At 40.9% G+C, this 72,089-nt stretch overlaps 2 protein-coding genes across 2 annotated transcripts; both read left to right on the forward strand.

The window, feature by feature from the left end:
• Positions 1 to 29,880: 29,880 nt before the first annotated feature.
• On the forward strand, positions 29,881 to 56,602 carry htr1d (5-hydroxytryptamine (serotonin) receptor 1D, G protein-coupled). Its single transcript, XM_082516092.1, has 2 exons — positions 29,881 to 30,497; positions 53,337 to 56,602. Exon 2 carries the CDS (start codon positions 54,231 to 54,233, stop codon positions 55,386 to 55,388), a length of 1,158 nt encoding a protein of 385 aa, XP_082372218.1. The 5' UTR covers positions 29,881 to 30,497; positions 53,337 to 54,230; the 3' UTR covers positions 55,389 to 56,602.
• On the forward strand, positions 35,076 to 38,064 carry LOC309696233 (uncharacterized protein; the record flags this gene model as incomplete). Its single annotated transcript, XM_082517385.1, has 2 exons — positions 35,076 to 35,390; positions 35,993 to 38,064. The coding sequence occupies exons 1-2, from the start codon at positions 35,321 to 35,323 to the stop codon at positions 38,062 to 38,064; spliced, it is 2,142 nt and encodes a 713-aa protein (XP_082373511.1). The 5' UTR covers positions 35,076 to 35,320.
• Positions 56,603 to 72,089: the final 15,487 nt, after the last annotated feature.

Raw genomic sequence — 72,089 nt, forward strand, 5'->3', positions numbered from 1 at the left:
GTGGGAAATTATGGTTGTACATATCAACCACCTACTCAGCATGTCTTCTCCAGGATGTCTGTCTCAGAGATGAGCAAATTAGGTGGTGAGGAGCAAAATGTACGTTCCACTAATTCCCATCTCATATTGCTTCATTTGATTGCTTTTGCAATGTGGAACAGATGCTGACCTTTAGTCACATACACATTTCACACACATGTGTGCTGTCATTAAGCTTGCTTCAACAGGAATCTTGATTATGCAGATTCAATATTATAAACTCTTAGCCTTTGTTAATGCGGCTGCGTTGGTCATGAAGTTCACCTGCTGATGGTTAATAGTGTTTACAAGGCTAATATTGGCAATCTGCCTCCTGAATTCATGTAGGTGGAGGCTGATGAAGTGAAATAGGTCTAATAGGGTAAACATGACCGTTCTGTTACCTAAAGTACTGTTCAGCTAGTAAATAGAGCGAGATTAGTGTTTAAATTCACTTCTATACACTGCATTAATACTGGGAGAAGTGGGAGATCAAAGGTTTTATGAAGTCTGTGGTCTGGTAATTCTTTTTTTTAAGTTCAGATAACAAATGGCTGGAGTAATTAAAGATCAGTGTGTAGGCCAGAGGGAGGATGGCACTGTGCTGCAAGCAGGCTGGCATAAGGTAATATATGGAGCAGCTGATCAGGAGGAGTCACTCCTGTGGGGAACCTCACTCAACTCTTTGGCTTCCCTGATTTTGAGAAATAAGGAGGACTGTAAATCTGGGGACTGCAGTATGAAAGAAGGAAGATGAGAAAATAAAGAACAGAGAGGCTGGAAGAGAGTTCAGAATGAGTGGAAAAGACAGAGACTTATTATTGTATATTTGTTATTTGCCTTTGTTCTGGTTTTTATCTGTCTCTTAAAAATGTGTTTCATCTCTCAGCCAAATTATGATTTTAAATTGTTTCATTGTTTTATATCCAGTACTTGGCCATTGTTAACCAATAATCAGAACATTGCCGTTGCATATTAATTGAACCTATTATTATAAGCTAAACTTACAAAGGCACTTACAGATTTTGATTTGTATTTCACCCGAGCATAGCATGTAGAGTCCACAGCACATCAAAGAACCCAGATCTGTGACACAGCATTATCAAGACCCCACCAGTAAGGAATATACTTTTTCCTCACATGTCCATCACTCTTACTCTCGTCTGGATTATTTTTTGGTCAGCAGCTCACTGCTGAGCGACATTTCAGACACTGAGATTCACCCTATAGCTGTCAGCGATCATGGTCCTGTATCTTTAACACTAATGCACTAGAATAATACTACGCCAAGAAAAAGCTGGAGATTTAATATATCACTACTTAAAGATGAAGACTTTATTAAATATTTTAAAAAAGAGTGGACTTCATATTTAGACTATAATGACACTCCCGAAACATCAGCTTCTGTTCTATGGGAAGCAGGGAAAGCTGTGATGAGAGGTAAAATAATTTCTTTCTCATCACATAAAAAGAAAAAAGAAAACAGGAATTAGAAAAAAACATCAAATCACTAGAAGAAGCCTACGCGTCCCACCAAGATCAGGAAACATTGAACAAAATACGCAAAACAAAACTAGAATTAAATGAGATAATTGATAAAAAAACAAAATTCTTAGTACAAAGACTACGCTTACAAAATTATGAACATGGTAATAAATCCGGTCAATTTCTAGCAAACCAGCTAAAAATAAATAAAGAAAAAACAACTATATGTGCTGTTCAAGATTCATCTGGGAACACAATATATGAACCGATACAAATAAACAACATTTTCAGGGATTTCTATAAAACATTGTATTCACCACAAATAAACCAATTTAAAAAAGAAATTGATCAGTTTTGGACAACATAACTCTTCCAAAATTATTAGACACTCAAGCAATGGCACTGGATTCACCACTGACACCAAGTGAACTCCAGGAAGCCCTGATAAGTATGCCCAATAATAAGGCTCCAGGTCCAGTCGGCTTTCCTGCAGAATTCTAAAAAGAATTCTGGTCGATTCTAGCACCAGTTTTCTACAGAACGTTGTTGGAAATTAAAGAAAAGGGCAGACTTCCATCAAATATGAATTCTGCAAACATTAATCTCCTGCTAAAACCAGGCAAAGACCCTGTATATCCCTCAAGCGTCCAATATCCCTTATAAATGTAGACCTTAAAATAATCTGCAAAGCTCTCTCAAAGAGACTGGAGAAAATAACCCTCCTCTTAATTCATCCTGACCAAACTGGTTTCATAAAAGGTAGGCACTCATCAACAAATACACATAGATTACTTAATTTGATAGACTACTCATACAGTAAAAACCCAGAAACTACAATATTCTCTTTAGACGCAGAAAAAGCATTTGACAGAGTTAACTGGAAATTTCTATTTGCAACTTTACGCAAATTTGGTTTTGGATCCTCTTTCATAAACTGGTTAAAGATATTATATAATTCCCCAACAGCTTGTGTCAGAACAAATGACCAGACATCCTCCAGCTTCTGTCTCTTGAGGGGCACCAGGCAGGGATGCCCACTCTCCCCTTCACTGTTTGCAATTTTTATTGAACCACTAGCAGCAGCAATTAGACAGAATTCAGTAATTAAGGGCATAAAATGCAAGAACGTGGAACATAAAATCAGCCTTTATGCGGATGATGTGTTACTCTTTCTCCAAAATTCACAAACCAATATCTCTGGGGTGATTGAATTGATAAACTCTTTTGCAAGAATATCAGATTACTCAATTAACTGGTCAAAATCTAGTCCTACCGATTAATTGCTCCCTCCATAATTCCTCTTCTACACCACTGCAATCGGGAAATATAAAATATTTAGGTATTAATGTTTCTCCCAAGCTTGCAGATCTAACTAAATTAAACCATATCCCACTTTTAAAGAAGGTAGAAGATGATCTGGCTAGATGGAAATGTCTACCCATATCACTCATGGGAAGGGTTGCCGCTATAAAAATGATGGTCTTACCAAAAATAAATTATTTATTCTCAATGATCCCAACTAAACCGCCACAAGATTGGTTCAGATCTCTAGATTCATGTATGTCCAAATTCCTTTGGAAAAATAAACCCCCACGTATAAGCTTAAAAACACTACAAAAGACCAAGGATAAAGGAGGACTAGAACTGCCTAACTTTCAGCACTACTTCTTAGCCAACAGGCTTCAGTTTATCTCAGGATGGCTAAAACATACCCTCTTAGATGAACCTTGGCTAGATGTAGAACAAGCACTTTGCAATAATCTAGAGATCTCAGACCTACCATTTATCAGCTCAAACATCCAACGACATGAATGCTTTAAAAGCATCAACATCAGCTCTTCTCTGACAGCATGGTGGGAGTTTCTAAAATTGACGGCGTCTTCATTAATCCCATGCAAACGTACACCTATCTGGAACAACCCTGACATATTACAAAACAATAATATGATAAACTTTTCAGATTTGCCAGGAGAATAACCTCCTCCTAAACATCAGCAAGACTAAGGAGCTGATCGTGGACTTCACTACAAAGCAGGCGAGGAATTACAAACCCCTCATCATCAGTGGCACGCCAGTGGAGAGAGTGGACAGTTTCCGATACCTGGGTGTCCACATCACTCAGGACCTGTCATGGTCCTGTCACATCAACACCCTGGTTAAGAAAGCCCGTCAGCGTCTCCTATTCCTCAGAAGACTTAGAGACTTCCATCTGCCACTGAAGGTGCTCAAGAACTTCTACTCCTGCACCATCGAGAGCGTCCTGACGGCAAACATCTGCACCAGGTTTGGGAACAGCACCAAGCAGGACAGACGAGATCTGCAAAGGGTGGTGCGCTCGGCAGAACGCATCATTCAATCAGAGCTCCCTGACCTGCTGTCCATCTACACCAAGCGGTGCAAGTCCAAAGCTAGGAAGATTATGATGGACCTCTCCCATCCCAACAATGGACTCTTCTCACTGTTGAGGTCTGGGAAGCGCTTCCGCTCCCTTAAGGCCAAAACAGAGAGAATGAGGAGGAGCTTCTTCCCCCAGGCTATTCGGCGCCTGAACCAGGTGTAGGACTGGACTCTCCCAAACACGTTACTATAAGACTGGACTCTCACACACGTCACCACACATTTCCTATAATCCTATAATTCCTATAATTTATAATCCTTATCTTTATAATCTCTTCTGCTATTTGCACATTCTTTACTGTAAATTCCTAAGTTAATTTGTAAATTTTTGTAGTAAACTGTAAATTGTAAATATTGTAAAACTTTTCTTCTGTCATTTAATGGTCGGGCATTGTACAGCTACAAGCATTTCACCCCCATGTCATACTGTGTATGGTTGTGGTTGTGTGTGTGTGACAAATAAAATTTGAATTTGAATTTGAGATTGGAGTGGTAAAGGAATCAAATATTTAGAACATATACTAGAAGGAACAGAATTTATTTCATTTGATGGGCTAGTTACACAATATGGGATCAACAAGAAAAGATTTTTAGAATATCAACAAATTAAATCCATAGTAAAAAGGAAATTTAAACCGGGTCAAGTTGAACTACAAACACCACCAAGTGTGGTTCAATTTCTTACTCTTAAAACCCCCAAATTACTATCCAAAATATACAGAATGCTTTCTAAAACAGATGAATCAATATCACTTCCTATTGCAAAATGGGAAGCGGATTTATCAGTTAACTTAGACCTAAACTTCTGGTCTCAGATTTGCTTAAAAACCTTTCATCTAATTAGAAATCCCAGTCTTCAATTAATTCAATACAAAATACTACATAGAGTGCACTATACATGTCACGGTTTGCCGGGGCAAGCCGTGTGGAATATGAAATAGGACCCAAAATGCGGCAGCTCTGGTGCAGATGAGTGTTTATTTACAGGGGTGTGAGTACAAACAGCGGTGGAGACAAAACATGAAACCGGAAACCTAAACTGGGTAAACTAATAAGACAAACCAGAATGAGGATGCAGGGAGGTCCGGAGAAATACATACAGGGAGAGCGAGGGGAAACAACACAGACGAACCAGCGATTACCAAGACAGAAAATACAACTTAAATACACTCAGAGAACACAGGGAGATTACACACAGGTGGGAGACACAGCTGGGAGTGATTAACATGACGAGACCAGGGAGGCAAACTGAAAACACTCACATAAGACGCAGACCTTCACAATAAAACAGGAACACACGGGGGGGAACAGGGTAAACACCAATTAGAGAACAGAACCAAAATCGCGAAGAGAAAACACAAAATGCTGGGTCAAAAGGACCCAGGATCATGACAGTACCCCCCCCCCCCCCCCCCCAAAGGCTGGCCCCAGACAGCCCAACAAGAAACAAAACAGCCAGAAAAAACAGAAAACAACCCGACCAGGGCGGGCGGCGGGGGCCCAGGAAGGAGGGCTCGAAGCAAAACAAAACCGGAGCACCAGAAGGCCAAAAGACAAAAACAAAAAACGAGTCCAAAACCAAAAGAAACGAAGCACACCAGAACACAGGAAAAAACAGAGTCCAAAACAGAAGAGTTCAGGGGGCCGACAGCACAGGAGTCCAAAACAGTTCAGGGGGCCGGCCAGGGGGCCGACAGCACAGGAGTCCAAAACAGTTCAGGGGGCCGACCGTGCGGACGGCAACAGCGGCGACGTGGACACAGTTCGGGGGGCCGGCCGTGCGGAAGGCAACGGCGGCCACTCAGGCGATGGCGGTCCGGGGGCCGGCCGTGCGGAAGGCAACGGCGGCCACTCAGGCGAAGAGGGTCCGGGGGCCGGCCGTGCGGAAGGCAACGGCGGCGACGAGGGAGACGACGGAGCAGTTCAGGGGGCCGACCGCGCGGAAGGCAACGGCGGCGACTCAGGCGATGGCAATCCGGACCAGGCGAGGCTGCAGAGGTCGGACTAGGCGAAGCACAGGCTGAAGCCGGACCAGGCGAAGCACAGGCAGAGGCCGGACCAGGCGAAGCACAGGCAGAGGCCGGACCAGGCGAGGCTGAAGGCTCTGAGGCCGGACCACGCGAGGCTGAAGGCTCTGAGGCTGGGCCAGGCGAGGCTGAAGACACGGAGGCTGGGCCAGGCGAGGCTGAAGGCCCTGGAGCTGCAGCAGGCGAGGATGATGATGGAGCTACAGCAGGCGGCTGGACGGGCTGAACGGGCCCCTCGGACCCTCCAGCGGAGGCAGGAGGCTGAACGGGCCCCTCGGACCCTCCAGCGGAGACAGGAGGCTGAACGGGCCCCTCGGACCCTCCAGCGGAGACAGGAGACGAAGGCCGGAGTGGTCCCTCGGACCCTCCAGCGGAGACAGGAGACGAAGGCCGGAGCGGTCTCTCGGACCCCCCAGCGGAGACTAGAGACGAAGGCCGGAGCGGTCCTACAGACCCTCCAGCAGAAGTCACCACTAAGCCAGCAGTCATGGAGTCCTCTGGCAAACACGAAGGCAACTGGCGATGCACTGAGCACTGGCGATGCACTGAGCACTGGCTCTGCCCAGGCAACGCTGACATGGTGCAGTTCTCAGGTGGCTGCATAAACTTCAGGGGTCCAGAATCAGCCGGGGACTGAGACCTAGCCTCTGGGGAAGCCCTGGAGCGGCAAACTGTGCCAATGGCGGCTGAACCATGAAAAGCACCTTGAGGTGAAATTAGACTTTCTCCCTGCATGGAGTGAATGAGTGAAACCGGTGATACTGGAGCCAGAGCTACGGGTAGCGGGGGCACTGGAGCTACTGGGGCCTGCGCTACAGGCGGCACTGGAGCTACTGGGGCCTGCGCTACGGGTGGCACTGGAGACTGAACTGAGGGTGGCACTGGAAACTGAACTGAGGGTGGCACTGGAGACTGAACTGAGGGTGGCACTGGAGACTGAACTGAGGGTGGCACTGGAAACTGAACTGAGGGTGGCACTGGAGACTGAACTGAGGGTGGCACTGGAGACTGAACTGAGGGTGGCACTGGAGACTGAACTGAGGGTGGCACTGGAGACTGAACTGAAGGAGGCACAGGAGACTGAACTGAAGGAGGCACAGGAGACTGAACTGAGGGTGGCACTGGAGACTGAACTGAGGGTGGCACTGGAGACTGAACTGAGGGTGGCACTGGAGACTGAACTGAGGGTGGCACTGGAGACTGAACTGAAGGGGACACTGGAGACTGAACTGAAGGAGGCACAGGAGACTGAACTGAAGGAGGCACAGGAGACTGAGCTAAGAGGAGCACTGGCTGCGGGGGAGCTAACCGAGCTGAGAGTGGCTGCGGGGGAGCTAACCGAGCTGAGAGTGGCTGCGGGGGAGCTAACCGAGCTGAGAGTGGCTGTGGGGAGAAAAGCCTGCATGGTCGGAGGAAGCGACTGCAGAAGCCATGGCAGGCCAGAAAAGAGCCGTTGTAGCCGACTTTCCACGGCACGACGAAGCTCCTCTGGAGGGTTCTCCAGCCATAGCCCGAGGAGAATCTCCACATTGTACGCAATGTCGTCCTGGAGCTCCTCGGACGGATTCACTGCCGCTGGGTCCATGGTGGCTGGTTCGTACTGTCACGGTTTGCCGGGGCAAGCCGTGTGGAATATGAAATAGGACCCAAAATGCGGCAGCTCTGGTGCAGATGAGTGTTTATTTACAGGGGTGTGAGTACAAACAGCGGTGGCGACAAAACATGAAACCGGAAACCTAAACTGGGTAAACTAATAAGACAAACTAGAATGAGGATGCAGGGAGGTCCGGAGAAATACATACAGGGAGAGCGAGGGGAAACAACACAGACGAACCAGCGATTACCAAGACAGAAAATACAACTTAAATACACTCAGAGAACACAGGGAGATTACACACAGGTGGGAGACACAGCTGGGAGTGATTAACATGACGAGACCAGGGAGGCAAACTGAAAACACTCACATAAGACGCAGACCTTCACAATAAAACAGGAACACACGGGGGGGAACAGGGTAAACACCAATTAGAGAACAGAACCAAAATCGCGAAGAGAAAACACAAAACGCTGGGTCAAAAGGACCCAGGATCATGACAATACAGGTCATCGGATGTTCAAGATGGGCTTTACGTCTACCAACAACTGCTCACACTGCCAAACCAATTCACCGGACAATTATATCCACGCTCTTTGGTTCTGTCCACCAGTTCAGAAGTTTTGGCGCGAGATATGTGAAGACTTATCAAAGTGTCTGAAATGTAACATTCCAACTTCCCCCTTAGTGTGTTTGTTGGGCAGCTTAGATAATGTCACTTCAGAAAAGAATATAGCCCATATGGTTTTCACTGCCCTATGCATAGCCAAGAAAACAGTCCTCATGAACTGGAAAAATAAAAATAATCTTAATTCTAACCAATATAGAAATTATCTATTAGATTACATTAGTCTTGATACAGCCTCTGCCACCACATCAGATCAATTGCTCTGGGCTCCTTTGATCAGCTCCATCACCTAGTGGGGGTGGGGGGTCATAGTTTGGTCCCGCCTTCACTGTTGTGATTGGTGTGGGGGTAGGGACAGGCTTAGGGCGTCAGGGGGTTCCCCGGAGGCATCTTTCTTGGGGGGTTCAACCCGGGGTAGCGGTAATGTCCAATTAGGGGCTCTGTTGGCTCTCAGGTGACGGTTTCCTCGTGGCTACGTGCAGCGGGGCTAGGGGAGGGTCTGTGCTGACGGACGTGGGTTACTGACCTGGTAGCCTGGCTGCCCCTGGGTGGGTCCGGGATGGGCATGAGGTTCTGGGGACGCTCCGTCTCTGGGCTGGGGCCTTGGCCGGGCCTCGGGGGCTTGGGTCCTGGTTGGTGTGTTGCCGGGGTTGTGGGCGGGTGGGTACATAGGGGGCCCAGCCCTGGCGCAGGGTGTCGCCGGTGCGTCGAGCTACCTGGGGGGCTCTTCAACTGGTGAGGGAGGTTGTCACACCTTGCAGGAGCTTTCCTCTCTTCAGGAACTCTCTCTGCAGGAGGTGGAGATACAGGAGAGGTGGAGGAAGATCTCAGCCTGGGCGTCTATTGTCTTATGTAGTCTGGAAGATGAGTGGATGGTGGGGTGGGTGCAGTTTTCTCTGTGGTGGGGTTGGGTGGACTGTCCCGGGCTCTGTGGGGCCGAGCGGCGCTGCTGCACTGGGCCCCGGTCTGGATGGGCCTGGGCCCCCTTTCCCTGGCGGGTCGCGGAGTATGGGGGTGCCTACTGGGGTCAGCCGGGGAGCTGGCCCCAGGGAGGGGTCACTTGCCCCTCCCTTCCTTCCCTCCCCATCTCCAGCTGCCTCCCTCTTCCCGCTCCACCACAACCACCCACACATGCAGGGCCTTGGAGTAGGGGTATGTCACCAGGGTGCAGAGGAGGCTACCCCCCCCCCCCTCCCCCCTCTGTCCCCTTCTGGCTGCCTCTGCCTCAATTTTATCCCACAACTTAGACATTCACATTACTCACACTCTCATTACACATACATATAGGAGCTTGGGGGTGGGCACGGATTCCAAAAGACCATCAGGGTGTACACCTCACCCCTGGCGTCGTTGCCCACCTCTCAATTTTAAATACACGTAGACATTGAGGGCTAGCAGGAGGGACCATGCGTTTACCTGCTGCTCTCTGGCAGGTAGCTCCAAGCCCTCCTGGGTTTTAAATGCACCTTAGAACACACATGCATCAGCACTACAATGAGCGGGTGGAGGGAGGTTTGGAGTCTTCTCTCACCCCCGTTCTCTGCGGCCTGCTGGAGCGGGGGGGTAGAAGGAGGAGTTGGCCGTCCGACTGCGGTCTGGAGTGTGGGGCCTCCCTGCTGCTGCGGAGTCGGGGCAGTCTGCCTCTCCCCACCGCAGGGAAAAGGGTAACACCACCTGGGTCTGGGTGCAGTTCCCCCTCCAGGGGCAAGGGTACCTAGACCCGGTTCGTAGAGTACGCTTGGGGAGTGTGATCGTGTGTACAGCGTCTCTTTATGTCTGTCTCCACGTTGGTTGAGTGTGGAGTAAGTGCATATGAGAGCATGAGGGTGGGGATGGATGTTTGTATCTGTGTGTGCCTGTATGTATGTGTCTATATGTCAGGTTGGGTATCAGACGCCACCTCTCTGGGGACATCTCGGGCCCTCCAAGGTTTGGAGGCCTATCTCCCCCCACCACCACTTCCCCTGCCAGTGGCGGACTCCCTCAGACATCGGTGCATTGGTGGTTCTTTGTGTCTGTGTCTGGCGCGTCACTGCAACTCCCCCTGGCTTCTGCTCGGTGGCTGCTGAGTGACCCCTCATCTGGGACTCTCCTCAGCTCTTTCTGGGACAGTGGTGCGGCTGCCCCTCTGTTGGTCTTCCTTGGTCTCTTGTGTTCTGGGGGCCTCTGGATGTCTGGAGTTTTGATCTCCTCCATACCTGCTTCATGCCCTGGAGGACAGGGCTGTGGCCCCCCCACACCCTCTAGCAGATCATTACATGAAGGAACCTTTAAAAAAAAAAAAAAACAAGCGCGTCCATGCTCACAGGTGTACACACGGGTGATCACACACAAAAACTACACCCTTTTTGGCTCCTACCCCAAAGCACACTGTGTTCTGTTGATCTTATGTGCTGCACAATAATGTTTAATATTTAGTATTTACTGTCATATTCCCATATATCATTGTGATGTTGTTTATTCTATTACTCTTGTTCTCTTCTGCTTGTTTTCTTTTTTCTTTCTCAACAGGTGATCCAGGTGATCGATAGATGCATTTTTTTTATTATTTTTTTCTGCCCATTCTGTTGGTTTTTGTTTTTTGCCCTTCTCCCCCGTCCCTCTTCTCAGCTGTTTCTCTTTCCCTCTTTCTTTCTCCCCTTCTTTCCTCCAGTCAAGTCTGTCCCGTATTCAGCAAGTGAAAATAAAATAAACAATAAAAGGTGAATCAAATGGACCATTACGGCAAGGCTGGGATGGTCAATTTGGTAAAGTAAATCCGTTGGGCATCTTTCTTTGCCTTTAGACAACAATTCTGATGGCAAAAGAGCCAAACGGGACAGGCAAAAAAAAAAAAAAAAAGCATTATCAAGACCCAGAAACAGTTACAGTTGACTGAAGTCAAAGCCTCCGTTGTTGGTTTAACAGTGAATCCAGGCAGAAAACTGTGTATTAATCTAGTTTTGGAGTGTTTACAGCAGTGTGCATTCATGAATAGGGGTTCTTTACCCTGAGTCTGGTGTTGAGGGTAAAATTCTTGAATGACTTAACTCTTGAGGTGCATCTTGGTTGTACTGCTTCAAGTAATCAGCTTGTCCGGATTATCACACAGTGTAAACATCACACAGTAATAGGAATGAAGGAAGTGGGCAATTACTGTAGCAAGACACCCATGGTGTCTTGCATAAAGACAGTTGCAATCAGAACAGTCAGTATAAGCCAAAGGGAAGGATTTTTTCATAGATTTCTGTGTAGGTTTCTGTCTAAAACAGTTGATTTAACAGTTTTTGACTTTGCTGACTCGTCTCAGCAGAGTGATTAATGATTTATTGTTTAAAAGTTGGGAGAATCCTCTTTTTCAGGTAGCAGCAGCTGACGTCAGCTTTAATTAATGTCAGCTCCAGAATGACTGCAGAATGTCCAAAGAAACTTCTTAAACCTTTCGTTGAGCACAACGCATCTCTTCACTGTCCATATGCTCAGTATGTTCCAAACACTGCTATTTTCAGCAAATGTAACAAAACAAACTTCTTCCAAATTACAATGATTGACATTGACTGCTAAGGTTTGGGATTTTCAAGAACATTGGCTTAATTTATGCTCTGACTCTGAGTTTTTTAAGTTTGTATTGGTGTGGGGGACTGTATGGTTTATGTTGTTATGTGGTAATTATGAGACAATGCATTTCAGGTCATTTTACAGAACATGAAAGTAATGTATCGAGTAGTGTAAGAGTTACTTTTGTTGATGAGAAATTAAGTAATGTACTCCATTTCTTTTAACAAAAGAATAGAGTAAAGTGCAATGCACTTATTTTTGGAAGTAACAATCCCAACACTGTTGAGCAATGATGTGGCATGCTGCCGCTCACAAGCTGTTTGTCTCTTTCTCCATACTTTTCTCTTCCCATTATTAAGGTATTAATCTTCATTTTATCTGTCCAGAAATGTACTTTACTAGAATTGTGCAGGCTAGTTTAGATGTTTTCTGGCAACGTATAATCATACATTCCAGCCTTGAATGTAACCAGTGGAATGCACTTTGCCGTAAATCCTCTATCTTTACATTCAAGACTGCACTGGTTTGCACTGATATTGGCTGATGCTTTCTTGACATGGTTCGATGTTGCAAAGGAGTTTTTTTAATCAGAAACAATTCATTCATTTTAGTTGTCTTCTGTACTCTGTCAAATCCTTTGGTCTTGTGCTTTCCTTCTCTTTAAGAATTGCCTGATTGTTGATTGTTTAACTACTCCTAAGACTTTTTTCGATCTTGCCAAAAGGTTGATTTCGGATTTTTCAGCCTATTTTTGGCTTCCTTCACTTGCATCTTCTTGGACTTCATATTGGCAGTTCCAGTGAAAAGCTACCAAAATCAAGCTCCAGATCTTTTTATGGTCTTGGTGAAACTGCCTGTCAGTCAATCATCAAATTAATTTTGAGCCTCTCAAAACACTATGTATAAAAGTGGCAGCAATACCAAAGCAATTGTTGTTAAACGCTTTGAATTAAAGGTTAAAGTCTACACTTCAGTCACATCTTAACTGTGCCTTTTAAGGTGCGCTGCAGTGGTGTTGAGAGACATTGTCCAAATACCTGTGGACCAAACTTAACAAATACTTATATAACATGAAAGTCTAGCACAGATCAGATAGAGGATGAAGTCATTACACTTTATCACAGCTGACTGAAAAACAACATTTTCCAGACTGCTGTAAATCTAAAAGTAGTTCCATCTGTCATGTCATGTTTCTCAGGTCTTTGTCTGAATTTCTATGAACATTATTGCTAAGGATTGTCTTATTGCATTGGAGTCACACTGGGTTAAATATGTACACTTGGGTTTTAAGGGGTATTTATTATTTTCTTCTTTTTTTTTGGGTTGTATGGAAGCCCCAAACGCAATTTCATTGTTCTTGACAATGACAATAAATAAATAAATACTAAATAAATCTGGAATAAATGTAATATAAAAGTGACACAGACTGTCAAGGATACAGGGCAGGTTGTTGTTAACACCATATGACAGATGATCAAAAAGAACATGTGACTCATGTAAATGCACTCAGTGATGGAGGGCTGTTTAATAAACCAAGATTACCAAATAAAAAAGTAGTCAGAAAAAGCTGCTTCACGAAGAAGGATTACATAATTGGGACATGACCATGGAAACCCCATCTCTCCAAGCTAACCCTCACCTGTGGTTAATTTTTGAGCTTAGCATTCACTAGCTTACATTGTTTACAGAATCTATGTTTGGCTGCTCCTTTGATTTAAATAAGTTATGTTCTGATATTTATAATCTGTCCTCAAACTGGAGGATGAGGTTAAGGTCAACCATAGTATTGAACCATCAGCTACGACCACATGGGGAACAACAACAACATAACCCCTTTCATGGACTTTCACGTCTTATAAATGCTCATTTTCACAATGGATTTTTGATATCATTTTTATCTTTGGCCCTGCGACATTCTGATGGCTTCTCCAAGTGTAGCCCGTCTATCACAGCTGGGTAAGCTTACTCAACTTATGACGATATGATAGTGGAGCCCTTCTTCTGTGACCCTGAACTGGATAAGTGGAAGAGGATGAATGGATCCATCGTTATATTTTGGGGGTAAAATAAAACCCACACCGTGAACATTGAACCTGTGCCTGTACATGTCGTGGTCTTGAAATCAGAGTTTTGACTTTTGTAGGTTCATGATTTCTTTTGGGTTTTGACATTTCACTCATTGTCCTTTTTTTAAAGCAAAGAAACTTGCACACTTAAATCTCTCTGTTGGATTTAGAATTAATCTGAAGTCATTTAGCAATATTTTATTAATTAACTCACTTTCTTGCTATAAAATAAATTACCGCACCGGTGTCCAGATGAGTACTTTAGGATGTTTACACATCCTATCCTATTGTACACAGTCATTCATAAGTAAAATCACACGATGATGTGAGTAAAACCAGTGCACTCCTTTTATATTTTATTTCTGCATCATGTGTAATGTGTACAGTTTGGGCTTCCATGTCAGTTTTCTTCATTATGAATTGATGGTTTCCGTAATTTATAGTCAGTTCTCAAATCTGATGTGAATTTGTTTGATATCATCAGCTTTGAAATAGATTTATTAAACAGATTCATTGACATACTGTGCTTTTTCCCTCATAACCTATTCTATAAAATATGATGAAGAGATGTCAGAAACAACTTGTTTGTCCCTTCCCTTCAAAAGCAGTGAAAATCAAACCAATGACTGACGGGCAATATAATGTGTTATTACTAAGCTGTCCCTTTGCCCATGTTAGCTTGTCCTTGAAATGTAGAGCCTGACTGGGTGGTAAAGTTCAGTTTTTTCTTTCATGTTTCTTTATGTCAAAAGAATGAAAAATGTAGATGTCCGCACCGCAGAGCGGAACAGACAGGCTGAAGAAAACAGTCAAAACCACCTGAACATGTCGCTTGTTTGTAGACCTTTTAAAGGGTTCCTTAAACGTTTTCACTCTATCATTGGCAACTTTATGGCAAGAAAAACAGGTTTGACAGGTGTAGCTGGAGGGATTTTTCCATCTGACTTTCTTGTTTCCACATTCCTGGTAAGTTTTCAGCAGTCAGAATTTTAATGTCTCTTGCTGGGTTTGTACCAATAGTAAATTGCTACTTCTGGGACAGGGCTCAGAGCCCGGCTCTTACTTGTATTCCCCCTAAACACCTAAACATCACACAAAGGAGAGGGATCCAAAACAAGAGAGGTAGTTGTGCAGTTGTGATTTCCTGATTTAGGGAAGGGAAGGTTGGGAAGACTGAAAAGCAGCATCGGCCACATAATGAAAAGGAATGGATGCAGAAGCAGATTTAGTGAAATAAATCTGCTTGATATTTTTCTACAGTCGTTTCTTGTTTTTCTCTTACAGTATCAGGTCATGTTAGGTAACTGATGCTTGATCTCACAGCAATATGTTTTGTTATTGATAAATAAATGTAATAATTTGCTTTCTTTTTAGACTCATTCCCAAAGCGACATGCCTTTCTTCTTTCTTTCCATCTTGTCTATATGTCATTCTCCGTTTCCCCGGCTGGTCTGTCTTTCCATCCGTCATAGCCAGCGTGCTTGTGGGCTCGTGCACGTGCATCATCGTATTCTGGCTAGATGCTAAGAGGCACTTGCAGATTAAGAAAATTGCATCGGAACAATAGTCTATAATAGACTTTAGCTGCATGCTGCCGGGGGGTGACACCCCTATTATACAGACAAGTGGAGCAAGTCGCAGGGCTGTGTCAGCACAACAGAACTGCTCAGAGGAAAAGCCCCGCCACCAAAAACAGAAATAGAGGTGCCATGTGTAGAGATATGGAATGCAAATATGTTTTCTCAGGCAGAGTCCAGAAGGTGCAGAGTCAATTTTTTCTTTCTGCAAAAGGTGAAATGTGTTCTCTTCCAATAAAATGCATCAGCTTTCAGTACTTCAATGTACTTAGAAACTCTAATTTGCCGCCTGCATTAAAGGCAAATATTCAGCATTTAAATGATGACTACTACTTAAGTGGTTTAATCATTAATCTTGTGCAAGATTTTCTTTCCCTATTTACAGCTTTAATTACATTTTTAAAGCTATAATTGCATCATTAATAGCTTAAATGAAGTCACCTTCTTGATAAGATAAGCTTACGTCTTTGTGACCTTGAATGTGATAAGCTGCTCAGAAAACTGATGAATGGATGCATATTACATTTTCTATGAGGCATCTCAACCTTTAATAAAAACCTAATTTACCTCATTTTTTATTGAGCATTAAAACAGCTGCTTTTAAGATTTAGGAGCTATTAGTCACAGCGGTGGCTGCTAACCACTATTAATTTTATTCTTGACCAGGGTAGGTAGCATTAATAATAACTTTGGACCTTCTACATTGGGAGACTATATTTCAATAAAAAAGTTTTTTTAAGAAATGAATTTAAAAACTAATTAAAAAATCAATACTTTATAAAGCAATATCATGCCTCATTTAGTTCTAGTAATATGACATTATTAATAAGCTGGCAAAAAAATTACACATGAATAATTTGAAATTAAATAAGAATCAAAACAATTAGTGGTATTAGAACATACAGAGAGGTCTAAATTTTGACAGTATGAACAACTATTAGCCAAACTCTTGGTTTTTCTCAGCATGATGTGCAGTCCCAAAAAAATGTAGAGGATACTGGACAAGTGGAAAATAAAAGAAGTGTCAGGCCTAAAAAACACTATCTAATCTAGAGCAAAACAACAGTGTCTGAAAGTTGTGCCCTTAAGACCTGACACAGGACCTGAAAGACTGATCAAGGCCAGTTCAGTTTTACTATTCACTGAAGACTCATCAGAAATGTAAGGGTGGCCAAGAAGCCATTCTTAAAGGAGAAAAACTGGGTGAAAATGCTGAAGTATGCCAAATTACACAAGAAATGGTCTCAAAACTTGACATTTTTGGTTCAAACCACTGTCAGTATGTACAGAGGAGGTCAGGACACGGGTACAGCAGTGAGTGTCTACAGCCATCTGTAAAACACGGTGGAGGCTCTGTCATGGTTTGCTGCTGCATTTCAGCCAGTGGTGTTGGGAATCTTTAAAAAATGGAAATATGAATACAGAAAAGTAGAGTCAGCTCCAATATTCAACACCACACATTACTGAAAGAGTGTGGCATCATCTTGACTGAAAATGGACCAAAAGGCAGCCGACATCAGTATTGAAGAGTAAAGTTGGTCATATCAAATTCTTACTTTTAAGCAAGTTAGAGTTGTCATGTATGCTGTATTTACATCATTTATATTTGCATAATAAATTACTGGACTAATTTCCATCTATCCCAGCAAAAAATGTGCAGGTATTGCATATGAATTGTAAAATACCAAGAAATTTGTGCAAAATCTGTGTTATTCTAGCATAATCGTACAATGTTCAAAAAGATTCTTGGGATCTTAGGAAAGACTGACTTTGCCTTTCTTGTGTCCTTCATTACATTTTCATTGCAGCAGTTGTGAAACAAAACCATGAGAGTAAAAAATTCTTTGGTCTTAAATAGTTCTTGCAAAGCTTTAAGGTGTGTTTTGGATCATTATCCTACTGTAGCAATAATCCCCCAACAAACCAGTGAATGAAGAATGTCTCTGTCATTCTTTGTTGGCCACAGTGGAGCCAGTGAGCGAAGGTGTAGGCAAGTCATCTTCAGAAAGGTTAAACTAGTACTTTCCCCCCCGAAAAAGTGATTTAGAGTCAACTACTCATCTGCTGAAACTCCTTAAAGACACCCTGGACAAAAATTCTGAACTCTGTATCTGTGATGAAGTAGTTTGGATGAAGTTCTGAAATGTGATCTCAGACTTTTGAAACAAATTATATACATGAGTAGAGTCATAAACATAGTAGGCTGCAGGGAGAACAAATTGCATAATACTTCAGACTTTTGAGTGGATTACTGCATCAGCTCAAGCATGTATACTGTCAAATTCTCATCATTGGAAATGGAATGAATGTATGTGTTAGACCCTGATCTATAGCTACCTTTTAAAACCTGAACAATGATTAAATATGATTAAGAGGACTTCAGTGATTGACTTTAATGTTAGCAGGTATCTATAGCTATAGAAACAAGGTCAGCATGTAGATAAATAGCAGACATTGTATCTGCAGCTGCACTTACTGCTTCTAAAATCAAACTTATGGTCACAGACTCAATGAAATGATACATTTTCATTCCTCTTACACAAGACTGTTTACAGTTGTCCATGGAAAAGCAGTCTGTCCTCCTGCTGTAATGGTCTCTGTCACAGAACACATCATAGAAGTTGTCAAACAAGTTAAGAGCGAGCAAAGAAACACTGACATGCTCTTTCGTCGTGAGATGTCCCAGATTTTGTGTCAGTTGTCTGTTAAATCGGAAACTATGCTTCTAAATCTGAATTTCCACCCCTTCTTTGTCAGCTAGGGTCTTTTTCATGCTGAACTCATGGAGTCTGATCTCCGTGATCAGATGTTTAATATCAGTTAGGGTCAGGAGTCATGTTGTGCTCAGTGAACATAAGGCAAGGTATTTATTTTGTCATTATATGCAACTAAATTCCTTAAACTTACATTTCCCTTTACTCCAAAACTCGGGTCTTTTATTCAAATCACTAAGTATGTTTAAAGTTGATGTTCTTTTCAGACAACTTTATATACTCAAACAATACCAGACCTCCTCATGAAAGATGTAGGAAGAGAAGGAGCATCTCCGTGAAGGAAAATACCAAGTTAATGACACAGTGGAGATTTAAGCTGATCGCTACACGAAGAAATCTTTTGTAACTGGGAATGTTTTCAAGAAGCATTGGAGTGCAAATCAAATTGTAGGAGGAAGAAAATATTTGTACAAGCCTAAAATAGATCATCTTATCATACATAACAAGAGGAGAAACAAAGGCTGTAAGATTTACATTAATCTCATGCACACTGTAAGAGTGTCTGTGCATGTGTTCATGCGTGTAAGCATGTGAATGCTTGAGTTCAGTTATTTCTGTTTATTGTTTTCCTGCTGGCCATCCAACATGTTTATGTTGTCCCTCACAGGCTTCTTGGCACTGCTTCACCTCAGATGCTATTAACTCCCTCTGAGCACAGCTATTTATCATATGTAATATTTTCACTTTCCTTTTACTTTTTAATCAAAGGGTTGGATCCCATGCTGAGAGGCTTATTCAACTGTGAAACAAGGTCCTGTCATCCCCAGCTAACCATACGCATTCTTAACAGAGTGAGCTGCTTGCTGACAAATGAGTTCGGCTTGCACAGCGAGAAGACAGGCTGCTGAAAATAAAGGAAGGAACAAGAACAAGAAAGGAAAACAATACTTTATATACAAATGAATTGCTTCTTCATTTATCATATGCCAGTCTTTTCATGTTGCAGCATGGTTGCAGGGCTTAAAAAAGACAGTCTGTTTAAAATATTACTGATTACTGATTATATTACTTCATATGTTACAAGTGAGGGGAAAAATGCCTTCTACATTGATCAGCTACAACATTAAAACCACTGACAGCTGCAGTGAATAACCTTAATTATCTCATTACAATGGCACCTGTCAAGAGATGGGATATATTGGGTAGCGAGCAAACAGTCAGGTCTTGTATATCACTGGGGGCAGAAAAATGGGCACGGCTTAGGATCTGAATGACTTTGACAAGAGGCCAAACTATAATGGATACATGACTGGGTCACAGCATTTCAAAAACAGGTCTTACAGCAGTGGTCAAAAGTTTACATAAAGTCATGATGAGTGTGAATGTTATGGTAACTTGGAGCTTTTGATTTCTCTTTTCTTTTTTCAGGATAGAATGACTTTCAAAAACAATAATTGGGTGCACAAATTTGAATTTATTTAGATTTTTTTATGGTCAAAAGGGCCAAAAATATACATACAGACTGTCTATATAAATACATCCCCACTAATATTTGGTTAAATGTCCCTCAACGAGCTTTTGGATGGATATTTGACCACTCTTCTTGGCATTCTTTGAGTTCATTACCACCCAGGAGCCATTAAGGCTCAACCTTGCCATATTGCTGGCTAGTCCATTAAACTTGATTTTGGAGTTTGAAAGATTTTCTGAAATTTGCTGCTGCTCTCATGGACGAGCAGAATGCTTTCTGGAGAAAAGTGTTGTGGTCATATAAGAGAAAGACTGAACTATTTGGCCACAGTGACACGATGTATGTTCGGAGGAGTTAAGGTGAGATTTTCAAACCTAACAACACAGTACCAGCTGTCAAGCATGGTGGTGGCAGTATCGTGTTGTGGGGCTGTTTTGCTGTCAGTGGTACTGGTACACTGTGGAAAGTGGATGGAATAATGAAGAAGGAGTACTACCTCCAAGTTCTTCAACTTGAACTCAACTCAACAGCTTGTCAGTTGACAAGGTGACAACTATTGTCTGTTCAAACAAGACAATGATCCCAAATTTATATCAAGACTGGTTTTGGAACAGGTAAAGCAGACATTAATCTTCTGGATTTGCCTTTCCAAAGAAGCGACCTCAACCCTACTGACATTTTGTGGACTATGCTTGACAGCCAGGTCTGTGCCAGGAAACAACCAATATAAATGAATCTTAACACTTCCTCCAAGAAGAGTGGTCAAATATCCAGCAATAATTATGCAAGACACATCTGTTAGAGGTGTATGTTTATATTAGAGCATATAAAGATAGAGAAAATCGAAAATTATTTCAAACGTATGTGCACAATTCTTGGTTTTTAAAGGCATTAACGATATATGACATACAATCGATCCACTCTGGAAACAAAAATAACAATTCAGACAAACCATTAAAAGCTTCAAATGACCATGAGATTCAAGCCCATGATGAATGTATGTAAATGTCTGACTCTGACTGTATGTAGGAATCTAAAGAGGGGTAACCAGTGAACCACTGACGTATTCATGTGTGCCCAAAACTCACTAAAGGACATGGAGAGCAAAAACTGGCCCAAACTGCTCTGTGGAGCACGGTCTTGAGGTTAAATAATAAAATGGAAGAAAGCAAAGTGGCAGAAATAGTAAGATGCTCTGAGTGCTGGCAAACCACAGTTCCTAAAACTCATGTGTATATTTATTTGCATATATGATTTTAAATTTATATCATATTTGCTAAATCACGCATTCTTTATTAATTTATTTCTTTAAAAAATGTATTATTCAATTTATTTCATCACACTGATGATGTAGAAGTCTCAAAAACTCTCAAAAACCCATATCAAATATGATAAACTGATAAACTTGGCTTTAAAGGGTTAAAAATGTCTTCAAATTACTTTAAATCAACACTCTGTGAATTTGCATTTTCTCACATGTAACAAGTCTTCTTAAAATGCAGTCTTACCACAGAAAATGCACGTTTTGGTTTAGGGGAGGGCGCGCCTGTGAAGATCATGCAGACACCCGGACATTAATTCGCTGGCTGTGAATTTACTGGACAATTACCAGCTGTGTTGTCACACGCCGGCCGTTAGAACATCACACTGAATTTGTAAACGCGAGCAGGCAAATTAAAATTTTAAATAATTTAAGTCATGATTTGAATGACTTGGACAGTTGCATTTTCACACATACTTCTGCAGATGAATGTTTGGACAAGTTAAGAACTATATTGTAACCATAGTATTATCCTCCGGTGTTATGGGTAGAGTATTGTTTTATCATGGAGGTGCCTTTGGTTTACCTCATCACAAACCCAATTTGGCTTGGCTGGGTAGATGCTGTTACAGTCTGTTTTACCTTCCATGCACACACACAAAGCAGTCTGCTCTGGTGAAGCCTACCCGGACCAATGGAGCTCATACAACTGATAAAAGCAAATAAGGGTATTTGGTTAGGCTTGCTGCACATTCTGGCATGGCTGTATCTGCTGGCATCACGGAGGAAAATGGAGGAAGCAGCCTTCCCAGTTTATACCGCCAAATTCTGTAATAGCTCTCGTCAAAATACTAGGGAGGCAAACTCTACAGATAGTTTCAAGAATTTCAGTCCTACCTGCTGAGTTCAGGCACATTTAGTATTTTGGAAGATACAGACCATGTACATCATTACTACACTGGTCTTCTACTTCAGTTACTTCTGTTACTTAGTAATACTGCTTTTATGACTGTGTGGGTGTGTATGTATTTAATTATTTCTGATGGGCTGCTTGTTTTGCTGCTTTAACTTGTAAGTATCTTTGTTTCCTATTATGTTTTCATGCCCGTGAAGCCCTTTGAACCTCTTTATGGAATATAGGGCTGTACAAATAAAATTTAAGGGAATTGAACATTTCATGTGCTACATTTTTATATATTTGATATGTTCTTGTTCTATAATTCAACAATGAGCTTGTTATCAGCAACAGTACAATTGCAAGCAACAAAGGCCTTTCTGTGAAGTCCATGACTGATCAGTTTTGAAAAGTTCTTGCACTGTGAAGAAACACAGGCCTCAAAGTTATTAAAAAAAGATGGCGACATTAGTATTCTGTGAAGAAGATAGTGCAAACATCTTTCTGAAAATGAATGAGCTTGTTGACGCTCTCAGTGAATAATACCAAACCCTGCAGCTGACACTCTTCTGCCAGTCTGATATCTGCTGTTGTAGCTGCTTCAAAGAACACGCTGTTGTCTTGAGTTTGCAGAATTTGTGGACTCAGTAAGAATTTTGTCTTTTGTTGGTAGGAGTATTTCAAATGTTTTATTTATACTTATTTATTGTCAGTAAATCTCATGAGAAACACACCAGAAATATGTTATACTGTCTCTCATACTCTCTGACTTCCCTGCCTTGCCTCTGGCACCTCATCCAAAAGCATAAATCTTTATAGACGTCACAGATATACAGTATAGTGTTTTTTGTTATTTTCTAAGGGAGAATTTTTTCTTAAAAAGTTTCCAATTTTCCAAATAAATATGGCTTTAGTTGTCGATACTGATAAATCTACAGCAAAGCGTAACCTGACTCTGCAGCTCCCCTTGGCATTACAGAACTTAGTAAATTTCATCCAATTGATTGTCTGTCTGGCCCACTATCATTACGGTTCACTCTTAATGCTCCTTTTGTGTTGTTTTTGGCTAACAGCCAGTATCAACAACTTAGTGATACTGGCTGGCAGAGGGGAATTGTGCAGCTAAATAACTAGATATTTTCCTGGGAAGATTGAAAAGACCAAAATCAGAGCTGAAAGAGGTAATTCAGGTGACCATAACACCTCCAATGTATATCGAGACTGGTGGTGTTACAGAGATTGGTGACAATCTCGACTAAAGTCCTTTATACACCTTTTGTGTATTAAAAATATTTCTGTGACTCACCTATTCTTATTGCTGCCTTTCACACAGGTCAATTTGTCATTTTTTGGATCAAGCTCCATTTAAGCTCGAGTAAAGCAACACTATTTTTACTTTAGACACTATGCTGCTCTGGATCAATTGGCTTTCTAAATTACTTCCTCTGCCTCCTCAGATGTGGTCCCAACTCTGCCAACCACAGCTCAAATGCCCCTTTGACATCCTGAAATATGTACAAAAGCTGCCGTGATCCAGCTCCAACTCCTGGATCAAAGCATGAAATTCTCACAGCTGATTTTTTCTCTTGAGATTTGAGGAACCAGGAATCTCAGTTTCTTCCTTTTCTTGTTTAGAAACATCAGGAGCACCTCATCCTTGCTTTATGTCAGCTCCTTTTTTTGTTCTGGTGCATTTTTGAGGATGTTTCTTTCTTTTTTTTTTTTTGCAAATTCCAAACCCTGTTCTGATTTTTTGGAATTTTATATCCTTTTTTGCAATAACTTGCTGCCTGATCCTTAATTTCAGCATATTTTATTTCACTCTTGTTCATGAGTGATGGGAGAAAGGAGTGGGAGATTGGTGCTGTGGCTGCAGTGATGCAGATGCTGTACTGGTCCTTCATGGTGAAGAGAGAGCTGAGTGTAAAAGCAAAGCTCTCAATTTACTGGTCGATCTAGGTCCCTACCCTCACCTATGGTCACGAGCTGTGGGAAGTGACCAAAAGAACAAGATCACGTATACAAGCAGCAGAAACGGGCTTCCTCCGAAGGGTGGCTGGCCTCTCCCTTAGAGAATAGGGTGAGAAGTTTGGCCATCCGGGAGGGGCTCAGAGTAGAGCCGCTGCTCCTCCACATCGAAAGGAGCCAGTTGAGGTGGTTCGGGCATCTGAAAAGGATGCCTCCTGGGCGCCTCCTGGGTGAGGTGGTCCGGGTATGTACCACCAGAAGGAGGCCCCAGGACATGCTGGAGAGCTTATATCTGTCGACTGGCCTGGGAACGCCTTGATGTTCCCTGGGAATAGCTGGAGGAGGTAGCTGGGGAGAGGGAGGTCTGGGCTTCTCTGCTTAGGCTGCTGCTGACCCAGCCCCAGATAAGCGGAAGAAGATGGATGGATGGATAAAGATATAATTATACTGTACTTAAATTTAGGTAATGTGTAACTTATGTCAAATAAGTAAGACCGCATGTCAATAATGTGTTCAGATCATGCCGTTTTCTTCCAGTTACAAAAATAGATTTAAAGCACCAATTTTTAAGAGTGTATAGCTACAAGCTCCAGGAGCCTACAGTGTAATGCAAAGGGAATATGCATTAAAAACAACATCACTCTATTGGGACTGAAAGTTTGTCTGAGAGGGTTACTGTGGTAAATGACCTTGAGGTCACTAAAATCAATCTTTGTAGCATTAATGTGCTCGGGAATGTCATGGCAATCACCCTGTCAAAGTGAGAAGTTGGCCTTTTGGCCTTAAGAAAGTGCAAGTGGAAAACTAATTGAGTTCCTAAAATGAACAGGAGAGATCCTCTGGGGACACAGCTGGATAATGAATGCTGAAATCTTTCTCTCATATTTTAAGCGCCTATCGTGAAACAAAAGTGACTCACTTCACTATTGAATTTATCTCTGGAAATCCTGCCTGCATATAAAACAAGCATTTTGTTTAAACACCAGTTCCTGTTTGCAGTAATCTTTTACCACGAGGGATGCGTTTTTGCTTTGTGAGTGTGATAATAATACAATGATATTTTTGTTCTGCACTTTGCCAAAGGGAGGGGCGGCACTTTTAATCTTTTATGTGTTTAAATTGGAGATGCAATAAAGATTTCTGGTTCCTTCTTGGTGGATCTCCAGAAGGCTAATGTGCGCTAATATATCACTCCATAAAGATATGACAGGATTTATTACATGCTTACTGTTACCACATGGTGCTACTTGAATATTAAAGAGACACAGAAATTATAATTAAAATGTAGCCTACTTGTATGTAGTACCTATATTTGTAATTTGGATGTCTTTTTATACTTAGTGCATATGATATTAAAAGTGTATTTAACATATTCAAAAAACAAACAACCGACAAAAAAATACATTGTTAGTATGACCTTTTAATGAGGGACAGTTTAAGGAATTAAATTTGTATATTCTTGTATTTAGATTTTTGTAGCATGCTTGCTTTTACTGATTTGTGAGCTGAAGAACCTACTAACCCATTTCCTCCTGTTCTAAAATGTGATGTCAGATATAGATTACTTTTATTACAGCCACGAAACTGTGATTTCTGTTTTAAATATGGGAAAACACTAACCCCAAGTGTGTCTAATGGCATCAAAATATACAGTACTATGATAAATCTTCGAGTCAACCCTCGTTTCTTTATACTTTTCTTCCAATGAGCCAGACTTTCTCATATGTAAAGTGGTGTCGGTCAATAGTTTTCCAGACTTTCTGAAGGTCTTAGCTGCTTTTTCACTCATTTTCAGTCCTTTCCTTGTACCGGACCATTTTCAGAGGAATGTTTTTTGTTTATTAAGCCACTTAACACTGACCTGCAAATAGGATTTTTGCACCAGCAAAGTGATTAACAAAGTGTTGTTAGCTGAAAACTTAGTCTCAGCATGGTGTTCAATGTTGTAAAAAAATGAGGAAACTGGAATCATGGAGGAAAAATGAAGGGGTAGGCCTACAAAAACTCTACACAGCAGATGAGCAGTACCTGAAAGTCGAGTCATTAGGAAAGGGGGAAAAAAATCTAGCAAAGCTCCGAGAGATGCATTTGGACCTTCAGTTGCTCGATCTACTGTTCATATCATGGTGGACAGGTGGTAGGATGGTCTCAGTGTAAAGAAGCCATTCTTCATGCAGGAACAGGGAGAAAAGACTGGGGTATGCCAAATTATCTAAGAACTGTACTACAAAAAAGGACCAACAGATCTTATGAAGTGACAAATGTTTGCTTCAAATCATTTACACTGTACAGAGGAGCTCTTGAGAAAGGTGAAAAGGCCATCTCTGAAGGCTCTGTCATTCTTGGGGCTGCATTTGAGCTTGAGGTGTTGGGGATCTTCTCAAAATTGAATTTTATAAACAGAAAAGTACAGGCAGATTTAAGTGACTGTGCAATGCCACCTGTAAAGTATGTGATTGGCCCCATCTTCACATATCAGCATGGCAATGATCTCAAACACACTGTCACTGAATTAAACGTAAACCTCGATAGAAAAAACACACAATGGGACTCTATCGGTCATGGTTTCGGCTCCCCAACATTATTACTGCAGTATGGGATTATCCAGACAGAGAACAGAATAAAAGGCAGCCAGCATCCAAAGAGGAGCTTTGTCCTTCAGGAAGTCTGACGATGTATTACTGAAGGCTACTTAAAGAAATTAAAAATAAGCTTGACTAAGAGAGTTCAGGCCTTTCTAAAGAATACAGGTGCTACCAAATATTGATTTTCAAGCTCTCTTATTTGCCTTATATAGTGTTTTTCCATGTTTGGTTGCACATGGTCCAATATGTAACTGCATCTGTTACCCATTTGCCTAGCAAAATATAAAAAAACCAAGTCGCGCCTCAAGGATTTTGCACCAACAACTATGTACCTCATCTTTGCTATAACAACAGTTTAAGGCCACTAATACTCTCCAGTTATGGAGAAGTATTCCACTCACACCAAAACACACCATCAGTTTTCATTGCTCTGTGTTTCAGAGAGATGATAAAATCAAAGTAAAAATTAAAATTCAGTTTTAAAGCTGAGCAGCTTTTTGTTCTGTGTAAAACATCGCATAAATCCTTTATGTACAAATGTGAGCCTACAAGCTCAAGTGATATGCTTCATTTCTTCCTTAACATTTAATGTAGATGAAGAGTCTGCTAATTTGCTTTCAAAGAGCTGGTATTGATTCAATTAAAGATAAAACATACAGAAGATGGGAGAGAAACAGCAGTGCACTCAAAGTACTTAATGAACTAACAAGGCTGTTCTTTGGGTGAATTAGTTTGGCTCATGTAAAATTATGTCGTTCCTACAATTTATCATGTAATTCTTTTGAGGCTAAATCCTTGATGTCAGAAGAAACCACAACTCTAACATGACGTGCTTAAGCAAGATGCAAATTTAAAGAGAAACCAGTTGCTAACAGGCAGATACTTTTACTATATTCTCAATAGCAGCCTGTATCACACCTTTGTTTAAAAATAATGTGACCACCTAGCATTGCTCCTTGGGGGCACTCTTCAATTTCAGCTAAGCTGTCAAAGTCCAAGTCACGCAACCTACTCTTAATGTATGTGGCCTCTTTGGCTGCTCGTTTTCTCTACAGTCTCTGAATCAATCCAAGCACAAGTTTCCCTCGAGGTCCAAATAATTTCCTTATGGCAGTTGCTTATTTCTCATTACTGACATCTGTGCTGAATTCCACTAAAGTTCCCAGGAGTTGGCAATGCCAATATAAAAATGGATGAGATGTGGATATATGATGAATAACGCTTTCAGCATACCTCCACTTTTGGAAGTTCACTGCAAACTGGTAAACCAAGTTTCTGCAAACTCATCACTGCACAGCCACGCTCAAGAGGGTATCTGAACTGCATGCTGCAGCTGTCCACACCAGTTTAAAGTTTTATTTTGATAGAAATCACACGCTGCTCAGGTAATCTGTTGATGCCCCATGTGGAAAACAAAGCAAAAACAGTACCATACGTAAATATATAAGACCTCATGCTTGTACCAGTTTTCACCATCAGATTTTTAACATCCTTTAAAATGATAGTAATATAGTATTTGTTTGTGGTGTAAAGTGTAAGCAAGTGATGATGTGAGAGTGATTTGTGAATTATGTATGCCCTCAACTATACTCCCTTTATGTCCTGTTTTACTCTACAAGAAATAATTTACAAAATAAACATGTTAAATTCAGTGACACATGAAATGAGCACTTTTAATGATAGCATGATTGGTAAACTGCTTCCTGTGCTAATAAAGCCAGTCAAAAATAGATCAGTGTTCTTCTAACAGACTTGTATGCAATCACATTGAATTCAAACCAGGGGATTGGACCTCCGGCTGTGTATGAGAAAAAATACAGGTTTAAGGTATTGGCTTCACTTTTCAGACGCAGAAGCCAATTCTGTCTCTTTTATATACCTCTTGCTTTTAGCATGCTTCCAAATAGACTGTCTCAGTGTCTGTTTTCATTCCCAGTGAGATGCTCCAGCCCACACTCCTTTCTGGAAGAGCTTGGTGAATGACAGAGAGAAGTAACCAATTGGAAAGGCACAGCACATTTAGTTGACTGCATCGCAGCTGATCAGGCACAAATAAATCATCCTGTCATTTCCATCTTCCTCAGCGACTGATCATTTTCAATATAAATACAGCCGTTGACATCACAGCCTTTGTTTTATCGTGATTTTGTCAGAAGAGGTTGCAATAATAAAATTGGGGTTTTAGCAGTGCAAAGGAGCGACGCGAAAAACTGTCATGTAAGTCAGAACAGGTTATCTTGTAGTTAATGGTGATATTTTCTGACAACCAAGACAGGAAAATATGCCAATGAGATGAGCTTTATTGGGAATTTAACTCTACTGAAATAAGGTACTGTATGTTATATGCAAACATAGAAGATAGAAACACAGAAAGCTATGAGCTGAGAAAAACAAAAACTGTCAAGAATATAAGCTTTTATGTGCTCAGGTGTGTCTGTGAAGGTTCTCAGTCATCCAGGTCATCGTAGTCAATCTTTTTGAGCTTGCAATCTTTTCTTTGCAAGCTCCTTTGACTGCTCAGGTGTGGTGCCTCTAAATGCGATCAACTTTGTGCAAACTTGAGAAAAAAAAAGTCTTCTGATTCTGGTGTGTTTCCAAAATGAGAATCGTTTTCCATGTAACAATCATGAATTTTGAGTTCCATTTGAAGGTAAGTAGTAAATAGACTGGTACCTAAATAATGCCTTTCTACTCAGCTGAGCACTCAAAGTGCTCTCCCCAGTCACACATATTCATGCAGTGCTTTTATTTACTTTTCTAACTTTTGCAAACACACTCACACTCCGATGGATGCCTTAAGGTCACCTCAGGGTTCAATATCTTTCCCAAGGCTCTACCACTTAAGCCACAGTCCTCCCAACTAGATTGTAGCGTAATCTACACCATGCACTCACCTAGAGGCAGCAAGGCTATGAATACTTCGAGCTTGACAACTATTGGTTCTGATAAAAATCTTAGGGGCTCGTAAAGCTGGACCATCTTCCAGTTTGTGTGTATGGTACAAGAATGTAAAGAGTAAGAAGCAACAAATTGCAATAGCTTTGATTTGACACCTCTGAGTTAATCTAGAAAGAAACAAACTGAAAGCATATGCATTTTCACAAGATGATTTAAACAAAGTGTATCACTCTTTCAAGAACACCCAAGGCTCCCAAGAATGTGCTTTTCTTCAATTTTAAATGAACCTCAAATATACTTGGTGGGTTTTTTGTAAATAGCAAAGTTTAGTAGCAAAATAGTTTTGTTCAGGTACAGTACAAAATAATTTTATATGATGTTATATGACAAAGCATGTAAAAAGTGAATTCAAACTTACAGTGAGGGTTATATTTTTATTGTAAATTGGGAGGCCAACGCATGCTGCATCAGTCTTGCACAGAGCTTTAAAAATCATCCAATTTTGATTAAGGCAATACATGCAACTGGAATGCCAGCATATAAGAATGCTCTTACAATTTTAGTCCTTAAAGAGCTTGGTGGAAATGTGAGTCTTTAATTTAGCCCATATGTGGATTTTCTCTTTATTTTCTCCAAAGTAATATTGTTTACTCTGTGATGCCGTCTTGGACCCTACACCCGGTCTGGAGCACCTCTAGCCAATGCTGTAACACTAACGGGGCGGACCGTCTAATGAATTACTTGGAAACGCGCCTGTGCTTGCAGCGGGTAAATTCGCTCTCAGTGCAGCCATGCAGCCAGTCTCAACTAAACCTTCTTAAAACGCAGGCTTGAATGCAACTTGTTGACGTTTCTCTAATCTTCCCGGTGGAGAATCGTTCGCATCAGATCCAGGAAGTCCCCGTGTCTTCCACCGGGAGGGTTAATAATTACTGGAGACACCCCACAACGATCTGCATCCTTGCGCATACAACGAAGGTTCGCCGGTACAGCAGTTTTCACACTTTTCAGACATAGTGGGGATTTAACTCTGGTAATAAAAAAAAGAGAGCAGCTTTGCCAGTGACTGTGAAGAAGTCGTTGAAAGTGTGAGGAAGTGTCAAATATCAGATTTGAACGCTGACCACACGACCGCCTTAACTGTGTTTATACCCACACGAAGGATCTGCCTTTCAGATAAGAGTTGAAGGACCCTCAGCGCGCACAGCAGCAACATCTACAGAAGCAGATGCACTTTTAGTATAACCAGTCTGAGTTCCGACTGTTTGTACTGGACGTGCGTAAATAAAGGACGCCTCCAAAGACATTCCGGGATAGCTTTTATTCTTTTCTCCAAAAACGAAAGACTGAATATCAACAGACGAAGAACATCCACGGTACGTTTTGTTGTCTTTCTTTCTTTCTTTCTTTCTTTCTTTCTTTCTTTCTTTCTTTCTTTCTTTCTTTCTTAACCTCTGGGTAGACCGGTGACTGTTTGTTACCAATACGCATGGATCTGAGTGCGCAGAGCCGATGATTCAAAGACATCTAGTAAAGTTTATGTTTCTAAGTACAAAAAGAACTAACACAAAGACACAAGTAAAAGGGGGTACGCAATAAAAATTAAACCGCTCAGCGGAGAATTCTAAAATAATATATACAAAAGATACGACGAAGTGTGATAAGGTCACTGGCGCAGTTTACGTCCCTTTAGGATTATTTTAAGCGACACGGTAGGAAATGAAGAAATTTAAAGTAGGCTACAATAAGGCAACAATATGCTATAGACTAAATATAGAAGTCCCTTTGAGAAACCAATGCGATCTTAACATGAGCGATAAGACGTAAGAGATGTGAGATGAGAAAAGAACAAAAAACAAAACGCACATGTAGAAAACCTGCATGAACCTGCATGAACCTGCATGAAGCTCCAGTGTGCCAAAAACGAATTCACAGGGCGAGTAAGCCTGATCTTGTCGGTCTCAGCTGAAGGTTGTTGCAGCGTTTAAAGGCAAAAAACACAGTTTTGTTCAGGGAAATCAAGAAAACCCCAAAGACCTTTTAGCTCCCTAATAAATATCATTGATGTTGCAGAGTTATTCTTTTTAAACAATGGTAGCATTTATTTGCTGGACCTGACTTCATTTATTTATTTATGTAGAACGCTCTTTAAAGCTTCTTAAGTACGAGGCTCAAACCTACAGATCTCATGTATTACAGAGCATACGCTGCAGTGGGGGGACACATTTGAAAACATGTTGTACTTTGGTATCTGTAGAAGGTTTGAGCACGACATTTAAATTAATTTCCGCCTCAACAACTGTTAAGGTGGATTAGTGAGCAGCAAAGTCAATTAGTCAATTTCAAGTTGGAAAAATAGACCTGTGTGCTCTGTTGCAGTCCCCCCCCCCCCCCCCCCTTTATTAGAACACTGATGTGAGAGATGATAAACAAAACGAAAGAGATTCACCACCACAGCGTTCTGATGAAATGTGTCTTTCAGCACAGAATGTAGCCCCATTTCACCACAGAGAGACACTCTCACACATGTGGAGTTTCCACTCTCACGTTCACCCTCACACCATTTTCTCCCCCATCCCCTCACAGTCAAGCAGAAATGTGACACACACACACACACACCAGGAGACACACACAGACTCATCGGTGCACATACACCTTAACTATCAGGGTGTGACTGAAGATGAAGAACTGAATCCACCATCTATTTATAACCAGGCATTGCTTAATAACACTGAATAGAAAAACAGAAAAAATTGAAGATTATTATATTTTTAAATGAGTAGCTTTACCGTATTGTGATAAAAGATTTTTCTCCTATTATTTCAGGCAGGAGACGAGCACAGACGGGCACAGACAACTCATTTGCAGTTTTTTAGGCATTATATAAAATTCTGGTTTATCAGTTCATGTTGCACGAGTGCAGATGTTTAATCTCCTCTTAAATTTAGAGAATATAGAAATTCAAGAATCACTGGCTGCTTTATGCCTCACTTGTTGGAGTCACATTAATTTTTCACCTATAAAATATTGAGCTATAATATATTGTGAGGTATGAGGACTTAAGTGAACGTTGTTTGTTTTGTGTGTCAGTTTCAGGTTGAATATTTATTGTGGGAAGTAAATATGCCCCCTTTTTTTAGCTTATAGTGGCATTTTGATGAATATTGTCTTTTCATGTATAACACAGGATAGAAGAGCGGGATGGGCATCTGCTTTGGCTTTAAACTTTAGCAAAACATCTCATATGCAGCCATCCGTGTTACTGTATAATTATGTGTTAGCTTAAAAATCATCCATGCACATTTTTATCAAGCTCTTGGAGCATCACTAGCTAAAGCTAGAGCTGATGAAACCAGTACATGTCATTTGATATGGCCACTGGATACAAATGAGAACTCTGTCTTTGTCTACCTCTGAGATCACGAGGTGAATGGTCCACCACTTTCAGTGTTAACTTTATATTTGCTGTGAAAGAATGTAAAGGTGTAGTAATGGTAACTAAGAGAGACAAGCCTTATTAAATGTTTAACTGTAAAATCTAGGATTATATAATGAAATGAAAGTCAGTAGAGAGGAACCCAGTGAGACGCCAACAGCTTATTTCTCTCAGCTTCTTCTTTCTGGCACAGGGATTACCAAAAGATATGGACAGCAAAGCACAGTAATGAAGTAAATGACTGAGTCTTCCAGTGCATGTGAGTAACCACCTGAAGGTAACTACTTCAGCTGCTTCCCAGAGCTGAACATTTGAGAACTATAGAGCTATGGTTCACACTTTTAGTATGTAATATAATGCAAACTTTATTGTCCCAACATGTACTTTTCCAAGACACAAAAACACTGGAAGCATAGTGTCATCCTTACATAGTTTGTTCTGCAGTCCACTGTACTGTGCAGCACAAGTGCTGGCTGACTAGCAGGATTACAGCTAAGCAGATGGTGCAGCAAGCAGTGTCTGTGAAGAAGAGTTCACCATTTGGCTCTAAAGCACTCCATCCTGAGAACATAGTTTTGCTAAAACTCCTGCAAATGTCAGGGGAAGCTATGTTCATTTGATTATTGCTTCTCTACCAAAGAACTGTCAGTGCCAATGTAATGACTGCTACTGACTGTCTGTGCTATCACTCATCCATCTCATCTCAGGATGAGCCCTCATGCCTTAGTCATTAAGTAGCTCAACTTCTGACATAAAGGAGAGCTAACTACTGGCAGATAGAATGTATTTCCCAAGCACTGTGAGACACGATCAGTCAGTCTGATAGCAGGTCTCAGTGGAGCATAACTTACAGACCAATGCATTAATGCTCTAAGCATAATGAATTTGTCACTGTGTGAGTCCATCGACTGTATATAAAAGGAGAGCGGAGTACCTTACTGCGAATGTAGCAACTTGTCAATCACAAGGCTGCACAGTGCTTTATTGTCTTTGATTATCAAAAGCCGACAATAGCAGAAATAAAAACTATAGTAACACAATGATAAAGCTTTAATTGTATAGCACTTTTCAAAAAATAGTTACAAAGGTGTTTTACAGAACACATTAACTGACTCAGGGCTGTGGGGTGACACTATGACACCTGTCATAGTGTGAGAGACTGGATACGTACTACACGTGTCACCAATTTGTTACATGGTTAACACAGAGATAGACAACCTTTCATAATCACATTTACACCTACAGCCAATCTAACCCCACATGCATTGGGGTTAGATTACCCAGAGAGAGCCCACTCAGACAGTGGGAGAACATGTAAGCACTACACTGGGCAGCTGTGGCTACAATGTAGCTTGCCATCACCAGTGTGTGAATGTGTGTGTGAATGGGTGAATGACTGAATGTAGTGTAAAGCACTTTGGGGTCCTTAGGGACTGAGTAAAGCGCTATACAAATGCAGGCCATTTTACACAGAAGGCCCCGGACTGGATTCAAACTGGTATGCAGTTTGGTACTGGGTGACTGTACTAACCACCACACCATCATGGTGCCTGTTAAAAAAAGAAAACAACAAGAAAAATAAATAATACAAGGCTAGATAAAATATGTGAGTAATATGACTTGAGACAAACAAAACTTATGGGGAGAGATTTTAGTGAAGCATTAAATCTCGTAATAATAAAATTAAATTTCAGCTGTGATCGGTGGAAAGGCCATCACAGCAGTCTTGATAACAGAAACGGGGAGTGCTGCTTGTCAAAGAGGGCTCCATTACATTAGGGTGGAAATGTTATTAAAAAACACACGCATGCACACACATGCACAAATATAGGCTATATTTAGCAGATATTTAATATCAGCTATATATTATTGCTGAATTACCAGCGAACCACTCAAAAGTGAAATATTACATATAATTAAACTACTAGTTTAATTATATTTTATTAGTAACACAAAACAGAGAACAGATCAGTTGGGAAAGCTGTAGGAACTGTCATCAGATACATAAATATGCAAAGTGAGTCAGCATGTTGTAAGCACAGTAATCTAAGTGTCATAGAGGTGTTATAGGAAACATTTTTATCTGATGGAAAAAATTACTCAGACAAACTGACTGATTTAGCAAAGCAGCTGATTGGTTTGAGAGATCACATTGTCTGATTGTTTTGCAGTAAATAAGACAACAATGTAAGGTGGTGAGTTAGCTGCTGCAGTATTTTAACTACAGACTATGTTTTTAAAAGCTGTGAAAAGTTTAAAGAAACAGACCCACAAGTCAAAATCAGGTGTTGATCTCTAAGAAGAAAAATGAGCAGACTTTGTTAGATAAAACGTGCCAGCTCACAGTCGCCATTCAAGCTAAAGAGTAGAATTGAATCATTTCATATTTGAGTTCTGTGATTTGCCAGGAAGGTATATAGTATTAATTCAATTCAATTTTATTTATATAGCGCCAAATCACAACAAAAGTCGCCTCAAGGCGCTTCATAGATACAGAGAAAAACCCAACAATCATATCGTTAGCTTCATAGCATAAGTGCCTAAGTCATTTTTTGGTCAAATTGAGATTTTTGCCTAACTTTACTCCCCTACCACTGCTGCATCATCCTGTCCGTCTGCCTATGTCATTGGCCAATCACAACACTCATAAGAGTCAAAAAACATACTTGCCTAAGTCATTCATTTGACTTAGGCAGTTTTACCATTGGACTTAGGCAGTTTTGCTACAATCAATTTGACTTAGGCAGTTTTGATGTATGCAAAATGGCTGATAAGAAGAAGAGGTTGACCGCAAGTGAAGCCCTTGCTCTTCTTTTTGATTCATTTACATCTGGTAAAAGTTCATATTTTTTTAGTTTTTTGGTCACTAAATGTATTTTCATTCAATCAAAGAGGTTATGACCATGTTAAAAGATTACTTTTTTGTTGCAAACAAAGTATGATGGCTAGCTAACATTAGCGTTAGTAGTGTAGCATTAGCATAGTAATGTAGTACAAGCTAGCAGCTAGCTAACAGCAGCATGCTACCAGAGTAAATCTTTGGCAATTTCAAAGGCAATTTGAGCATTTTCAGCAAGTTTGCAAATTATATTATGTTTCAAACATTTGCTTTTTATTAGGAGGAGAGTCTAAGGACGGGGGACGCCCTGGGTTCATTGTTAATTGTTAAATTGGACTTTATATTGACTGTGTTCAAATGACTGATACTGGTTGAACTCTATTGCCAGTAATATTCATGTAGCCCTTTGAGGCGACTGTTGTTGTGATTTTGGGCTATACAAAAATAAATTGATTTGATTTGATATTAATAGTACAAATTGATTTTTTTTTTTTTTACATAGCAGACATTTTGACTACACAAGTAGATTTAGATGTCATCTTGATTTACCATTTTAAGATACTCCAACAGCATTTTATTTTCTGTTGTATCATCAGGAAAGGAAGTTGATGTGAACTTAGAGGAGTTGGTGGATATAGATGAGGGAGAAGGAGGAAATTATGTTGATATGGGGCAACAGACTGATAAGCAGCCAGAGGAAGGAGAGGAAGATGAAGGAGAGGAAAAGAAAGGGGAAGGAGAGGAAGATGAAGGAGAAGAAAAGGAAGGGGAAGGAGAGGAAAAGGAAGGAGAAGGAGAGGAAGATGAAGGAGAGGAAAAGAAAGGGGAAGGAGACGAAGATGAAGGAGAAGGAGAGGAAGATGAAGGAGAGGAAAAGAAAGGGGAAGGAGACGAAGATGAAGGGGAGGAAGAGGAAGGAGGGGAGGTGGAAGCAGAGGAAGAGGAAGCCAGTCCAACCCCCAGCACTTCTGCTGTTCGTCACAAGCGTCCACTGCCCCATACGTGGAAGAAAAATGTCATCAAAGAAAAGCGTCTGAAGGGAGAGAATTACAAGAATACAATGGGACAGGAGAGACCACCAAAGGCCATGGGCCCACCATGCACATCACAGCACTGCTTCAAGTCAACGAAAAGAAGTTGTGAGCTACTGACTGAAGTTGAGAGAAGAGGAATCTTCAACAATTTCTGGTCCATGCCTTCCTGGGAGACACGCAAGGTGTATATCCAGACTGTTGTTGAAAATGTGCCCATAAAACAGAAGAAAGGTGGTGTTGATTCAAGGAGAACAACATCTCTGCTATACCACCTGCAACTCTCAGATAGATGCAAAATACCTGTGTGCAAAAATCTTTTCTGTTCCACACTTGGTATTGCCCTGAGAACCATTGGATCATGGTTAACTGCAGGCATGAAACCCAACACTCATACCCAGCCCAACCCCAAGATCAACAAGACTGGTCCTCATATGCCAATATCAGATGGAGACCAGGCCTTCCTGAAAGAGTGGCTCTCTGGAATACCTACAGTCCCATCCCATTACTGCCGCCAGGTTCCCTCTTATCAGAACAAGAAGTTCCTGGAGCCAGGAACAGTTTTGAGAGAGCTTCACAAGGAATACCAGAATGCTGCCAATGAGAATGGAAAGCGTGCTGTGAGTGAGACATACTTTCGGAAGGTTTTTGGAGAGCAGGATTACTCTGTGTTCATTCCAAAAAAAGACCAATGTGACATCTGTGTAAGCGCCAAGGTAGGAAATACAGATGAGGATGCTCTTGCTACACACTTGAGATTGAAGAGTCAGGCTCAAGCTGAAAAGGCTGCAGACAAAAATGAATCCAGTGACACACTTTCAGTGTGGACAATGGACCTTCAACGCGTTCTTCTTTGCCCCCAGACAAAAGCAAGTACAATGTACTACAAAACTAAATTACAGATGCACAACTTTACCTGCTTCAACATGAACAACAGAGATGGGTACTGTTATGCTTGGGAAGAACATGAAGGCTCCCTCAGCAGTGAGGTTTTTGCACATCTGCAGTCCAACCACTTTGAGTCTGTCCTACAGGCCAACAGAAACATTGAGAAAGTCATTGTCTGGAGTGATGGCTGCGGGTATCAGAACCGGTGTGCTACCATCAGCAACGCCTACCTTTACCTGGCCATGAAGCATGGTGTCAGCATTGAGCAGAAATTTCTAGTTGCAGGCCACACACAGATGGAGTGTGACTCCATGCACAGTCTAATTGAACGGCGCATTGTGCAAGACATTTACACTCCACGAGATTACGTTGTCATCTTTGAGGCTGCACGCATTAATCCATCCCCATACAGGGTGACTCAACTATACCACAATGACTTCATGAAGTTATCTGGCACCTATGTCACCAATATTCGACCCGGCAAAAAAGTTGGGGACCCCACAGTCCATGACCTCCGGGCTTTGCAGTACTTGACTGATGGACGGATCAGGTACAAGCTGGATTTTGAATCTGACTGGGAAGACCTGCCTCGGCGCATCAGCATACCCGACAACAAGCCATTCAAGTGGATCCCACTCTTTCCTGCTCAGTTGCCCATCACCCTGAGGAAATACAGTGACTTACAGTCAATGAAAAATGTACTACCAAGAGTGGCCCACAAGTACTATGATGATCTTCCTCATCAGTAGTATACATAGCCTACCAAATAGTACACACACACACACGCACGCACACACACACACACACACACGCACGCACACACGCACACACACACACACCCGCACACGAAGAGAAAGAGAGAGAAGAGAGAGACAAACACACACAGACAGATACAAACACACATAGACACACGCACACCTCTTTTATGAGCCTACAGGCCTCCTCTGCAAATTAATGGGTGGGTGAGGTGAAGTGAGTAAGTCTCCTTACTCTAGCTGCCATTTTGTGATTAAAATTGAAAAGTTACAGTGTGTTATGGTTACATTATAGTATGTCATGTTCATTTTATGAGGGGCCTGAAAACTGAAGGCTCTCCCTCCCATTCTACTTTTAAATACTCTAGGAACAACAAGTAGGCCTGCAGAGTGAGAGCGAAGTGCTCTAATAGGGTGATATGGTACTACAAGGTCATTAAGATGGGGCCTGATTATTTAAGACCTTATTAGAAACCTTGAATTGTAAGAACTCTTGGAAAAAAACAAGGTCCTAGGACTCTTATGCCATCATTAAAAGACCCTTACTCTTATAATACCTTTATTAATACTACTGCAGTAATAGTTTAAAAAAAAGCGAGGCTGAAGTGCAGAGCTAGTGTTGCATGTTATTGCATGAGCACCGAAACAGCTTCACATTCTTATACTGAGTTTAGTTAAACAAAAATGGCGGTCACACAATGAAGGTTACATACATTACACTTCTGTTCGTGCTTCCGCTCATTAAGTCCAGAAGAAGTGAACAAGTCACTGATCGCAGCGTGCAGCAAAAGGTTGAATGAACTGCACTCAGACAGTTTCAGGCTGAAATGGACTGCTGATGGCCTATAATGAAAACAGTTGTGAACACGCTGTCAGCAGTCCAGAAGACAGTGGTCCGTTGAGGATGTCATTTATGAAAATATGCAGTTTTCGATATTCGAATATATCAGGACCGCTCACCCAAATATTTTGTGAGAAAAAAAAACGTTTTCATAGGACTCTATACAGTCCTGTCATAAGCTAAGTACATCTCATTAATCAGTAGCTTGCAGAACCACCTTTAGCACCAATAACTTTTTCTGTATGACTTTCTCAGTCTTTTGAAATTGCTTCAGTTCATTGAGGTTTGCAGTCATTCAATTATGCACACTCTCTTGAGATCCCATCACAGCATCGTAATTATCCTGAACGCTGAACTTTAACTCGAACATTGTAGCACCTTAATTGTTTTGTTTGTGCATGGCATTGTCCTGTTGTGTGACCCAGTTTTGGCTAAGCTTTAGCTGTTGGACAGATTTCCTCATATTTGACTCTAGAATATTTTGCTGTACAGATGAGTTCTTTTTTGATTTAGGCACTGCAAAGAATCTGGGTCCTGTGGCTGCAAAACAAGCCCAAATCATCACCCCTCCGCCGCCGTGCTTGAGAATCGTTATACGGTATAAGGTGTGTTTATTTTTTGCTAAACATGGTGCAGTATATTATGACCAAACATCTCCACTTTAGTCTAACCTGTCCATACTGCCATGTTCTTTTTAGAGAGGCAAGGCTTTCGTTTGGAAACAAGCCATGCTTTTTTAGTGTCTTTCCAATTGTGCCGTCATGACCTTTAACATTTAACATACTAACTGGGGCCTGTAGAGTCTCAAACGTAACATTTGTTTTGTTTTAGTTTCTCTGAGTATTACACAGTCTGACCTTTGGATAAATTTGCTTTGATATCCACTCCTGTGAAGATTGTGGCACAAACCTGAATGGTCCAAACTACCAAGCTGCAAAAAACTTGTGCCTTTAGAGAGGTGGTCACACTTGCTGATGATTAAAAAATACAGTGCATGTTACTAGCAGCACAATGCTACTACTTAACCTCTTAATTCCTAATTCCGAAGCACGAGTGGTGCACTTAGTGTTTCCAATTACTGCACAGAGAGCTGTGAAAACTTTCTTTTTCACATATTGGCTGACCTAACAGACACGTGTCCACATTTATTCAGATATTCTTCCTTACTACTTTGATTTATCAACTCCAGGATCCAATATGAGTCTTGTTTTGAGTTTACGTGCCGTGTTAGCTTTCTATTTCAGTTCCTCAGGTGTCAAAACATGAAAACAGCCAAATGGAAGTTAGAAGTAACAGTGCAGTTTGTTAAACTATGCTGAAAAAATCTATTTTCATTTCTACAGATAGAAGTTATTCTAAGTCAGTCTTCATTTCATGGTACGGGTCGCTTCTTTCATTAAATCCTCTTGTTAGTTTTCATGCTGCTGGGTTTTCGCTTTACACTGGAATTAAAGCAACCCAGAACATTAATGCTGTATCACTGGTAATCCTGCTGGATTTACAGGCGAGATTATTTGAAAGGGAACGCAATCAGTGTGAGATTTTTTTCACTCAGGAAATGACACGCCTCTGTCAGTCTGTCCTCTTTTTCTGTTTATCGTTTTCCACATCATTTCTCCAGCAGCGGAGACAACCCACCACGTTGTTTCAGGCCTTGCAATGTTGTTCAAGTTTTTTTTTTTTTTTCATGATGATTTCTAACCTCAGTCACCCAAAGTTTATGTCTGTTTTCAGTCTGTTTTCCTGGCTCTCTTTCCAGGCCCTTGATTTCAAATATTTTCTGGTCTTGACTCTTTTGCTTTCCTCACTTCCTCCCGGCCTTGTATTTTTTTCATTGCTGTATCCCTCCTCCTTCAACTAATCTGCAGTCAGGCTGTCGGTATAATTAGAGCTGATTCCTAGGGTTGGGCCCTCCAGATGAAAGCTGTAATTTTAAACCATGAGAATTTGTCACTTGCTATGAAAATGACTGCAGGGGTCATGTTTGATTTCACAGAAAGCTGCACTCCCTGCTCTCACAGCAGCAACCTATCAGGCCATTAGTGGTCAGTGTTTCAAGATGGACTACTTCTTGAAAGATGTCTATTTCCGTTACTTCAGCAGCTCAGGGAAATAGTTAGCTCACATTATCTCAGAGCCTGTAATTTGCTGACTGAAAGCTTCTAAGTTAAAAATGTCAAACAAGCGTAACATAATACACTGTAGAAAAACAGTTTTTAGGTTCACTTAAAATTTTCCTTTTGCTTGAAATTTAAAAAGACAATTTAGGGTAGGAGGAGGACCAGAAAAGTTTAAATATTAGTAGTTTTACATGTTACTTGCTATAATAAAAATATTTTTAATGATATTCAAGCCATAATATGACTATAATAGCTCAAATAATGAAATTCTATGTGTTTTGGCTTCTACAGGGAAAATTCATTTTTGCATGTTAATAATGCAGAAATACAACAACAAGGGCAGACTGAATGCTTTAAATTTATTTATAGGTCCAAACCAATCTAATAGAATAGATCCAAACAGATATATGTGACAAGCATAATTTAAGAGAATTTCCAAGCTTTCTTGTACTTTGAATTTTTACTTAGATACAAACAAAATGTCATAGCGGTCCAAAATCAGCTGGAAGACGCTTACCTTTGACTTCTTTCAGCTGCTCACTTGCCACAAGTGATCACCCCAGTGGGTAGCTTGTACACAGAGATGCTCCTCCTGATGTAACCCCAAAGGGGAATTGTGCTTCTGGAGACACTTGCACCACTAAGCTTATGAAGAGAAAAAATCATATTAAGCAGAACTGAGTTCAACTGATGTGGCCCAATCCAAGTTGTAATGTTGCACCTTGGGAATGGCAAATTAATTTCCTGTCTTAATTCCCAAGTAACACAAAAAATGGGTCACATTAGCATTTATGTTAATTCACGTATTCCACAAAGTCCAGCTCAGCTGATAGCCTTCAACGTATCCAAATGTATCCTTTTAAAGATGCTTTAGCCTTCCCACAGGGCAAGCTGCAAGTCTGCAAGCTGCTTTGCAACCCCCCTTCCATTCAAGCTCTGCCTTTCATGCAGCTGCAGACTTAATCATTAGGTATCATATTCTGTGTGCAGATGAAATGGCAAAGAGGAGTGCTCTTCCTTTCGTGTGCATATGCGAAATGCAGAAGTTCAGGGAGGTAAAGCCAAATATAAACAAATAATATAAACAAACGCCTTAACGCCCACTCACATCCTGGGCCATTCGACCTCAATAAATCACATGATAGGGTGGGGCTAGGTTTCACAGTGGGTTCACCCAAAACCTTGGCTGATTGTGACCCACACCCGTTTTCACACCTTGGCTCGTGTGATTAGGTAGATAGAGACACTCCATAGGGCTTCAAATCTAGGAGTCTCCACCAACTGTGCTTAGAGCTGAAGAAGCTTCTTGGATGAGAGGTGAAACGTCTTCAAGAATACTTAAAGAAGTCCAGACGTTTTTCTTTTCAAGCTCCTTAGACAACGATGACCTGGATGTCTGAGAACCTTCACAGACACATTTTTTAATTTTTTGCTAACACGTGACTGAAATTTCACCACAAACACAGCATAATGGATAATCTTATACGGCATTAATATAATGATGAAAACACACAAACACACCTTCTCATGAGCAGGTGGCACTCCTGAGGCTAAAATCAACTCCATAAGATTGCATGTTTGAGACAGTTTTTCATTTGGAGAATAAACTTGGAATAAGACTGAAGATTTAATTGCGTTAATGTCATTTTGATATTTAAAGAAATGTTTTTGCAGATTTTTTTAAGTTTAATGATTTAGCTGAAAATGTGTTAATTGACACCATCTTTCTGTTAGAAATGTTACTCAAGTTTTGCTCAAAACTTCTTCTAAATTAGATAGTCAAGATGTCAGACTATACTGATCCTTTTACTTACAAATAGGCTAACACACATATTTTCTGGGGTTCTGCAATGCTCTATGGATCCATCCAGTTTAATTGACAATAAAATCGATATGCCATCTCTGTGAGAGCTACAGCTGTCTGGGTTTACTCACCAACTAACCGTTACCGCTCCTTTTTAGGCACACTCCGAAACCATTGTTTTGCTGTCAAAAAGTTTATTTTTCTGCTATTTTTAAACACACCACAACTTGACCATTAAAAAAACTTTATGTACATTATAGGCATGTGTTGAGAGGCTTAAAAAACAATGAAGAGTAAACAAAATGACAAGCTATAGTGTAATAAGAATGAAAGGGATTGCAGCTTTTGGATGAATACGTCTGTAACAAAGCAGCATCACAAAGTCTGAATTCAGTAAATCAGTAGTCACATAAAGTAACACGAAAATAAATCTTTTTTTTTGACATTAGGTGTAATGTAAACATTGTTTCCCTTGCTAAGTACTGTACATTACTATTTGTATTCTCTGTCATGTTTCCCATAGTATTAGGTTATACTTTAGTATTTGGAGTTATGGTCTATCTTTGGCTCTCTTTGCTTTTTTTGCCTCATCCATTTTTTGTCACTATAGGAAGACTAAACCTACTATAGGCTTTCATGTTGTCCTCTTCAGTATCAAACATCCGCTGTTGTCTCCTGGATGGATCGTTGATCCTAACCTCTGGTGAATCACTACCTCTTTACTTTTATGACTCATATACACAGTCTAACACAAAAGATAAAGATAAAAGCACTCCTGTTTGTCACCGTCAGGTGATATGAAATCCAGCTTTAGTACTTCCTCTTGCACTCTCTGTGTGTGTCTGTAACACACACACACACACACACACACACACACACACACACACACACACACACACACACACACACTGCAAATTATACTGTTGTTACAATTATCTAGACAATTTTATTTATTTCATTTTTTTTTATGCCCAAGGTAACAGGCAAAGTGAATAACACTGATTATCTCTTCATCCTGGCACCTGTTAGTGGGTGGGATACATTAGGGAGCAAGTGAACATTTTATCCTTTTGACAAGGGCCAAATTATGATGGTTGGATGACTGGGTCAGAGCTTCTCCAAAACTATAGCTCTTGTGCTGTGTTCCTGGTCTGCATTAGTCAGTACTTATCAAAAGTGGTCCAAAAGAGGAATGGTGAGGAACCAGTGACAGGGTCATGGGTGGCCAAGGCTTACTGATCCAAGATACAAGCTTTTGTAGTTCAAATTGCCCAAAAAGTTACTGCTGGTTCTGATAGAACGATGTCAGAATGCACAGAGTATTGCAGTTTGTTGTGTATAAGGCTGCATTGCTGCAGACCAGTCAGGGTCCCATCTGTCCACTACCAAAACCACCAACAATGGACATGTGAGCATCAGAACTGGACCATGGAGCAATGGAAGAAGGTGGCCTGATCTCATGAAGCATGTTTTACAACATGTGGATGTGTGTGTGTGTGTGTGTGTGTGTGTGTGTGTGTGTGTGTGTGTGTGTGTGTGTAGCTTACCTGGGGAAGTCTTGGTACCAGGATGCACTGTGGGAGAAAGACAAGCGTGCAAAGGCATTGTGAAACTTTGGGCAATATTCCGCTGGGAAGCCTTGGATCCTGCCATCCATGTGGATGTTACTGTGACACGTGCAACCTTTCTAAGCATTGTTGCAGACCAAGTGCACCCTTTCATGGAAACATTATTCTCTGATAGCCTCTTTTAGCAGGATAATGAGGCCTGCCACAAAGCAAAAATGGTTCAAGAATGGTTTGAAGAGGACAATAATGTACTTGAGGTGTTGACTTGACCTCAAAATTCCCCAGATCTCATTCCAATTGAGCGTCTATGGGATGTGCTGAACAAGCAAGTCTGTGGACTATGGGGGCTCCACTCCCCAACTTACAAAACTTAAAGGATCTGTTCCTAACATCTTTCTGCCGAATACGACAGCATACCTTCGGGGGTTGAGTGGAGCCCATGGGTCATGCCTGTTTTGGCAGCAAAAGGGGGACCAACACATTATTAGGCTGGTGATCCTAATATTATGCCTCATTGTTGTGGCCAGACTGCTTTGAGCTGATAGAAAGGCAACAGTAGCTCAAATAATAATTTTTACAAAGTATTTAGAAGATTACACTGTGTGGTCTGTGAGCTAAGGACAGGAAACTGAGACTATAATTTACTTGGGCTGACCAAGATTGGGAAATTGATTGAAGATTGGAAAAGTGTTGCCTGATCTGGCGAGTTTCAGCCTCTGCTGCATCATTCACAGGGTAGGATCAAACTTTGGTATAAACAACATGAAAGCATCGAGCCATCCTGCTTTATATCAGTGTTATGTCATTGATGTGCAATCGACAAACCAAGTGTGTGACACTACCATGGAAATATATACCACACTCTCTGAGGAATGTTTCTGACACCCTACTGAATCAGTGCCACAAATTCAGTTAGTTCTGAAAGCAAAAGGGGATCCACCCTGGTACTAGCAAGGCTGGAGTATACATTAAACTATAGTAAATTATTTATATTCACAGGACATTAGCTTGTCTTTATAGCCAGGCACAGGTACTACCAGTGCACTTCACAAAATTCGAATATACCAAAAGTTTTCTCAGTCTCAGTGTTCCTCCTACAGCATCCTATAACATTTGCATTCTGATAATCTCTGCACCGTGTTATTTTTTTGGGCCAGCTTTCAATGAAGGGCATCTAAGCTGTCCCAGATTTACACTCGTCCTGTTCCACTTTCAAAGGGTCACGTACATTGTATTACTGGTGCGAAGACTGTCTGCGTGTTGATAAAGTTTATTTTGTGCAGAAATGAGGAGAGTACAAAAGTCAGAATTTTCTTTTTTAAACCAGTTTTATGAAGCTGCTATGCAGCCTGTTAAAACTAACCATTTGGATGCCTTTAATTTATAGGAATGAATTTTCTACCATCTGTCACTTTCCTTCTCAGCTACTGTAATATGTCCTGAAGTAGACACAGAAAACTATCACCATACCGCGGGTTAACCTCCTCTTCTTTCCACACTTTCTAGTCATTTTCTGGCACCACACACCTCTCTCTCTCTCTCTCTCTCTCTCTCTCTCTCTCTCTCTCTCTAAACACACACATATATATATATATATATATATATATATATATATATATCGTGTCCCACTGATCTATAACTCTGTTACTGTTCTGCACTAAGCTGCTAAAAGACAGTTTTTCCTTACACCTGTTGCAAAGAGGTGGCTCATATAGGAGATCACTGGATATGCATAAACAATTTTTGCCTGTGTGCTGACTATAATGATAGGAAACAGCATCCAAATGCATTGGCAGCACACGCTTGGCTAGAACACAGTTAAAAGGCAGTTCACCTACTGAACAATGATTATTGTTTGAAGCCAGGCACGTAGGTTTGAGGAGTGAAATCGAGGAACATAAAATGTATATTTCTTGTATTTAAATTAATCAGGGAAGTTCTTAATTCATGCATTTATTCATTTTTGACTTTCATTATTGTGCACAAGAAAACACTGACTGATGCTAAATTATGAAATCTTTAACAACAAGTGCATAGCTGTTATGTGTACACCTTCTAGGTCTGTGTGTTTTTGTGTTCGTGTCATTGTGCCAGGAACTTAATAAATTTAACTGAGATCAGAATGGCGTTGTCTGATCTATTCAGAGATGGGCAGTAACGCGTTACTTGTAACGCGTTACTGTAATCTGATTACTTTTTTCAAGTAACGAGTAAAGTAAGGGATTACTATTGCAAAAATGGTAATTAGATTACCGTTACTTTCCCGTAGGAACGCTGCGTTACTGCATTACTAAAACCGTGATTTTTTGCGAGAATGTCTCACGACAGTGACGTAAGCGAGTGCGACGTTCGTGACAACAGCTGTGTGCAGATCAACAGTGGATCACATATCGATTGTGGGAGAGAGTATGAGCGTGCAGCGTTTAAAGCGTGGAAGTACTGACCTTACTTTGAGTTTGATTCCATAAAAAGTGACAAAAACATTAGCGTCCATTGTGCGTGGGAAGAAAACTTATTTTTACAGCGAAAAAAACCCTAAACTTCCGAGCAAGCACCGAGTAGCTACGACGTAATGGGAAACTCACAGAGACACTCGCGGATTCTTCCATTGACCGCGGCACACCTGCACCAGGGTAAACCTCCGCCTACCGCACTCCTGCTTTACAGGTGAAAATAGAGCAACAGGACCGCTGAGTCTTTGACTTTATTTATTTTCTGCTGTGTTTTACTTGCATCTATTTGAAAGACTGAGTGTAAACACAAAAAATATTTTATTTTATGTGCTGGAATGTGTAGAAAATAGGTTTAAATGTTAAACTAATTTATTCAAGTCAGAGAATGTTGCTTATAGTTTAATTTTTACTTGATGCATAAAGTTAAAAGATTAAAACTAATAAAACAAGTTAAAAAAGAGACTTTTCCATTTGATTACATTTTGTATGATGGATTATGTAGAAAAAGTAGAATTGGGCTGAAAGATCTATCACTTTATCACCTATTCAGGTTGTAAATCGTGTTTTAAAAAAGTAACTAAGTAACTAAGTAATTAATTACTTTTGAAAATAAGTAATCAGTAAAGTAACTGGATTACTTTTTTGGGGAAGTAATCAGTAATTAGTTACTGATTACTTTTTTCAAGTAACTTGACCAACACTGGATCTATTAGTACTGAGTACTGATACAGTAATGTAGCAACACTCAGCGACTACTCATGGGTCAGATCGTCAACATTGTGACAGGATTTGTGGCTGGTGCAATCCCACTGTAAGATGATTTCTACCCTTGAGAAGGTTTCTTATTTAAGAAATGTTATACTGATTTAATGTGTATTTGTGATGCAAAAATCAAAGTTACTTTTGGTTTTACTCATGCCAGCAGCAGTAGCTTAGCCATGCTTACTGTTTTCAGGTCATAGTAGCTGGTGTGATTATATCAACATTTGTAATCAAATTAGGCAATCTCTCATCTGAATGGTCTGGGAATAACTGTGGTTGCTGGACAGTTTCCATGCATGTCCTGCAGCAATAAACTTTACCGCTGCATCTGTGAAACCAAATGTCCACCTACGCCAGAACTGATAGTAAATGGTCTTTAAGCTCTGGTCTCTCGTCTAATGTAGTACGAGCAAGTCCAGAGGATTCACAACAATAGAGTGGACAGCAAATCTTCTACCCACTGCACGATCCAACCTGTTCCTTAAACCCAAATAAAGGTCTCTTTCAACCCAGTATCACAGCAGACATGTAACAGACAAGCCAAATGAAAGTAATCATGGAAAAGCATCTAAACAGACATTACTAACACATTTGCGTGTAAATACATATTAGCCACCTATCTTAATAGATTCTTGCATTGATGGATCCTAGAATGGACTTCATACCCTTCTTTGTCACTAGCGACTTCTTGGCCTTAAATATATCATCTGCCCCTGCTGGTACATATACGTCTGCATGCCTGTCCTTTTCACGACTTGGAGAGGCAAAGCTTGAAATTGAAATGGTGGACCTGGTCTGTTACATGCTTTGCAGTGACATTGGGTTGACTATTTCCAGCTATGTGCTCGGACAAGTTCAGTTCAATTCAATTCAGTTTTATTTATATAGCAACAAATCACAACACTCACCTCAAGGTGTTTTATATTGTAAGGTAAAGACAAGTAGTAGAAAGAAACCCGAACAATCTGACCACCCTCTATGAGCAATCACTTGGTATCAGTAGGCAGGAAAAACTTCCTTTTGACTGGAAGAAACCTCAGGGTAAAGGAGGGACAATCATCTGCTGGGCTAAGAGAGGGAGGCAGGACGAAAGAGACACAAGTACAAATTTGGTCATTGTCTAGAGTTCATGTGCGATGCACCTCTACAGATACTGCAGATGCTGTCTCAGAATGTATCATTTTACACCATCACTGGGTTCCCAGATGTCTTTCTCTGTTGGCATAAATTGAGAAAGACATAACCCTCATAAGCCCACCACACATTCAGGCACATAGCACATCCATGCTCACCTACCATTTAGTGCATGCTTGAGTAAACACTAGACATTAGCTGACAGCAAAGGTAGCAATGGCTCTGCCTCTTGGTTAAATCAATTTGTCTATCTACACTGGGCCATACGTCATATGCAGGCCTGCTGCATTTGGAGGGTATTACCCTTTCACCCAGACCAACAACCAGCCTGCCTCACATGCTGCAGCATCTGCTTGGACTTAACTCAAGCCTGAAATTAATAAATTTCTGATTTGTGAATGGCATGTGGAGCAATGGCTCCAACTGGGCAGAGATGCGGTATTGTGGGTGCTTCAGTTCTGCTTTTTGTCACACCCACATGAGTAATTTTAACTTTTTTTTTTGCTTTTTATTATTGCAATCTTGAGATGTTGTTCCCACTAAGTTTTTTAAAGGATGATAAATGCACATTTCAGCTTAGCATCAGGCCTTACTGCATTAGACCTTCAATTTCAAAGCCAGATGTAGACATAATCGCTTTCACACAAACAGTATAGAGCTAATTTTAGGCAAGGTCTGGTCTTGATTGAAAATCTTCCCCTCTTATCCATTCATTATGAATCTCATTAAGTCATTGTGCTGTAAACCAGGCCCTTAGGAGATAAGCTTTGTCCTTCACTTGTCTGATGTGTAAACAGATAAGCTGTTTAATCATCTATCATACATGCTACTAGCACATGTGTTTGTGAGTGTGTAGGTGTGGGGGTGACATTCACTAGAAACATATTAGAGTATAGCAGCTTGCATCAGGGATAAGTGAATGAATAATTCAGCGTTGTCCACAACAGTCTTATTGCAGCCTCACTCTGTGGTGCATTCAGTATTACAACACTAGGAGTAAGCGTCATTACCAGACACTCTCCGCACGAATCAGTCACTTCTGTGCTGATGCAATGAAGCACTGGGATGACTCCAAAGTAGTCATGCTGTGTGAGCTGTGTGATGTTTCACTCAGCACCTCTGACACATGTGCACATCGTGTTTTTTTTGGTGATATTTTATGTGTACTATGAATAACAAGATCTTGAGCTACTCTCATACACAAGGATGACAGCGCTGTGTTTGTATGCACATCTGGGAATGAATCTCCACTCCTGTCTCTGTGTTAACCATGGTCACTGTTGTTGTTCTTCTTCACCGTGTTACTGTTTACGCTGCTGTGTGGACACTGAGTGATGATGATAGGCAGAATGCATATGCAGTAAAGCCAGAAGGAGCCATCCTAACGACTCAGTATGACGGTTTTAACAGTGGCTGCTTAGTTGTGGATCATGCATGAATCAGACCTAAAAAACAAAACAAAAATTTGATGTAACCCACTTGGATTTATAGCCAAGGCTTTTGTAAAAATTATTATTTTAGTTTTCTAATTATTAAGCAGCTGGCTTATGCTTGTAGCAACGCTCACCCTGGGGTTAAAAAACGAAAGGCAAAAATGTTCAAAACCAGCAAGTACTTACCTTCACAGTACCTTTTAATAAGGATTATTTTAAATGAAGCTGCAGTGAAGATTAGCAGGGCTTGGTTACCATTCCTTGTGTGTCTGACTCAGTTTTAGTAATAAGCTTGTATGTACAGTGAGTACTCTGTGCCCTTTTCTTGGCTGTTTAAGTGTACACGTCTTTGATGGAGGAAAGCCAGTAGTCGACTGACCTCTCAGCTATTCGAATGTCATGGTCCAGGCTTGGAGCAAAACAAAGCAAGCACGAAGAATTTGTATTGTATGATGTGAGGGAACTTTAAATAAATTATCTCAGTTTACACTAGCTGCCTTGGAGTGAAAGGAGGATCCCACAGGAGGAGATGAATGAAGTAACTACAGGCAAGGAGACTGATGACTACCCGGGCCCTGAAACGGGCTAAAGGGTTTGATCAATGAATGGATGAATTAAAACTCTTATACTTGCTAAGCAGTCCATAGGACACTTATAATGACAAAAAATGAACCACAGACCAATGAATATCAAAGCTGTCTCCACGTTTAATAGCGGTCACAGCAGAAAAATATAGAAGGTTAAGTCACTATAAGGAAGGGATGAGATGTCTTTGTCTTTAATTTAAAAAAGAAAAACAGTGGCAACTAATGTGGTTAGTACATGGTTATTAACAGTTGTTAACATGTTCACACATCTTTTCCACGTACTCTGACTAGTATTATTTTTATTTTTTAAAACAAAACTTTTAATACATTAATATATCTATGGTTTTGTACAGTAAATATACAGTAGAAAACAATTCATTTATTAAACTTACTCTTGCTAAGAAGGCATCACGGCTATGTCGCCTCACATCAACGCTAAGAGAATATCCATGATGTTGAATCAACTTTCATTTTGGAACTGTTACCGAACTATACTACGATTAGATGCTGAGACAAGGCTGCCAGCTGATGGTTATTTGCCATCAAAATAGTAGTCCTCATCCCCAACCAATCACTACAGATGGATCCCCCTCCCTGAGCTTGCTTCAGAGTTTTCTTCCTGTTTAATGGGAGTTTTTCCTTTCCACTGTTGCCAAGTGTTTGCTGTAGGGGATTGTGTGATTGTTGGGGTTTTTCTTTCTAATATTGTCTTTATCATACAATACACAGCACCTTGATTGTTGTTTCTTGTGTTGTTTAGATGTTTTAGGTTGTTTGAACTTTTTTTATTTTTTCATAGGGGTCTAACCAGCTACAGTAGTAAATCCGCAAGTACGCCATTCCACATAGCTAACTGTGACACATTTACTGTTGTGCTGCGGCATTCGTTGAAATGTTGTTAAAGAGACACCATCAGTTACAGGAAAGAGAAACTGATTAGTAATGTATTTTCCTATTTTCCCATCAGAGGTAGAAAGACACAACACAGGAACTTCAGATTAGAGTCAGCTGACCTTTATTGTCTCAGTGTTTGGATATGATTCACTTTGAGTCATGCTGCCTGTGGAGCTCTGTGGAAGTCAGCGCTGGTTGTTAGATACACCATTCTAGTCTTGTTTGGAACACCTTAATAAATATTAGATGCACTGCCAATAAATTTGGTCATTCGTGGTCCTCAGATGATGGTTGTTTTTAGCTAAATGTCTCAATAACAACTGGTTTGATTGTCCTGAAATTCGTGTTCATCTAATTTAATGAGTGAACAGTTTTTGTTTTACCTGATGGTTCTTAAGAAAACAGCACATATGAGAGCAAACACTGCAAAAACAAACCTTTATAAATTGTACTGAGGATGAATTATAAAAATGGTCATGGCCGCTTGAGAGTTTGCAAATGAATGCATCAAGACTGGTGAGACTGGCACCGAGACACCAAGAATGTTTCCTTTGCTACTTAATATGCCAATTTATTGTCACAGCCCAAGCACAATAATCCCTCTCAAGAGCCCAGCTGCCAATCAACACTTCACTTAATGGAGGTGATTTGTGGAGTTGTATCAGGAACAAACATACACTTGGAAATCGGTCTTAACAGCAATAATGTGCAAGCTGAAGGATGTGTTAAATGTGAAAAGGCAAACATTTGTAATTAGCGTGGCAAACGCAGTTGTTTGTTTTCCAGCCACCACATTCCTTAACGCTTCGAAATCACTTCAAAGCTGGTTGATGTGTGAAAAATGAAATCAACAAAATCCCTAAAAATAATTAACAACTTTGTAGACTTTGTTCTGCTAGTAACTCCTCTCCCTAATCATTTCATGTTTAAATGAATAAAACCCACTTCCCACACAAAACTCAGCTGAGATTTTACAATGTGGCTTTTTCACAGTACCTGACAAGAATAAAGATTTACATGACAATTTGCCACATACGCTATAAGTGGTAAGTAAATCATGCTGTTGCTCTTCAATAATAAATGAAAGCAAACGTGATACATGGATGGAAAGCTGGAGGGTTGTGATTAGCAGACATTTGAAGTTTTCGTTCCTTCTGGGACATAACGCCACTTTTCCACATTTCAGTTCCTATCTCTTTTGTTGTATTTGAAATTGAGTCAGCTTCCATCGTGTGATAATGTTCTGTTACTGTTGCCTGGAAGAAATATTTCCCTTTGTACCGCTACACTCCAATTTCCCATCTCCCTTCAGAGTAATGTGAATAAAAAAGTAAATACTTTAAAAAGTATTGACTTTTGAAGAAACTTTTTTCATTTTTTCCATGAAATATTCATTTGTGCTGCAATTATTGGAGAGAGAATATCGTTTTTATGTAGTTGTTGACAATTTAGTCTTACAACTACACAACAGGAGTGTGGGTGTTAATCCATGGATCAAGTCACGATACTCCTTTCAGAAATCACAGTTGAGTTTGCAGTTTATTCACATGCGGTGATTCCAGGTGGTTTGTCTGTGTATGTCTCTGTTCATATAAATAATATGGTGCACAGGATGATGCACTGCAAAATACAACATTTCTAATCATTTTTCTCTCATTTGTCTCACCTAGGAAGAAAATGCCTCGGAAGAAGCTGGATGAAAATCTGACAAAACCTCGCAATCTTTACGGACTCTACAAGTGAACATCTGTCTGACAGGCGATGCTGTGAGAAGAGAGATATGGATGTTGAAGAATTACCCATGAGCTACATTTATAAGTTTTTCCTTGGTTTGATGCTGATCCTGTAACTGTAGTGCTTTGGCTTCCCAACATCATTAGAAATAGGGAGCAAAGCCAAGTTACAGTCAGAACCTGACTAAGCTTTCTTGTGGACTTCAGAAAAGATAAGGGAGAGAGAGAGAGAGCAAGCAAACCTTTGTATCTGTTGTCATCATCTTCCTACGCACAGTTCCCTGGTTTGCTTTATTGAAAAGGAGGAGCCCATTAAAGCATTTGATAGATAGGAAAAGCTTGGTCTGAAGGTGTGGTTGCTGGCTGGCTGCTAGTTGGAGATGAGATAAGAGCGTGGGGAAACGAGAGAGACAAGACGTGCCTTTCTGACGGGAGATGAATACAAATTAGGATTTTGCCCTCCTGCAGCTACACCAGTTAAGCGAATCAATACTGAAGTGGAGAAATGGTCAAATTCGTCTCTGATTCATGCCAACTAATCATCAGTATCATTAGTTCTAAACCAAAACTGTGGAATGAGTTGTTTGCTAACGGTTAATATGAAATAATTCTTTTGAATAAAAGGGTTGATGAATTAAGGAGAGATCCGTTTACAAATGCGGTTTCAAAAAAGTTAGAAAAAAGAACATTAAAAGACGGACTTCTGGTCAAAACCATCAGTGCCACACCATCATGGCCTTTTTCAGTGTTACACCTGAACTGATCCGTGTACAGTTGTAGATTATAGATATGAGACTGGATTCAAAGCAGGTTTAACAGAGTGGAGGCGCGATGGAGCTGGACAACAGCTCACTGGACTACTTCATTAGAAACTTCACAGAGATTCCTAACACCACTACAGCACCACCCTGGAGCGAGGCCACACTCCTCGGTTTCCAGGTCTCTCTGTCTGCTCTGTTAGCCATTGTCACCTTGGCTACTGTCCTTTCAAATGCCTTTGTCATCGCCACCATCTTTCTGACCAGGAAGCTCCACACACCTGCCAACTTCCTAATTGGCTCCCTCGCCGTCACAGACCTGTTGGTTTCCATTTTAGTCATGCCAATTAGCATTGTGTACACTGTCAGCAAGACCTGGTCGCTGGGGCAGATTGTTTGTGACATCTGGCTGTCATCTGATATCACATTCTGCACCGCCTCCATCTTGCACCTGTGTGTAATTGCGCTGGATCGCTATTGGGCTATCACGCACGCGCTGGAGTACTCAAAGCGCCGCACCATGCGCCGTGCAGGGATCATGGTTGGGGTGGTGTGGGTGATATCTATATCGATTTCCATGCCTCCACTTTTCTGGCGGCAGGCCAAAGCCCATGAGGAGCTTACAGAGTGTATGGTGAATACAGATCAGATCTCTTACACCCTATACTCCACCTTCGGCGCCTTCTACGTTCCCACAGTGCTTCTCATCATCCTCTACGGTCGGATTTACGTTGCAGCCCGCTCTCGCATTTTTAAGACACCGTCGTCGTCTGGGAAGCGTTTCACCACAGCGCAGCTAATCCAGACCTCTGCAGGGTCCTCTCTCTGTTCTCTTAATTCCTCCTCCCACCACGAAGCACACCTACACTCTGGCAATGCGGGAGGTGTGGGAGGAGGAGGGGGAGGGTCACCTCTGTTCATGAACAGCGTGAAAGTCAAGCTGGCAGACAACGTGCTGGAGAGGAAACGTCTGTGTGCAGCACGGGAGAGGAAAGCAACCAAGACACTGGGCATCATCCTGGGCGCGTTCATTGTCTGTTGGCTTCCCTTCTTTGTTGGCACGCTTGTCATGGCGATATGCAAAGAGTGCTGGTTTGATCCAGTGCTGTTTGACATCTTTACATGGCTGGGATACCTGAACTCCCTCATCAACCCTGTCATCTACACCGTCTTCAACGACGAATTCAAGCAGGCTTTCCAAAAGCTCATCAAATTCAGACGGTGCTCCTGAAAAAAAGACAAGCGTGGATTAAAACTGGCATATCCAGTGAAAAAAAATGGAGCAAAAAAGGCAAAACAAAAACAATAGATAATAGTCAGAGTGGAACTACTGTGCAAAAAATGTACCATGTTGATAAATGTGATTTTTTTAAAAATACATTAAATATCTGTGCATAGACCTTTAGATACCTACAGTATTTCAATTATAAAGACTTGTGCATGCATCCTACAAAAGACCCCCCACCCCCACCTTTCCAGACATTGCGATGTGCCAGAATTCCCACACCTAAGACGAACTAAAAAAGAAGTTTGGGAAATCTATTTAATATGAGAGAGACATCATTGTTATTTCTTGGAGCAAGAAAAGCTTCTACACAGATAAGGACCAGAGTGACTGTTTGGAAGGAGCAAACTCTGAGCGACTGAATTCAATCGAGCCAAAAAAGAAAAGCCATGAAATGTATGTTGTCTTCATCTCTGTGTCACACTGTACGCTGCTTCTCCTATGTACTGTAAAGTTTCTGTGGAACAGTAAAGTACTTAGAAAGACTCCAACTTCTAAAGGCTCAGAAAAGCTTTGTCCATGTATGCAAGTGTGCATTAAATGTGTGTGCTGGTGGTGGGAGCTCTGTGCACGCGCATGTGAGTAAAGGTAGACGTGTTTGAAGAAGAAGTGAGGATTTTGAAAAGGAAACTGCATTTCAAGTCCAAATATTAATTCAGGTTTTTGTGATGGATTACACGTGCTTCATTTCCACCAAGGCATAATAGCTATAGTAGTCGTGCATGTATTTCCCCATTCATGTTTTAGAAACAAACAAATGAAAAACAGATCTGACATGTGATTTGACCATGACGAAACAGTAAAAAGATAAAATAAAAAGATGACTAAAAAAAACAACTTTTTATGCACACTCAAAAGAAATTCTGCCCAAAATAATGACTTGAACTAATTTGGTTATAACTTTGCTACGAGTACAATGTAAAACATTACATTTAATGGAATCTGGTTAAATGAAATTTACTAAATTGGTATACATTCAGTTTATACCAAAAACGTTTTCCTTAACAAATAAGCAGCATCAGCATCATTGCTTCATGTTAACTGAGTGAATAAAATTAAAAAGTGTAAAAAATTCAACAATGAGGGATTTCCTTGTTGATAGATGTGAAATTATGTGACTCTACAGTTTTATATTCTGTTTATTTTGTAATTTATTGATGAACACAAATACAGGCCTGATTTCCATGACTGATTTGCAAACTTTTAGAGAATCCCTGAGCTCCCTACCATGAGGAACAGCACAAGGTGGACAGACTGCTGGCTATACACGTACATATTTGTGGTAGCTTCACTTTATCTCTAGATCAGTCTGACAATGATTGGATGAATCGCCCAGCGTAATGGACAGTCTTTGAAGATATTATGCTGAACCACCAGCTCAGACCCTTAAAATGAATATATTATTTATGTGCAATTTATTTGTTTACATTTCCTAAGTGTGCTTTTTGATACTTCAGCTCATTGTGCAGCAGAGTAAGGCTCTCTTACTGCGAAATGTATTTTTAATGAAATGCTTCTTTTTTTGTTGAGCTCAGCAAAGGCATCTCGATAATGGTGTACATTTTCCTCATTTTCTGTTATTTACATACTGTTACATGCTTGGACGTTCATATATTTTTGACATGGATGAAGTTAAAAAAACATGAAAACAAAGAAAGGCAACCATATGTATTAGGTTTGAACCAGAATTGAGAAAAAATCTGATTTAAAAACTATTAACAATGTTTGGTTGTCAAAATGTTTCTTTTACTTTTTGCTGTTTGGCATTTTGGCATAGATTTCCATATGTGGTAATTACAGGTTGGGTTAGAGGAGGCAAGGCTTATAGGCTCCAGTTTCTCTTTAAAGATGTCAGATGAAGAGCAGCCAATCAGAATATCAGTCAGTCGGTCTTTAGCCTTGTGTCACTGGAGGCAAATATGTTGATTGTTGTTTGAAAAGCTTCAGTATCAGACTGAAGGTCGCCCCTGCTAAGACGGTACGGTGTTATCCTAATAACAAACCGTGGGTAACACAGGAAGTCAAAGCTGTCCTCAACATGAAGAAGAAGGCTTTCAGGAGCAAAGTGAAGGAGGAGATGAAGGCAGCACAGCGGGAGGTGAAACGCTGCCTGAGGGAAGCAAAGGACACCTACAGGAGGAAGGTGGAGCAGAAGTTGGAGAGGAACAATATGAGGGAGGTCTGGAATGGTGTGAAAACCATCACAGGCCACAACACCAAGAAAAGCACAGTGGGGGGGACTGTGGAGAAGGCAAACGAACTCAACAACTTCTTCAACAGGTTTGACCAGCGCACAACCCCCCCACCCTCACCTTCACTACAGAGTCCAATCCCCACTCTCCTACCTCCCTCGCTTCCCCCCCTTCCTGACACCATGACACCCCCCTCCTCCAATCCCTCTCTCAGCAGCAAGACATCTCCCCCCCTCCCCTCTTCCCAAACATCTCCCAGTGTCACAGTGGATCAGGTCAGGAGACAACTGAGGAAGCTTCGCCCCAGAAAGGCAGCAGGCCCAGACAAGGTGTGTCCTAGGATGCTAAAGGCGTGTGCTGCTGAACTTGGGGAGCCGCTACAACGAGTCTTCAACCTCAGTCTGCGACTGGGGAGAGTGCCCGCCCTATGGAAGACATCCTGCATCGTCCCGGTCCCCAAAAAGAACCGGCCCAATGAGCTGAATGACTTCCGACCGGTGGCACTGACGTCACATCTTATGAAGACTCTAGAGCGGCTCTTCCTCAACCTCCTCCGACCACAGGTACAACATGCCCAGGACCCACTACAGTTTGCATACAAGGCGGGTGTCGGAGTGGAGGATGCCATCCTGTACCTCCTACACAGAGCCCACTCACACCTGGATGGGGGAAAAGGCACGGTCAGGATACTGTTTCTTGACTTTTCCAGTGCCTTTAATACCATCCGACAGACCACAGTACGTCAGGCTGAAGGACATCACGTCTGACACAGTGGTCAGCAGCACAGGAGCACCACAGGGAACTGTGCTGTCCCCTCTTCTCTTCACCCTGTACACCTCTGACTTCTGCTACAACTCTGAATTATGCCACATTCAGAAGTTTGCAGACGACACAGCCATCATGGGGTGTATCTGGGATGATCAGGAAGAGGAGTACAGAAGTCTGGTGAGGAACTTTGTCGCATGGAGTCACACAAACCACCTGCAACTCAACACCTCAAAGACTAAGGAACTGGTTGTGGACTTCGGGAGGTCTAGAGCAGGTCCACTGCCGGTTCAGATAGAGGGGGAGGAGGTGGAGGTGGTCAACAAGTACAAGTACCTCGGGCTGTGGGTGGACAATAAACTGGACTGGTCATGCAACACAGAGCACCTGTATAAAAAAGCCCAAAGCCGACTGTACTTCCTCAGGAGGCTGAGGTCTTTTAACATCTGCAGGAAGCTCCTGAGGATGTTTTACCAGTCGGTGGTTGCTGGAGTACTTTTCTATGCTGTGGTGTGCTGGGGGAGCAGCACAGCAAAGAAGGACTCATCCAGGCTGGAGAAACTGATCAGGAGGGCTAGCTCTGTGGTCGGCATGAAGCTGGACACTCTGGTGACAGTGGCAGAGAAAAGGACATTAAAGAAACTGATGGACATTATGGACAATGCCAGGCATCCTCTGCACACGGCCATTAACAACCAGAAGAGTCTGTTCAGTGACAGGTTGCTTCTCCCAAAGACAAGAACTAACAGACTTAAAAACTCCTTTGTCCCACACGCCATCAAACTGTTTAACTCCTCTCTGGAGGGGAGAGGGAGGGGAAACAGGAAGACAAAGGAGGGAACAACTAAACTGTAGTGCCTCTTCACCTCACTGTGCAATACCTTTTGTGCAATACTTTTGTAAATAGTCAACGGTGCAATAGACTCAATACTTGAAATGTGCAATTCACTTGTATTTTTATTTTTATTCCTATTTATTCTATTTATCCCCTTTGTATATTTTATTTATATTGTCTCTGTATTTATATATATGTGTGTGTGTATAACTCTGTAACTTCTGTCGGTGCTGTGCTTTTTTGGGAATCGAATTTCCCAGAGGAACCCACCCGAGGGATTAATAAAGTTCTATCTTATCTTATCTTATCTCTGAAGTTGTGAACACCAGAAACAAACAGCTGATTCTTTGCAAATCAAGTAAATAAATATTAACATATATATAAATACATATTAGCTGTTTGTTTGTAGTTTTACACGTCCCACATGTTTCAGTATGTTCATCAGATAGCATCTATCATCTACCATTTAATGCTGGGCAGTTAGTACAGATGAGATTTGTTAGACATGAAAAATAGATGCATACTGCTATGGGAGCATTGAAATAGTAAAAGGAGGGTCAAACAATAAATGAATCAAGCTCATAACTTTATAATGTTCTGTAAAACTGACAATAACTCCAAAGCCAGGTGGTAATTGTATGTAACTTTATTACTGCATACATGCAGAAACGCGATCTAGTGTAAAAATGAGCAATCATTTTAGTCATTTTAATAGTTATTTATTTTATTTTTATTTTGCCCCAGTCATCAAAGCAGAAAAGGTTTTAGGTCAGAATTGCTGCTTCAATGCACACTGACGGCTAATAAGGGCAGAAGTCAGATTTTCCCTTTAACATTCTAGCTAGACTTTAAATAAGTAATCGTTTTGAAAGCTAATGGCCTTCACAGTGTCAAATTAATTAGACAGTGAATATACAAAGATCTCTGAAAAGAGGTCACATTTGCCTGAATTTGTCTGTGGATCATGTAATTCAGGATACAGAATTAAACATGCCACAATTAGTAAGATGGCTATGGCCTTTGGGATTTCTGAGGTCATAGATAAATGTTGAGCAGAAATCAAAACAAATCACAGAAAACTGAATTTCTGTACAAAGATAAGTTAAGATGCAAAAGAAGTGCTCAGACAGCTGAGATGCTCAGACAAATACCACATAATCTTGGGTTCAAATTAGGCTGCACGTGCCTCTTTTAACTGAGTTCTCTAAAATTATCTCCAAACATTTATATGGATGAAGAAAATGAGAAAGCCAAAAGTAGTCCTGTCACTCTGGATGAGCTTGGACAGGAGATGGCTTCGGATAACGAAAGGCTGTCTTAAGCAGTGAAACCAAAATGTCAGGATGCACTTAACTTTATGAGATGGGAACTGCCACTTCCCAACCTGAGCAAGGCTGAAAGGGAGCACAGAGGAAAACAGCCGCAAGAGGGTAAGTGGATTTAAAGCAAGTGACAGTCCTACAAGCTCACAAAATGAAAGTGTCCAACAGACTGTTGAACTGTTAACCAAGTCAAGCCAAAGTGTAATAAAGTACCACTTGGTATATAACATACACATTATATTACTTAGAAAAAAATCAAGTTAGAAGTATTTTGGCAGATTTTCTATAAAAATGTCCTGTAGATTTGTTTAAATGGCGAACTTACGTACATAAACTCAAATTGGATGTTTTCACAATGTCATGACAAAAATATTTGCACATTCTCTCAGCACCTTCCTCATGAAATGTTCAGATCAGCACAGTGTAAAAGCTAAAGTTGGCTGTTTGCTGATCTGGAGCATTCGGTTATGTGTTAAAACAGTGCCACAATCTTCCCAGGAGTGGACATCCTGCAAATTCACCCCAAAGTCAGACTGTGGAAATTGCAAGAAGCCTAAGAGCTGCATCGCAGACTCTCCAGCCTCATTTAGGATGTTAAAATGTTAAAGTTCATGACAGTACAATTAGAAGCAGACTGAGTGAGTCTGGCTTGTTTAGACAGATTGCCAGGAGAAAGCCTTTTCTCTCCAAAAGAACATTGCAGAAAGTTTCATCTGAACAAACCAAGAGATTTCTGCAACAGACTCACAAACTCAACGTGAAGATGTCTGGTCATGATGTTCAGCACCACATTTTGCAGCACAAACGCCTTACACCAACAGATAGTGATGGAGGTGTGATGATTTGTGATGTTTTTTTCAGCCATAAAACCCGGGCACCTTGCAGTCTATGAGTCGAATATGAACTCCTCCATATTCAGAGTACTGTAGAGTCAAATGTGAGGCAATGATGATAATGACCCAAGACAAGCAGCAAATCTACAACAGAATGTGTGAACGAAAAGAATTCAGGTCCCAGTCAAAGTGCAGACCTCAACCTTATTAAAATATTGTGGAAAGACTTTATACTGTAGAGAAGAGCGAGCCAAGAGTCCTCCAGAATGATGTGAGAGACTAATAAAGTCAAACGGACACTGATTACTTCAAGTTATTGCTGCTAAAGGTGATTCTACTAGCTACTGAAGCATGGGATGTATTTACTGTCTCAAAGCACTGCTTTTTATTTGTAGGCGATGTAGTCATGAACCAAAGTCCTGAAATATAAAAAATACTGAGCCAAATGTGCCTGAAGACCACAACACATGAACTTGAAAGTAACAGCTGTTCAAAAGTCTTTGCAGGTCTTTACACACACACACACACACACACACACACACACACACACACACACACACACACACACACACACACACACACACACACACACACATCTGTGAACCTTGAATCATAGCCTTATAAAAAGTGATAAACTAAGTCGACTGAGATTAGAGTCACTTGTGTATACTCGTGCTTTTCGTGTAGAAATAACTACAAATAAATAAGTAATGTGAATGGATTGTTTCAGAGATGATCTTGTTCTATTCCTTCTCTCTTGTACGTGCACAGAGACATACCTACAGATTTTTTTATTTATTTTTTTTACCTGAGCTGAGAATTCATGTTTAATGTATGAAGACAGAACAGCAGGAGTGTATAAAAATATTTCTTTAAAACATGTATGAGTTTCAGACACATTTCTGCAGAACTCTGCCATGTGGCACAGGTAAGTTATTCTTGATTATTTCAAGTGGATTGCATTGTCAAGTATTGGCATCAGCACTGTAAGTTATCTGGTGGCAGTTATGCCAGACACCCAGTTTACCATACAACACCAAATGAGACTTTCAAATTCATATAAAGAGTACACAAAGAGTTAAAATCAGGGAGTAGGGGAAAAGAACGATTTGCTGAAGAAACTGCACAGACTGAAGGTTAACCAAGCACAAAAATGGGCACAGAGGGAACACCGGTGTACGGCAGATGGGCCAAAAACATGATAAATAGCTGAAGGGGCTAAATTCAAAAATGCGAAAATCAGTACAAAAAGTGAACAATTAAACCCTCTCCCTCTCTTATCTTTGAGCTGTACAATTGTACAAGATCCGTTTTTTTACAATAAGATACTGTTGGTTTTCTGGATACAACAAAATGCCATGGTTATGGTATGACATCCAAAACTCAACCATGTACTGTATAGGTTGAACAAACATTTCTTGAACAAACTACCATTCGTTAAAATGCTAGTTTGTTTTTTAAATTTAATTGGATTGCCTTGTAAAGCCAGTCGTTGTCTTAATGTTCCAGCATCCCGTCTCACTGAAAGCTGGTACATAAATAGAGTATAAACAAAACACAGACTGATACTTAGCATAGTGCAGACCACCATAAGGATAAACTATTAATCTTGTATTAAGCTTGTCTTAGTTGTGCGCTTCAATTGTTTTTCTCCCTGTGGAGATAGGCACACTGCACAAAAGCATGACCAGCCTTAAAATGAGGAAATTACTGAATGCCACAAACACTCTTAAATCTCTCGTGATAAAAAGAACAATTGTACTGAGGGCCTAACTTCTTTTGAGATTAACAACAAACGATGCTATTAACACCACTTATAAAACATATAAACATAGCATCCTCGGGGTGCTGTTACACAACGGCAACATTCTGAGTGTTTCTGTGTGTGTATTCAGCTTAGAGGCTTCATCTATCAAATTCTATTTGTGATACTACCTGATATTTTCTACGCCCAGAAAGCCAGGATTTGCAATCAGTGGAGACCACTTATCCTTTGATGTGGATTCTACAAACGCTACAAATCTTTGAGTAAATTTTCAGTAAGCACACCTTCATAGAGCTTTTTGAAGATCTTTTACTTCTTTGTACTGCTTTCCAAAGATCTGTGATACAGCGATTCATTCTCCGGTCCTGAAGGGTTTTCAGAGTTACAAAAAGTCTCATGATGATGATAACTCTTTAAAGCAGGATTAGAGTATAAAGAACTGCAGTGTAACAGTGCAAGACACACACACAGCTATAACAAATTACAGTACTGTGCAAAAGTCTTAAGCTTCAAAAAAGCCAGGCATTTTTGTCATTTAAGTCGTGTTGAGTAGTTCTCCAGGCTTTTTCTTTGGACTTTGGTTGCTTTTTTACTCATTTTCAGTTCAGTCCCCACACCTAACCATTTTCAGAAAAATATTTGTTGTCTGTTAAGCTGCTTAACACCAACCTAAGAAAAGGTACAAAACAAAAGGCAGATGCACACTGGGAAAAACTAAATGCTAAACACAATAGACAAAGAACAAAACCTTTAACATGGAAAAACCTGGAGGCATGAAAGCATGGAAACATGATGAGAACTCAACAGACAACCTGACCAGGAAGGAATGAAAATACACAGACTAAATGCACACAGGAGATGATGAGGGGAAGTGGAAACATGGGGAAACAGCTGATTAGAATCAACAGAATGATGCCACAAGGGAAGTGAACTAAACACAATGAACATGGGACACCAGACCTCTTCAAAATAAAACAGGAAACATAATGAGATGCACACATGACACACATGAAGGGCAAGGGAGACTTAAACACAGGCGTGAAGACACAAGGGGAATCTAATAAACAATGAACTATAACAGGGCAACATAGGCAAAATAGAAATGAACTTAGATAAGCTAATGAGTTTAAACATAAACCATAAATATCAAAATATATTAAAACTCAAAATGCTGGGTCAAATGACCCAGGAGCGTGACATACACCTCACAGAAAAAATGAGCTTCAGTGAAGAATATTGTCCCTAATGTCAGCAATTACACATGCAGTTGTGTAATGGCATTTTTGTCACGGTCCCCGTGCCTCACCGGCTGATTCCATGTTAGGCAACATGTGTTTTGATCTTGTGTTCTCTCTCTCTCTCTCTCTCCCTCTTTCACCAGCCACAGCGGTGCTCACTGTGGGCTCCGCCCCTGGCCCACACACCTGTGCTCATCATCACACCTGGCGCTGGTTACTACAATCAAAGGGCTTTTTAAGATGGCAGACCTACACTACTCATTGCTGGAACTTTGAGTCACCCGCGTTAGTGCTTCAGCAATCTGCCTAAGTCTGTGAGTTTCCCTATGATCTAGTGCTAATTGGATTTTCTGTGTGTGTGCGAAGATTCCCCCCAGACCCGTCCCTGTACCCCCGAGTGAGCGAGAGGAGCGACTGGAGTGGGAAAAGAGTGGGATTGTTGGCTGAAAGAGCAGAGTGTGGTTTTGGACCCTTCCCCCCTGGTGACATCAGTTTCTGCAAAAGTCTCCTGGTCTGCGCCTGAGTCCGTTTACAAAACCGTGTCAATTTTTAAGTGTTGGCAATTCACAGACTTGAAGAAAAATTATTTCTGTTGCTATCTCAATGATAAAAAATTCCCTTTGTGATTTTCAGAACGGAGATGTCCAAAATCTACCTACCTTTAAGTTGTAGTGGATACGCTAATGTGGATCTTGCAGGTTTACATTGTCATGCAACAATTAACCTTTGATATTCTCTCCTCTGGATGATTCTGAGATGCAGGACAGGAAAAGGTCATGATATTAAAGGTGACTAAAGGTCACTGTAACATTTTGGTCACTGGGGTTTTAGCAATTAAAAAACACATGGCAGGTAAAGCCTTTCATGAAGGAATTGGACAGTCACCAAGGAAGTACACATTAACCTTATAAACCCCCTTTTTAAATCTACCCACCTGTTTACGCAGTGACGGCAATGCCAGACAGTAATGTCAGCTACCATAACAACAGCAAAGGACACCAATACTGAATACAGGTCACAGATACAAACACACAGTGAAGGATTGATGCACTTAAGGAAATACAAAAAATTCTCCAGTGACAGTGTGTAGGCTTGTGCTCCCAACAATGTTAATCACAATGAGGAGTTCCTGGCAGAGAAAATGCTGGGTTTTAAGGTGAGAGGAGTAGAGAGAGAAAGTGGAAGGACGAAGGGAAGTCAGGAATACCACACATATATACAGGCACACACAAACACAACACAAGGGTTGTCTGTTCAAGATTATCTACCTAGATTAGAGCAGATGAACCACGGGTGAACCTAAACAACACGAAGCATGGAAATCATATTTATTTATAAGTCTGCAAACATGCTCATTTTTAAACATTTATCTGAACAAAGATTGACAAAGTGATTTATTTTCTGCTCATAGATGAAACTGTATACACACACAATTAACAAATAGCTTCACTAATCTGGTGTTGTCATTCTTAGACTGGGTCTCCTTATAAATACAAAGAAAGATTTTGCGACAACCAAAAGCAATAATCTTCATAATAGCATGTATTATTCAGAGCCAGAATCTCTGATATTCATATGAAAAAAGCTTCACCTATAGAAATTCATATTAATAAAAACTGATATTAATGATCACTCCAAAAATATATGGCTTTTGGCATTATTATAGAAAAATAGCCTCTATTATGTCTGTCTTTGCTAATAGCTGCTATAGTTTCAGCTCTCATTTAATTATAATAGGACATAATGCCTGCAACTGCAGTGCTGAGTGGACGACCCAACCACAGTGATCCTCCTACGCTGGACAGTGACAGCTCCAATAAATACTTCATTGCTGCTGCTGCTCCTCCGGAAAACTCATCCTGGAATAAAAATGTCCTCTTTTTCAGACCTCAGGCAGCAGCAGTTGGAAATTCATTATTCCCTTAGGCTTTCTTTTCAGAAGAAGATATCCTAGAAGATATCATATTTACATTCTTTTCTTTGCTACTTACCATGTCATGCAGATATATTTGAAGCATGCTACATAATTGTAGCATACTGACAGCCAAGATTTCCATTCCTATAAACACCTGCGACTAGTAAAAATGAGTAATTCAAATAACTGAGGTAGAAATAATGAATTTATTGGATGTTATTATTCCAGAAAATCTTCTTGTCTTCCAATTTTAAAGCATGCACACAAGACATCTCAGGAAGAAATATTCTGAACAGTCCTGACCATTTGCAGCCAAATTGCGCGCGCGCACACACACACACACACACACACACACACACTTATCAGATCATTGCGCTACCTAAAGGGCACACAAATCCTCCAAGAACTGCCTCTCTGCCTAACTTCGACAGAAAAAAAAAAATCCTCCTAATTTCCAGTCTTTGTACAGTGCTGCTATGCAACCATGGAGCGAGATAAAATGGTAAGTAATTTCCATACTCGCTGTATTGCCTGAAAAATAACTGAGGGACTAATTAGTGCAGAATGACAAAAGAAAACTCTTTTTTTTCTCTGCATATTTTGAAATACTCCATTAAAGGCTAATTAAGTGAATCCATACCTTGCAAGAATCACATTTTACATTTCTGAATCTGTGCTCAGGGCTTAGGTGAAAAACTCCCACAAAACAATTTCACTGCAGTGATAAAAGGTTTTAAGCATGAATTAACAAAACCCTCATTAGCGATCCACAACACCCACACACAATTATGCAATTACCCATTCAAAGAGCTGTTTATTTGCAGACAGATGATTGATGTAAAAAGGCTTCCTATTATTCTCCTGTTATTGGTGAATTTTGTTAACCTCAAAATAACCAATATACAGCATTATCTCTTCTGTCGGTCAGAGTCTTAAAGTCAAATTTAAATTTCTACTTCTACAAAGTTATTCTGAACTTCACATTCTGGGTGATAGAGTCTCTCTAGATATGAAGATGCATTTCTCTTTCTAACGGTCAAGCACATTTATAGGTCAGGTTGGATGGTATCTGACTTGAGGCATGAGCACAGCCTTTTATCAACCAGGAAAAGCTGGCCTTTCTGTCAACCTCTGTCTTGGTCTTCAGCTGCCTGTATTCCCCAGATTATAGCCTGGGCAGCTGGCTCATTTTCTGACCTGAGTAACTCCCGAGCAGAGAGGACGGGGCAGAGGCTGAGAGAGAATGCAGAGGATAGTGTGAGGAGGAGATAGGATGAAGAAATGTGAATAGGATAGAGGAAAACGGGAAAGCAAAGTCGCTCTGAGAGAGTCAGCGGTGCAGAAGAGACGAGTCAGAGGAGCCACTGACTCACTGAATGAGACAGTGGTATTTCATTTCAGAAGCATGCTTTTCACTTGAGCTTTATCTCTAATGAAATATGGGGTATGAAAGCAAGATAGAAACTCCAGAGAATTGAGGCTTTCTTAAAAGCCACTATCATGAACCACACGTTTCCCCACTCATTTGTCAAGGTACCATTAAATCTAAAAGTCAAGTAATGAAATGAGACAATTATGAATGCTAAAGTCCATCCAAGCTGGAATAATATTTTACAAGGTGTTTAGGATCACAAAACATTCAAAGGCAACATTCAAGGGGAAATATGCAAGGCATCCTGTCTTGTCTTTTATCCTGTTTTGTTTCTATGGTAACACAACCTTCAACAAGTCCACGTTTCCCACCAACACAGCAGCCACAGATAAACCATCACAAGCTCTCTCTAAGGAAATTACTCAAAGCAGACTTGCACTACTTGACTGGAGCATATTTGATTTGCTGCTGTTCTCTTAAAGTCTGCTGTGTGCATTTTTCAAAGAATCAGGGTTAGGCTAAATGTTAGCTGTCTCTTTTAATTTGCACACTCGTGCGTTGCTCTCGGTACTAGTGTGTACTGAAACCATGAAAGCATCGGTTTATTTCAAATTAAACACCCGAAGGAAAGTGGAACAATGCCCGAAACTTCAAATCTTGTCATTGTTTACATTTCTGATGATGGAATTTAAAGAGATATGACTAATAGTCCCTGGAGAAGAGCAATATGAATGTTTTTAAGGACGTTTAGAATACGGTGCTTCACCCAAATTAAACATTTGATAGCAAAAGTGGGGACATTTCATAAAGTCAATTGTGGCTCCACAACCCAAAATCAGCGTGAAAAGGAAGGGATCATAATTTCAGCCAGCAGGAGGGAGAAACTTAGCTAATGCTAGCTACCTAGTTGCAGTGGGGCAAAAAAGTATTTAGTCAGCCACCGATTGTGCAATTCCCCCACCTAAAATGATGACAGAGGTCAGTAATTTGCACCAGAGGTACACTTCAACTGTGAGAGACAGAATGTGAAAAAAAAAATCCATGAATTCACATGGTAGGATTTGTAAAGAATTTATTCGTAAATCAGGGTGGAAAATAAGTATTTGGTCAATAACAAAAATACAACTCAATACTTTGTAACATAACCTTTGTTGGCAATAACAGAGGTCAAACGTTTACTATAGGTCTTTACCAGGTTTGCACACACAGCAGCTGGTATTTTGGCCCATTCCTCCATGCAGATCTTCTCGAGAGCAGTGATGTTTTGGGGCTGTCGCCGAGCAACACGGACTTTCAACTCCCGCCACAGATTTTCTATGGGGTTGAGGTCTGGAGACTGGCTAGGCCACTCCAGGACTTTCAAATGCTTCTTACGGAGCCACTCCTTTGTTGCCCGGGCGGTGTGTTTTGGATCATTGTCATGTTGGAAGACCCAGCCTCGTTTCATCTTCAAAGTTCTCACTGATGGAAGGAGGTTTTGGCTCAAAATCTCACGATACATGGCCCCATTCATTCTGTCCTTAACACGGATCAGTCGTCCTGTCCCCTTGGCAGAAAAACAGCCCCATAGCATGATGTTTCCACCCCCATGCTTCACAGTAGGTATGGTGTTCTTGGGATGCAATTCAGTATTCTTCTTCCTCCAAACACGACGAGTTGAGTTTATACCAAAAAGTTCTACTTTGGTTTCATCTGACCACATGACATTCTCCCAATCCTCTGCTGGATCATCCATGTGCTCTCTGGCAAACTTCAGACGGGCCTGGACATGCACTGGCTTCAGCAGCGGAACACGTCTGGCACTGCGGGATTTGATTCCCTGCCGTTGTAGTGTGTTACTGATGGTGACCTTTGTTACTTTGGTCCCAGCTCTCTGCAGGTCATTCACCAGGTCCCCCCGTGTGGTTCTGGGATCTTTCCTCACCGTTCTCATGATCACTTTGACCCCACGGGATGAGATCTTGCGTGGAGCCCCAGATCGAGGGAGATTATCAGTGGTCTTGTATGTCTTCCATTTTCTGATGATTGCTCCCACAGTTGATTTTTTCACACCAAGCTGCTTGCCTATTGTAGATTCACTCTTCCCAGTCTGGTGCAGGTCTACAATACTTTTCCTGGTGTCCTTCGAAAGCTCTTTGGTCTTGGGCATGGCGGAGTTTGGAGTCTGACTGTTTGAGGCTGTGGACAGGTGTCTTTATACAGATGATGAGTTCAAACAGGTGCCATTCATACAGGTAACGAGTGGGGGACAGAAAAGCTTCTTACAGAAGACGTTACAGGTCTGTGAGAGCCAGAGATTTTCCTTGTTTGAGGTGACCAAATACTTATTTTCCACCCTGATTTACGAATAAATTCTTTACAAATCCTACCATGTGAATTCATGGATTTTTCCTCCACATTCTGTCTCTCACAGTTGAAGTGTACCTCTGGTGCAAATTACTGACCTCTGTCATCATTTTAGGTGGGGGAACTTGCACAATTGGTGGCTGACTAAATACTTTTTTGCCCCACTGTAAGAGCGGAAGATTATTTTTTTCAGGTACTAACATGATGTATTGTGACACTGAATGGTTTTTATGCATAGTAACTTATGGAATTGGGCAAAGACGTGAACATATGTCATGAAGATGTAAACATTTATTTATTGAGCTGCCCCTGGAATCCCTGGACCCCTTTTCTCCCTCTCACTGTACATATGTAAATATTCCACCTGTTGCTGTAAATAAACCCTGTTCTGTCTGCACAGTTCTGACTCCTGCCCTTGAGTCCACCCTAGTCATCATGACACATAGTGTGTGAAAGTCTGTATTGGTCCAGATCTCCTCTGGCATTAACATCAGCTGCAAAACTGTGCAAGCTTCACGGCATGTTTCCACAGCCAACCTGCTCCTGTATGTGTAATGTGTATGTGACACAGTACTTTCGTCCATATAAGTAAACAAGTAATGTCACATACACGTAAGAAAACACTGAACTGTCTCAAGAGTGCCAAACAATCAACTGACTGTTGTGAAAAGAAGACAGAAAAACTTTTATGTTAAGTCTTAGCAGTTGAATCTGATTAAAATGTTCCTCCTGTCTTTACTCTGAGCCATCGCCTTTTTGCTCTTTCTTTCTATTTCTCATTTTATGGCACTGACAGCTGCAGCTGTTACAGCCTTTTTGATCAGTCTTTCTTTTCCAATTTTTTTTGGTTTTAACAGATAAAGGGAGCCAGAGGCAAAAAATAAAAGAAAGGACTGATCTGCATAATGAAAGAGAATTCAACTTTATTCGTGATGTCCACCATGGGGTTGAAGAACTGGCAATTTTCATCCCAGTGGAGAGCAGCGCACTCTTCTTTCGCTGAAGCAGTCGGAGAAATGACTCGGGACAGCAGGAACGTAAACTGAACAAAACGTATCTCTTTCATTACAAACAAAGATTGACAGTGTCAGTGTCTGTGTGAACGTAACACTGAGATGACAGCTGTGGCTTCAAACTGACCGCCCCTTTTAGAAGAGATAGCAAGTCACAAACAGTATTACTGTATGTGATTTTAGCAATTCAGATGGTGATGCTTTTGGAAATGTAGATACTTGTCTTTCCATTAAACTGACAAGGAGATTCTGCAGTAAAGTAGGAAACCTTGTTGCACTGTGCACCACATGCTGCCAGATATCAGTCTTTGCTTGTGTAACATGCAGGTTTGCTCAGTAAACTATGAAAAATCTAACTAGAATAACTGGTAATAAAAAAAAGAAAGAAAGAAAGAAACGTGCCTCTGGTCTTGTGTGACAGTATTTTGCTGCAATAGCCACATTGCATTTAATCATTAGTTATTTTTAAACTCTGTCTGCCTCCCCTCAACCCTAGCTGGTTACATCAGATGGCTGCTCCCTACCTGAGTTTACTTCTTTCTGAGGTTTCTTCCTGTTAAAATGTATTTTTCATTCCCGCTGTCACCGAATTCACAGTCAAGGGGGTCATGGGAATATTGGGATTTCTATTATTGTAGGGTCTTGCAATATAATGTGCCTTGAGGTGACTTTTTTGGTGACTTGGTGCTATGTAAATAAAATGGAATTTAATCTTTCTTCTTTTGTTTTAAGTACATACAGTATAATGTAGTAAGAGAATGGATGGATGGAATCAGCTGCATTCTTCCCTTCCCTTCCCTTGCATCAATAGTATCAAAAATATGAATATGGTCGTGCAGTCCTCCCGTCGAGAGGTAACGTAGCTGGAATATATTTGACACTGACTACATACAACTACTGCTGCTAAGTAGCATAGACTATGGCTAAATAAACCCAAAATTTCTACACTATATATACACTAGCCAGTGTGCTAACCTTTACACATTTAATAGACTGATTGTGTACATCCATAGCTACAGTACAATGGCTTCTACTATCATGACATGAATGG

Source organism: Aulonocara stuartgranti (assembly GCF_965226115.1).
Source record: "Aulonocara stuartgranti genome assembly, chromosome: 19".
Taxonomy (NCBI): Eukaryota; Metazoa; Chordata; class Actinopteri; order Cichliformes; family Cichlidae; genus Aulonocara; species Aulonocara stuartgranti.

Excerpts from the sequence above, each read along its gene's own strand:
- htr1d (XM_082516092.1), top strand. The coding sequence starts at position 54,231 with ATGGAGCTGGACAACAGCTCACTGGACTACTTCATTAGAAACTTCACA.